The sequence below is a fragment of the Anarrhichthys ocellatus genome, unplaced genomic scaffold (genome assembly GCF_004355925.1).
Source record: "Anarrhichthys ocellatus isolate YVR2014 unplaced genomic scaffold, GSC_Weel_1.0 scaffold16, whole genome shotgun sequence".
NCBI classification, from domain to species: Eukaryota; Metazoa; Chordata; class Actinopteri; order Perciformes; family Anarhichadidae; genus Anarrhichthys; species Anarrhichthys ocellatus.
The window spans coordinates 10,103,261-10,154,765 of record NW_022280046.1 but is presented as its reverse complement, the minus strand read 5'-3'; the positions used below and the strand labels follow the sequence as shown (position 1 = coordinate 10,154,765).

At 40.5% G+C, this 51,505-nt stretch overlaps 2 protein-coding genes across 3 annotated transcripts in view; both read left to right on the top strand.

Annotated features, from left to right (window-relative positions):
* The first annotated feature begins 4,718 nt into the window (after positions 1-4,718).
* Positions 4,719-33,113, top strand: slc27a6 (solute carrier family 27 member 6). Its single transcript, XM_031855465.1, has 9 exons — positions 4,719-7,016; positions 8,007-8,165; positions 14,629-14,753; positions 17,031-17,225; positions 23,251-23,341; positions 23,430-23,628; positions 27,280-27,377; positions 27,565-27,695; positions 29,634-33,113. The coding sequence occupies exons 1-9, from the start codon at positions 6,872-6,874 to the stop codon at positions 29,808-29,810; spliced, it is 1,320 nt and encodes a 439-aa protein (XP_031711325.1). The 5' UTR covers positions 4,719-6,871; the 3' UTR covers positions 29,811-33,113.
* Positions 33,114-48,384: 15,271 nt separating this feature from the next.
* slc12a2 (solute carrier family 12 member 2) overlaps positions 48,385-51,505 on the top strand; it is a 37,810-nt gene continuing 34,689 nt past the window's right edge. For both annotated transcript variants that reach the window (XM_031855483.1, XM_031855484.1), the window contains exon 1: positions 48,385-49,388. In XM_031855483.1, the coding sequence (XP_031711343.1) occupies positions 48,804-49,388 (585 nt within the window). In that variant the 5' untranslated portion in view covers positions 48,385-48,803. The remainder of the gene's footprint in view (positions 49,389-51,505) is intronic.

Genomic DNA, 51,505 nt, shown 5'->3' with positions numbered 1-51,505 from the left:
TATATATATATATATGTATATATATATATATATATATATATGTATATATATATGTGTATATATATATATATATATGTATATGTATATATATATGTATATATATATATATATATATAATCAGCAGTGACAGTTCTTGATGTATTAACATGCAAGCAGTAGTAGCTGGTCAGGGCGGAGCTAGTTTGTAACTGATTTATATTTATAACAAATTGATCAAAGATGTCAAAGTTTCTCCAAGCGGAGGAGCTTACTCTCACTGTGTGTGGGTTGTAGACTGTCTGACAGAGCAACACATTTCTAGATGTCCCCTTGGACTGAGAAACTGATTGACATTTTTCTGACATTTTAAGGAAAAAGCTAATAATTGATTTTAAATTAAATTATTATTTTTGAATACTTTCTTTCCTTTTTTAATTCATGGGCTAAAGTCTCATTTACTGTCATTATGCAAGGACAAGGATGCACAATTAAAATTCAGTTGAAACACATGACAAAGAAAACAAAACCAGTAGTACATTCCTGTCGTGTATTTTTGTAAATTTTTCATCTAAGGAACGTAAACAGCATCAACAAAAACAATCCTCTGGTCAGACAATATGGCCGACATCTTCACATTAAAAACTCAACATGTGGAAAACATTGTCCATCAACTCTGACTGTTTGAGCACCAAGCATCAAGATGTAGACACAGAGTCCTCCTCCTCTGGTTCACCAGAGTCCTGATGTCCGCCCGTCAAGTGCAGCTTGATCCTGGCCCACGATGGATCCAGGTCTCTGTGAAGATGTGGGCTCCACAGTCACCGACCTCCCGCTGCTTTCATCCATCTTATTTTCCTGCTACCGGGCATCAGACAGCCAGGAGCATGCTGGGTAGTGGAGTAGCCTCAGGTCCTGGCTGGGTTAGCTTAGCTTCCATCACGGCTCTCCTCTCTCTCCTCTCTGGGGCAGTTTGGTGGCGTTTGGTCCAGCAGGTCTGGTCGGTTGGTTGGCCGTGGAGCGGTGATCGTCTCAAAGTCTGCTGCACTTAAACCCCACGTCTACTTTTCAGATGTAGATGAATGTGTTCTGTCATATGCCATTAGTGATAAACACAAATGAACAAAACAAACAAAGACAAAAATGTAGAGATATTCATGGGAGCTGTACATGTACATGCAGCAATCAGTGATCAGAGGCAGCTTGTCAGATAATTAAAGTAGCATAAAACTCCCTTACAAATGCACTTGTGTATTTGACCTGAATAAATGTACTTTGTTACTTTCATCCACTAGTTCATAGTCAACACTGTAACAGAAATGCCTGCATTAGCCCTGATCTCACTTCTGTGAACAAAAGTTTCGAATCCAGGAGAATAAATATCCCCACTGCGGGACTAACAAGGGATTGATTATTTGTATTATTATATATGACAATCAGATCATAAATATAACAGCAAACAACCTCCATGTAAATGTGGAGTAATGTCTACCTGAGCAGAGAATGATGTGTGTGTGTTGTAATCCGAGTTTTTCCTCTCTTTGTTGACATGGCCGCAAGCCTTTCGTTAAATTTCTTAAACTCAATTCCATTTTATTTGTATCGCCCAATATCAGAGAAATTAAATTTGCCTCATAGGGCTTTACAATCCGTACAGCATACAACGAGTCGTCTTCCAGTCAGAAGTTTGCCGGTTTAATCCCTGGCTCCTCCAGCCCATGTCGCTGTGTCCTTGGGCAAGGCACTTAACCCCAAATTGCTCGATGGGCAGGTGGCATCTTGCATGGTAGCCCATCAGTGTATGAATGGGTGTGAATGGCATTTACACGTTCTGTTCCTGGATCAGATAGGGAAACATTCCCCAAAGAAAACCTTCTTTAGTGCACGTTCATGCATGTGAGCGTGCACCGCTGGCTAGCTCTCACTGGCAAGCGTAGCGCCCACCCTCCAGGTTCCCTCTCAGGTAGCTGTTAGCTCTGTCAGCACCGTTAGCTACGAGCCGCCGGCTCAGCTGTCGCCATGTTGAGAGCCACTGAGAGGCACAGAATGGCATTGGTATTTCCTTATATGCATATACTGTCATAAGGAATGCAAAAACATTGTTTTTCATTGGGACACACTGTTTTATTTTTTCGTTTTATTTAGTAATTTAAATCTTCTATAGACACAAACATGTCTCTGGAGAGTGAAGGAGCCCTCCAGAAACACAAAAAAGATAACAATCATGTAACCCCACAGTATGTCAGATAGAGCTGCAACCAACCGTTACTTTCCTCAGTGATTAGTCTGTTGCTCATTTTTAATGATTAGCTGTTTACAATGTTAGAAAATAGCAAAACTTGAATCCTAATTTTCTAGAACCTAAAATGATACACGTAAATGATTAAACATGTAAATAAAATGTCAGACTCATATTGGAGAAGTGAGGACCTTGATAAACACCTAAAAATAGAGAAGAAATGCGTGTGTTGTGTGTTTTGATGACACAACAATAATAACTTTCGTTGAATCATATTCCGCTTCCACCCGTGTTTTACTGGAAGAATCCTGTTTCTACAGTTAATAGGAATCACCACGCTGCAGCCATGTGACAGATGATTGCTCAACCAAGCAAGCATGATATTGGTCAGGGACACTGTCCTCACCACAACCCCAGTGGAACAGGAGAGGGATTCATGGAAGAGCTGCAACAGTCAGACACTGAGAAGAGTTGTGGGTCATACATCAGCAGACTTGCTATCAAAGCCGTACTTTTCTTTCTGACCACTGTCAATCCCTCTTAGAAAGTATCTCAGGGAATTCTCACAACAGAATTTAAGCTCACCAGATTGTCTGGGAAAGATATGTATTTGGTCCAAAACTAGACAACACGCTTGTGTGTCTGTCTGTAGTGTTGAGGAATCTGACAAAAAAAGAAAAATTCAAAAGTCTATGGTTCAGAATTATTAAGCAAAATCAGATTGTAGATGGTAAGAACTTGTGTTGTTGAGTACAATCCCATTCTAGAGCTCATGTTCAGGGGTTATTAAAGTAAATCAGATCAAGAGCAGTGCTCCCCAACCTTTTTTAACTCATAGGACCCTAGCCCTATTTTTAGGCCTCTGCTCGAAAATTGCATAGCCATACTCAAGAGAGTCCCGAGCTCTAACTACAAGGTCTATTTTAATAATTTTGATGCTAGAATACTGGTAACACTTGTGAGATGTGTTGAATTGTGTAAATATTGTGTATATGTTACTGGTTAATAACTGATACACTTATGGCACAGCTCAAATTGAAAAATTTCTAGGTTCGCCTGAAAAAAAGCACTTGTATTGAACATTTTTTTTTTTTTAAATAATGCAGCTGCAAGCCTAAAACCACGGCACAGTCATAGAACAACACGTTTTACATGTCCCCACAACATATTTTACTTCGATTGAGTGAAGCAGGCCAGCATAAATGGTCATAAAAATCCAAATTTTGATTTTCGGAACCAGCTGTTGCATTGCTGTATACTAATTTTATATACTATATAACTAAATATTAACTATATATTCACTTTTCTTATCACTAGGAGTGTTCAATAATCCTAATAAATCAGTTTTACACCATTTTGAATAATTTTGAGCAGTTATGATGTGTCATATCTGTCATTCATAACAATAAATGGCTCATAATGTGTCTATGTGACTTTGGTAAGGCCGATTTACTCGTGTGAGACATTTTTAGATGCGGGTATAGTCCAACGGGAGCCATGCAGGGGTGTTTGATCGTATCCGGGTCTGTTTACTGACTAAAAATCGCAAAATGCTGGGCGAACCCCCTCTCTACATGGATTGCTCCACCCCACAGAATCGTCTGCCATTTTGTGATTCATTCCGCCAGCGCATTCATCTCACTCACAGACATGCAGCAGAACATGGCGGGCAGAGCTGTGCAAAAATCGGCTCGAATAAATCCGTTTTTCATCGCCAAAACCGTCAAGACGTAAGTTTTTTTTTTTACCCAATTTTTTTTCTCGTGACCTGCGGCTGATGTTGGCATGCATACCCATAACTTTTGAACGGTTTGAAAGAGAGTAATATGGACGCTGCTGTGCGTTTCCGGGTCGAATCGTGCCCCTCCTGCATGTGTTCATCCGCCATGTGTGATCCTGCTCCGTGATGAGAGAGCCATAGAGTGAGCATAGGTCGTCGATTTTTGGCCAAAATTGTGGCAAATCTTCTAGATATCTTCCAGATATGATATTAGTTCATGTATAATTGTGTTTGCAGTGTTTACAATGGCTGGTATGATGATGTTGCTCGGACTTTTCCCGTTAATTAGATATTTAATATGTCTGGAGCAATAATCATATTTCTTTATGAAAAATGCTTTCTACGACACGCTGAATGATACACACTCTAAAACAGCCCCCCATGGGGGGCTCTCGGGTCCTATGCCATGGCACCCCACATGCCCATCCACACAACGCCCATACTGTACACATGGCTCCCTTCATCTACAAATGTCCCCAGGGTCTGTTATAAGAATTTATTTTCACAAGCCAACAAAGCAAAGACCATTGAGTATATGAACTGACATATACAGGACACCCCCTCTAAACATAAAGATTTTAGTTTTTTCTAAATGACCACCACTCCAGTTTAAAATGTATTAAATATAACTTAATAAAAATAGAAATATATGCCATCAATATCTGTAAAATAAATAATTAAGGCAACTTTGCTTAAATTTAGTGTAGCAAGGATGACTACCCCCTAAAGTGAATCTAAAAAGTATGTAACAATCTAGTAGAAAGAATGTTTTACCTTGTTGAAAAAGTGCCTGACGACCCAGGGTGTGGAAAGAGGCTAGCATCTTCTGTTTCAAGATTTCGCAGTACATCTGCAAATTCGTGATGCAATCAATGAAGTGCAACACCTTCAGCACTCCTAGATCCCCACAAAACTTCACTGTGGGCACCGTGCACTCCTCACTGTACTCCTCCCTGTGCGACGCCATTCATTTTGGATGCTATCCGGTCCAAAAAGATTGACTTTGGATTGACATCGGACCAGAGAATGGATTCCCAAAGGTCTTCATCTCTCTCAGTATGGGCCTTGGCAAAGGCTAAACAAGCTTTCTGGTGCTCTGGCTTCAGCAGTCTTCGGCCTCCTGCAAGGAACCATGAATCTTTTGCCAGCTCTGAGAAACTTGCTTGCCGATTCTCCTGCACTTTTCTAAGCAGAACTCGCTCATCACGAGGTGAAAGCGTACGACGTCAACCTGGGGGTTTCCATCCTTTTTTTGAATTTCTGTATCACTTTTGCTTTTTGACTTAACAACAATGACTTGCTCATAACTCTCCGTCCCAAGTCTCCAGACAATTCTCTCCCATGTGGTTCCATTGTTGTAAGCATTAGTCTGAGAGCGATTCAGTGAGTTAAGTGCCACTTTAATTTTCAACCGAGAACACCTGTTTGAGTGGGAAGGTTCCAAAGACTTATCTGGTGATCAATTGCACTTAACAAGCACCAAAAACACTTTTTATGAGGTGCTATATTGTTGTTGACCAAAAGGTATACTTCATTGCTAAAGCATCACCACTGGGTGATCATGCATTTCTTAGTCTCTAGCAAGAAAAAAAGAATTGATATCAGCAATGTGCCAGCAAAGCAGCTATTTTCTGTCGGGTACATATTCTTCCAGGACAAACAGAGCGGAAGAATTGTAACAAAATCAGCAGGGCTCCAAGAAAAAGGTCTGCACTCTTTTCTCTCATCATACAAGATTACAAGGTTATTCTGTTGTCATTGTACAGCAGTGTTGCACTACGAAATGCAGATTGAAACTATATCATTTATGGAGGGCTGAGGATGAGTTAAGGAGTCACACAGCCAGAGGAAAGAAGCTGTTCTGAAGTCTGATGGTTCATCAGCTGATACTTCTGTATCTCTCTGCAGATAGCAGCACGGTGAACAGGTTGTGTCTCGGTGGGTTTAGTCGTTTAATATCCTTTGAGCTCTTCTCAGGCTCCTCTTCTCACCAATATCACTGATGCTCAGTAGACCAGTGATGTTCCTGGTGGTTTCTATCACCTGCTGTAGAGCCTCCTGTCCTGGAACATCACATGTTAGTTTGTCATGTCTCCAGTCAGGAAGCTTTCTATTGTTCCTTTGTAAAAGTTAAAAATAACTTGGCACTGGAATTTAGCCTTCTTAAGTTTCCTGAAGAAATACAGCTGTTTATGAGCTTTCTTCACCAGGATGGAGATGTGTGAGGACCTTGTTGGGTTGTTGAGCAGCAGGTTATTCTCTGAGCTCCACTCTGACGGTTGTTGATTTCCTCTCTATATGAAGTCTCATCATTGTAAATAGCTATCAATTTTACTAATAGGTTTAAATGAGCATTCATTCATATGTTTTTGTCAGAATGTAGTGAAGTATGTGTCCAGTCCAACTTTATATAGCTCTGCCCAAAACAGTGTCTGTTAATGTCTATGTATCACTTTTGTACACTGTTGCTATGACTCATCCACACATTGAATGACAATCGATAAGTTTTCATATCTGATGGCATCATCATCTACTTTCAACGTGTAATAGGAGCCTATTTCCTCCACTGTAGCCTCAGCCCCTGCGGAGCCAAAGAGGCATCTCAAACAAATCTTCAGGTTCCCAGCTTTCAGATGATGTACACCACTTCTATGTTTTATAAAGTGTTGACATGCTATCTCCCCCTAAAGATCCACTGCCCCCCCAAGACAAAAATGGGTCAATGCGGGTCTCTCAGAGTTCAATAAAAATTCAAACCATATTCAAAGTATCCTTGTTATGAAATATGGCTTTGCTGTCTCGATCTCCCAGGTTTAGTGGAATGTCTGGATGGCATCCTCAGCAGCCTGCTGGAGGACAACATTCAGGTGTGGGCCATGAAGAGCCAGAGCGAGCACCCGCAGGTGCACACTCTGTTGGATAAGATGGATGCTGCCTCCGACCAGCCTGTACCAGCGGTGTTACGTGCCACCACCTCCATCAAATCCCCCACCCTCTACATCTTCACCTCTGGAACAACTGGTGAGTGTGTGTTGTTTCTACAGCTCACCAGAGACCAGTGAGGAGGAGTGACATTTGATATCATAGTGCTCCACAAATATGCTGTATGTAACAAACTTTGTTGGAGTGCTGCTGAACAACAGATTATAGACCTACCCTCCGACCGTTTGAGCACAGAGCCACCCTTCAGCTATGTGGGACTTGACTGGTTCCGTCTTTGTGCCGTTACCACAATAATGGCTAAAGGCAAAACATGGGCTATACTCTCTTTATACTTTTATTTCAGGCGACAACCTCCGGTTCTGAAAAGTGATGCCAATGCAGTAGTGTCTTAAAAATCTAAAAATCACCAAACTTGAGGCTTTATGACGTCATATTGACTACGTCCACTTCTTATATATACGGTTATGGTTTATTTACATGTGAACACTGCCAATGTTGAACTAGCTCTGAGTAGCAATGGTGCTTCATTTTTATAGCTATTTCATAGCTTTCCTGCTCGGTTATGCCAATACTGTTTATGTTAGTGTTATTTAAGCCTGTGAAGTTATGTACATTATTTACAAGATATTTACATGTTATGTAGAGCTATTCACAGTCATTTAAATGAGGCCTTTGCATGCTATAACGCTGTAGCTGTCATTTACACCATTTTGTGTCTGAGGACATGTTATGTTAAAATAGCATTCAGTTATTGGGGCTATCCTTCTGTGACATTTCAGTTTATAAAAAACAAACTAAACTTATCATGACCCTTAGAAAAATTTTGGGTTTGGGTTGGATATTTGCGTCACGGTTTTTGATCGATGTCTCACTTATCTAATCATTAATGAAGTCTGAAACAATTGAATGCAGCATTGCATGACATTTTGTTGTGTTGTCATGCAGGTAGCACATGGCTATGTACTCCCTCCCCATGCTAACGCTGGATTCAGCAGGGCGGCAATGCAGTTGAAATGATTATTTTGTAACATCATGTAATGCAAAATTATGTCTTTTCCTTTCCACAAGGGCTCCCTAAGGCTGCAGTGATCACTCACCTCCAGAGCTTGAAGGCAGCAGCAGGGTTTTGGGCGTTTGGAGCTACTGAAGATGACGTGGTGTACATCCCTCTGCCGCTCTACCACAGCGCAGCTTCCTTGATCGGTATAGGAGGAACCATAGAGCTGGGTAGGCCTCAAAATATGTCTACACCACTAATTCTGTCAGATTCACTGTACAGTATTTTGTAAGTGTTTCTCTTATAGTAGCTTGTTACATGATGTGTTGGTCTTACAATAAGCGTGGCCAGGCGCATTGAGCAGCGAGAGTTATTGTGCCATTGACCAACAAAAAACTAGTCTTAAGTCAGTGATCAATATTTTCCAGCTATTTGATGGGCACATTATTCATATAGTAAGAAGAACCTGCATTAGCGGGTTCACAATGGAAAAGTTTGAGTGTCAAGCACTGAGTTTCCTGGCTTTTAAATTTAATGAGAGATGACACTTTGATTGGTTTGATGATGATTAAAATGAAATCAGCTGCAAAAAAGCTTAATATCCTTAAATTTGCAAAAATGTGGATGCATATTATGAAAATCAGGGTTTTATGAGCGTTTTTTCACAGCACCCAAGCAGAATGAACAGAAAAAAAAACTATGCTACTATGTTTTGGTTTCATCTACGGGCACGCTGCTGTCCTCCTCTGCTCTCTGTGTCGGTGTTTCACCGACAGCAAGGCTCAGCTCCTCACAGAATTGAAAGTTTAAGAGAAAACAAAGAATTTGGATCTAAATAATTAAAAAGAATCTAGAAAACAAAACTGACTTCATTCGGCTTACTTTTAACTTGCAGAAGCTGAGTTGGACAAGCCCTTGCATTGGCATCATTCACTTTAGACCAGGGGTATGCAATTAAAATTCCAAAAGGTCCAGATCGAGAAAATCTCCTCGGGCAAAGGTCCGGAACATTACAATAATATCTAACTTGCACTATTTAGTGCCATATATATATATTCGAGAAGTCTAGTAGTAGTAACGTGTCTGTGTAGTCAACAACTGTCAAATCAAATAAATAAAGTACATCAATTATATTTTAACAAATATTATTCTCAGTTTTCAAATTTAACTGGATGGATTATAAATAATACATAGAAATACATAAATAAATGTTCTTCTCATTTCAAGTACAATAATGGCTGGATTAAAGAATAACTGACATAACAGAAAGCTTTTCAAAAATGTGCATCTTAAAATAAAGTAATTCATTTTAGAAAAATTAATTTCACTGAATTGTCCTGCAGCTTTAAATTCAGTTCATTCAGGTGTGAAGTGATGTCAATAAAAACAGCCACAATATTATATTTTTCTCATCTTCTAAAAAGAGAAATCAATGAGCATGATCTTTATCTGTGGTTATTAAACCACTTGTTTCAGCTCTATTCTCTCTGTTAACATCATTGTTGGGCAATGAATTCATGTGTTAGGATTCTGATCATTTTGGGCTCTTAGGTTTATTTTCTGTGTCTTCATTTAGATGTGAGTGGGTACGTTTGTTCAAAGGAGTTGTGCGTTGTCTCGTAGTGTCGCTTCATTTACCGCTTTAAATAATCGTCTTGTCTCTGAGCATGTGAGACACACTGGTTATAAACTGTCCGTGTGAAGAATAAACCTATAAGAGTCTTTTTCATTCTTGGTTAAAGACTCTGGTCTCTCTGACCACTTTTCTCTCTTTGGAGAACGTCATGTGAACTTCTCTGACTCGCGTATTATTCTCCTGCTCTTCCTTCTCTTTCCTCGTCTCTCCCCCGGTGTGTGTACATCTCACTCGAGTCAGGAAACTTGTCAGAATACCCATATTTGATTGGCTGAGCTGCATCACGTGATGTGATTTACAACGCATTGGTCGGTGCGTTTCCTGCACCGCTGAACAAGTGCCGTACAGGCTGAAAAAGCTGCGCCGGTTAAAATAGAAGCGCCCTGTCAAAATAAAATCGATTTTAGGTCCTGGGTCCGGATACATCGGCGTCTGGGTCCGGATCCGGACCGCGGTCCGCCAATTGGCGACCCCTGCTTTAGACCATGCGCTACAGTTCGTTTAAACAGGGCCTATAACTACAACCAAATTTGGGCACATGATCTGCTGGTGGAAGTTTTCACCTCAAAATCTGCGTTAATCGGCCAACCAGTAAATTAAAGCAGCAGAAGGACTTCTTTTTCAGATCTTACCATGTACACAGATTTTACATGGTAACATGTACAAGCTGTCCAGGGAAAAAAAGGTTGAATGCTCAGTTTAATAGCTGTTGACTTGCAAGATCACTCTAGTTTTTGATGAGATTTTGAGAGGTGATCTGTGAGTTGTAGCCGACAGCCTACATTGTCAGAAGGAGAGGAGACTATTCAATTCTAGCCTATTTTGTAGCTTAATGTAGCTGGTAATGTAATAAGCCTTCACAGAAGCTGGCAAATGAATTTATTTCTGTTATGTGGCAATAAACATGTAGCCTGCCGATAACTGATATATTCTGAGCTTCTCTACACATTTTGGCCTTATTTCTATTAAGTTTCAGTTTTGCTGCCTATGTGCTGTATCTCAATATTCACAGTCGTGGTATTATTGTGGCAGCTAAATCTTCGAGGCCGTTGGTGCTGTGCAGCCATCAGGGTTTGAAGGTTTTTGCCTTAAAACTATACAATGTCACATCATTTTGGACCCTTATTACTTAAGATGACACCCAAAAAGCTTAAAGACAAAACTTTCTATAATTCATTATTTTATTATTTAAACATGTCACTTGACTTCGTCTCACCAGGACTCGAACATTGAATAGATAAATTACAGCACCCTCGGTATATATTGAATCGGCCATTGAATCGGCCTACTGGTGTCAAACGATTAGTCTGAAAGATTGTGATGATGATATGAAAACAAAACAAATAGCCTTTTCCTAGAGGCGCTTTTTGAAAGTAGTGCGACCATGTGCATTATTGAGCTGACACTTTGCTGAGTCACAGTGAAAATAAAGGATCATATTAGTAAAGTAGGGCTATTTTTATGAATACAAAATATTGGGTTCCTTATGGCTGTATACATGCATATACAGCCATATATAGCCATATATCTTGCTACACAACAGTTTCCACAGACAAATAATTATCTACTTTCAAATCTAAAAGGGCCCAGTACCAGGAAATCCGGCACGGTACCAGAGAGCATTAGGCCTAACAACATTTTGGTGGTCTTCGTTACATAATAGGGACAGGAGACAGACCACAGTGTAACTGCCAAACAACAGTGAACCCTTTGAGGACCCACTGTTCCATAACTAGTGGCTTAATTAGAGGATTTAGAGCAAGAAGTGGACACTGAAGACTATTATGGAGAATACTTTTGTTTTTGGTCATGGTTGCTGTGTTTGCCCTCTTCATAGAATGGTCCACTGTGTGAACCTTGCTTTTGGAAAAGCAGCAAATTCTTATCGGCTATCCTATTGATGAATCTTTGGCTTCTGCATTGGATCCAACTGCTACAAAAGTTGAAAGCTCAACGTCCTTCACTGGTAGAGATAAACATCCCGACAGGTTGTGCTAACAAACCTTGGTGAGGCCGGTGTCCTGACAGATTTATGTTGAAAAGTATGTCGACACATTGGGCTGGCATTGTCAGACCAGACGTACACCTGCCTGGACTCACAAGCCAGCCTCTGAAACGCTTCGCTAAGCTAGAGTCTGAAGACAGTATCCCTGGTTTCATTGCTAAAACTGTGTGGAGGTGATTATAGAGTTTTTAAAAAACTTGATAGAAGAACCAATACAGTCTTGTGGTGGACCCAGTGACATGCAGAAGTCGTGTGCTTGTAAACACTGTCATACAGCTGCTCTGCTAACGAGCTAACAAACACACAGACGGTTCACGCAATGTAGCGGCTGTTCAAAGTTTAAAAAATAGAATTAATCTCGGAGCTCTCCCACCAGTAATTAGCTCCTGAATGTACACCCTGTATGTCCCCGCTCATGTCGATAAACGATTGGCCTTTCTGAATCTAGGACATGTAAGGGGTATAGGTTTGTTTGCGGCCGTTCTTCCCACCGTTCTAGCAACAACTTTGCATTTAGTAATCCCCAGATATTCGCGATTTGGTCTCGATTGTCTGGTATTGCAAGACTAACACCTGCCAAGACGATACTAAACCCCAACCATTCACCCTCTCAGTTTATGTATATATATCATGGAATAACCCAAGGCTGTTCTTTAAGAGCTGGCTGTTTGGTACCAATGGCTAAGACTTTTAAAACTGGGACTTGTCTAAAGAGTTATGTAGTATACAAAATAGAAGTTGTAGAACACGCTAGCTAACAAATTAGCAATTTCTGCCTCCAAATACAAGACTCTGCTAAAAAGCTAGCTGGCTAGCCTTCACTTTTACTTTGTTAATAGAATACAAATCACAGTCAACAATGTTATATTGTAATGTTGGAGAGGAAGACTGCCCTCTTAAGACTGAGATGAGCTGTAACATCAAGCTGTCTGTGAACCACAAGGTAACATTGGCAGACACTGTGCGTGTTATTTGTAATAGATTAGCTTAGTAGGCCAAAGAGAATGTCACACTGGATACTTTGTACCTAAGTTTCAAAATACATAAGCCAAGCATTATTTGTTCTGTTTAAGGTATCCTCCCCACTGCAAATAGGCTAGACAGTGGCTGAATTGCACCACAAGTTGTAAAGCCACTACAATCTTTATCAAGAACCATGACATTTTATACACCCTCAAAAAGTCACCTTAGACTCATGTCTGTCATGGCTGCTGTGACATTTCCAATTACCTGTCCTATGAAACTGCCAGCACATTTTCTGATGTCAACAACAAAAGTGTTCCTTGAGTAAAGAACTGAACAAACGTCTGTATTTATGGTCCGTTTATGATGAAATGTCATGCCCTCATCTCCTGATCCGATAATAATCCCAGTCTGTATCTCAAACGTGATCACAAAATATGACAGAAATATTATACTCTTATCTACAACAATAAGTAAAGACATTCTTTAAATGACATCCTTTGCTTGTCTCCTATATTATATGTTGTGATTTTGCAAATAAATCAGCAAATTAGACATGCATGGATCATGTCTACAATGTCGAAAAGTAAATATAGAGTGTGTCAACATTTTGCAGTGTCATTAAACTTTGATCTTTCCATTATAGATAAGTCCCAAGTCCCAGTTTCCATCAGACAGACGCAGATCATATCCAGGTCTCTCTAATCGCATATGACGACAATCAGTTAACCAGCTTTTTCCAGTAAACTGATTTCTTAACTGTATTGGCAATGTCCACCCCTCTGCCAGAGAGCCCCACCAGATTGTAGCCAATCCCCCTCTCAGCAGAGCGAATGATACGCTGACGGTTATGGAGGAGGAGAGGATGAACTCAATGATGGCAGTGTAGAAGTGCACCATTATTGTCTTTGGCAGGTTGAACTTCTTCAGTTGCCTCAGGAAGTACATCCTCTGCTGAGCCTTCTTTGCTATGGAGCTGATGTTAAGCTCCCACTTGAGGTCCTGGGTTATGGTGGAGCCCAGGAAGCCAAAGATAGGGACAGGTGGGAATGCATTCTTGCGGAAATCCACAACAATCTCCACTGTCTTTAGAGCGTTGAGTTCTAAGTTGTTAAGTCCGCACCAGGTCACCAGATGGTCAGTCTCCCACCTGTAGGCGGACTCATCCCCACCAGAGATGAGTCCAATGAGGGTGGTGTCATCCGAGAACTTCAGGAGCTAGAGGGTCACCAGTTCCAGTCCCCGTATGAATCGAGCATGGAGTGTGGCCACTTTGCCTCACTGCAGAGTTGCCCCTTGAGCAAGCCACCGAACCCCACCGTACAATCCTGATGGATTGGTTAAATGCAGAGATAAATTTAATTTCTGCTGGGTACAATTGTGTGTGACATTATAACTTGATTTACATTTTCATTACATTTGCATACAGGTAACCAGGTTTCTAATCCCTTTTTACAAGTTTGCAAGTGCAGGACAAGAGAGCTCATTACACATACATCCACGTATTTAAAATGATTCCATCAAAAGTCTAAGTAAAACTGAATCAAGTTGTTTTTTAACTGCTCATTTTTTATTTATTTTTTGATAAATTCACACGTCTGCCCTCCTGTCCTCTCTGTGCTGTCAGTCTGCTCCAACACAGACACCAAAAAACATACAAAATCAAATCAGGCAGCATCTTCGGTTTAAATAAGGTCAAGGGTAAGGAACAAATGTGGTTACTGACCTGCAGCGTGTAAATGAAAACAGCTGTATACACTTTTATCTTTTAAACATGTCAGAAGACGCTTGCATGTCTTTCACCTTTAGCATTGTGTTGTGAGTGCATCTTCGCAAAAGAACAAGAGATTTAAACAGTACATGGACCTGCATAGTAACACAACCCTCTACAGCACCTCTTGTTATGCTCTGTCAGCAAAATAATTCAAACATATTTTACATAGTACATTGTATATGGGAATTAAATACCAATCTATAAATATGATTCCAGCTTATTATTTGCATTGATAAACACTTGGAGTAGATAAAGCTGGTATTTAAAATGGGAGAATATGAGAATGTAATGTCATTGGTATCTGTTCTACCACAGGTGCGACCTGCGTCTTAAAGAAGAAGTTCTCAGCCTCCCAGTTCTGGAATGACTGTAGAAAACACAACGTTACTGTTTTCCAGTATATCGGTGAACTCTGCAGATACCTCTGCAACCGGCCCAAGGTAATGTGTTTGGCATTCAACTTGAAAGTGTTAATAACCTCTTGCAAATATAATATCACGCCTGTCTCTGCTCAGGCGCACTGACGGCACCAAAACGCTTAATTTCTGGTTAATTTTGGATAACATTTCTGTTAACCGCCTAAATGAAAATATACTCTGTGGAAAACTTTCTGGTTTGCTATGAAACAAGTACCTTTAGTAGTGTGCCCCCATTCTGGCAAAGTATCTTGATAGTAATTCCCTCCTTTCTGTGTGATTGTTGAATATGAATTTGAAGTCAAGTTTAGAAAGTGCTTTGTCTTCTTTCTGATGGACTGACACCTAAACCATTGATCTTCAAACTACCTCAAAGTTTTCGTCTTTCCTAAACGTTTTATTCTATACTTACTGCTGTTATTATCTCAACATGACTTTCTGCCATGTTATTCACATTTGACTCCGGGCTAGAAAACAGAATGACGGAGCAAGTGAGTTCGAGTAGAGCAACGGGGAAAAAAGCGTCAATGCTTTACACTCCTTTACAGTCACTGCCACTTGTGAATCCGATAAGTAAAATTGTGCACAACTGTAGCAGGAAGACAAGCGGGGCCTTTGTTTTGTGCTGTTTGCGTCCTCCCATTGGTAGACGCTCAGACATGTATGCACACACAGTGTGAGGGCCGAGCTCATTGCCACTTGAGGCCGGACTCAAAGCCCCCTTTGTCCACTCTCTCTCTCTGTTATTCGGCTGCGTGGGTGGAAGGCTGGCAATGACTGTCCTCGCCGCTGATTGGCAAATTAAAAATGTGGACACGCAAGTGTCAGTACCATTTACCGCCGGCATGCTGTCTTATGCACAGTGACCATTGAGCAGTCATGGCAAATACCATGCATGCATTTTCTATGTTTTTTTTCCAATTTTGTTTTTCATGATCAGGTGTGCAGAAGTGTTTATGGTATACTTTTTGCATTTCACATGCCAATGTAGTCGTTATTCTTTAATTCTAATGAAATCAAATTATTCAATAAGGAGTGCAATGAAACCATTCTCAGTGCATATTTCCCAGTTTGTACATCCTGGATTCCTTTCCTTGCCTCTTCTCCTCACGTCTTAGTCCCCGCCTACGGGAGATGCGAGGGTGGATCCTCGGAGCCGCCAATTTAAAGATACGACAATTAAATATCACGTGATGCACAGCTGCAACAGATGTCATTTGTTTTGTTATAATTTATTAATTAATGATCTCTATCAGATGAGCATAGCAGTGTTCATTTCAACTTATATATTTACTATTAATTTTATTCATGAAAAGAATGTTCGGATGCCATACATTTACACACACGCACACATATATAAGGGCTATAATAAATATACAATAAAGCTTTTGTTTCATTGTGTGAAGCCCTACAAATGTTTGTGTGAAAAGTACCATACATAGAAAGTACAGTATATTGTGTATATAATTGAGTGATATTTGTATTATATATATCTTGTCTATCTATATATGACAACATGAAATACAGCAAATTAGTGCTGAAGGCAAGAGAATGTTGCCACTGATATAATAATTTGACGACAGCAGCTGTTTGCGCTTGTAAACATCATGTCAGGATTATAGCAGTTGAATTGGATGCCTACATTCAATATAATAACAGAAGTGATGTCCTTAAGGTCAGGCCTCTTTTGTTTGTTTACGGATGCCCAAAAGACTTCCGTAAAGGCTACACAGTTGTATCTTCGCTTATAGCTCCTTCAGAAGCCTCCTCGCTCCTCCAGATGAATATTAGGAACTGGGACGTACTTCAAGATGCAGCACTGAGATTGATTTCCGGATCACAAGCCGGAGTAGCGAGAAGACGAGGCAGAAAATTTGGAAATTAGAAAAGGCCCTATGTCTGGCCGCGCTGTTAATAGATACACCAGTTCTTCTTCTGTTATGTGACAGAGTAGTTGCTCAAGGTGTGTTGGCCGCCTCTGGTGGTCAATACACGCAGGGCTGTATTACCAACCAAGAAAAGTCAGGCAACTGCCCCTCTGCTGCAGACCCTCAGGGGCCCCAAAGGCCCCATGCTGATTGTCATTCAGTTAGTGTGTTGTCAATTAATTGCAAATGTGTTCCATGTTCCTCTATGAGTTTGTGTGTTCCCATCATTGCTTTGCTTGTTACACACACACTAGATTATGTTTCTCGAGGGCTGCAGTTTAACAGCTCGTTGCCTAATGTCATGGAGAAATGATAAGTTGTCAACCATCAGTTCTACTTTGCTAACGTCATCTCTTCCCTCTCCCCCCATCAGACAGCGGCGGATCAGGTTCACAAGGTGCGGATGGGAGTCGGGAACGGGCTGCGGCAGGACGTGTGGCGGGAGTTCCAGAGTCGCTTTGGAAACATTAAAATGTGCGAGGTGTACGGCTCCACTGAGGGAAACCTGTGTTTCATGAACCACATTGGCAAGATCGGAACCGTGGGTCGCTCCCACTTCTTCTACAGGGTGAGTACTCGGTGACCTTAAAGGAATGCTTCGCCCACAAAATGACCGTTCACTCTCATTTACTCACCCCCTTGAATTCTTTAAGGAAAACAGAGTTTTTCTCGCATGCCGTTTTTTATGAGGTCTGCAAGATGTGAATATTCCACAGAAGTAGTAATTGTGAGCACAACACCAAAACCAAAAGCCCCACAATGTCACACCCACTGGTCTTAGAAGAGAAGATGCGATAAAGGTACATTTTTGAATACACTTTGATGGCACGTTAACTACTTCTAATTACTCTACCACAGGCAGTGCTACTCCACCAAAAAGATATGGAGATGGTGTTAGTAGTCTATAGTTAGTTAGTAGCAGGGTTTAAGGAACAGCAACCCATTCAGCTCCCTCTATTCCACCATATCGGCTGAATAAAACATTACGAGGTATTCATTAAAACGAGGAAACACAGATTGGCAAAGAAATGGCTTTAAGTATCAGAGTTGCTGGTACTTGACTTATTATGTAATCTATCGATGAATCTGGCGGTAATTCGTTGTTTTTGATGAATCATTGATTTTCATTGAGAAGACCACTGTCATATAAAACTTCCAAGAGAAAAGACAGACCCACCTTTAATAGAGAGAACAGACTGATGTTTCAACACCACTGTCTTCATCAGAGTCAAAGAGACAAAGACAAAAAGGTGTGCAATTCTTATTGGTCATTGTTGGAACAGATCAGGTCTATTGGACAGTGGATCCAAAAGTAACAGTTGCCATTTTCAACGTCCGAGTGCCAAACCTCAAATCAGGAGCACAAGATTACAGCTATCTCTTAAACTTACAGTGATAAAATACAAAAAGTGTAAGTACTGTATCCATCACGTTAAACAAATGAAAGAAAACAAATTCAGTTTTTCATTGAACTGTGTAAGAGTATGAATCCAACGTGCCTCTCTACAGAGCAGCCAGTTGGTAATGTCTCCACCACAAAATATTGTATTTGTTTTGCAGTTTTGTGTTCAGATATGCAAATCCTTAAAGCTCTCTTAGTTTGTCCAACACAAACCAGACCACAGGGACATTTCAGCATGACAACATGAGACTTTTATTGAGTATTCTTTGACCAGAACGTGAATGTGTAAAGCTACATTAATCCATCACTAAAGAGAGAGAAAACAGACTGAAGATATTTCTGTCAGTTACTTTTGTTTTTGAATTGTAACAGACACAAATCTACCGAAATTCAATGAGGTCTTACAGACGTTCTGGGGTTTTTGGAATATTTCATGCCATTAGTCAGTCAGTCAAAAATAATTTATTTCTTCACCAGAGAAACTTGAGCAATATCACATCAAATACTTATATATATTGGTTACATTTATTTTTTCAAGATCTGTGACTGTAAACATTTACTATACCGTGGAAACAGTAAATATTTAACACTAGCTCTAAGCAGCTTATAAATACATAACTAAAACTACTAATGCCAAGATTTTATATCAACAAAAATAACATCTTTTTGAATTTGAAATGAACATTTACATTTTTGAAGGTTTACACTGACTCTTGGGGACGTTAGTGGAAAAGAAAAAAAGATATATCAAGTAAAATAAAAGATTATATATATACATATAAACACAAAAGCACTCACTTACCAAAGCTGCTGTTCAGTTAAAGACAAAGTCCATCCTCCTCTCTTTGTTAATGAAGAGTTCAATGACACGGTTGTACAGAACATCGGTGCGGGTCAGTTCCAGCCAGAGGTCCTCCTGCGAACGTGTTCGTTGAGTTGTAGATCCACTCGGGTCTCTCCAAAAGTTTTCAAAAGCACCGTAGCTTGTAAATGTCCTGCCGTGCTATGGTGTCGTGTTGCTGCCTTGGTTAGCCACCTCAGGTTAGCGTAGCATAGCTCCAAACAGCTCCAAACACCAAGACGCTAAGTAGCAAAGAAAACGCATTCTTAGCCAGAACATGTGCAGCGCTTCTCCGACGCTGTCAGCCAGAAATACCGTTTGTACAAATCCTTTTCCTGGCTGGGTCAGGGCTGCTAGCTGTGGGGTTGGCCGACTCTTTCTTGCGATGTCCAGTTTTTCTGGAAATGTCCTTGAGAAATCCTTTTCTCCTCCTTCAGCCATTGAAGCCATTTTTTAAAGTTGCTTTGTTTGTTTAACAAAGGTAGGTAAAAAATAAAAGAATCTACACCAAGCAAAACGCTAAAAATATTGGATAAAAGCTCTCCTTAAAACAAGCTGTGCTGGAAGCAGAGCAACAGAGGAAGACAGGAGCTGTGCAATGAGAGAATAAGATAATAGGAAAAAACATTATTACACATGTAGTGTATTTGTGAAAAATGATTAAATTATAAAATAGCTATAATTTTGTGATTCTGTTTCGGCCAGCAGAGAAGGCTTTGCTGGACCTGACGGCCCACCACTGTCAGATGATAATCCAACAGCACTCATAAACTTGCTGTTATACTGCGCAATTCCCTATTTTGAAAGCTGTCAGTTTGGGTAGCTTGCCAAATTTTGCCACGTTGTCCTGCTGCTTTTGTGTTTGGTACTCCTGTCAGGAAGATGATCAAGATCCTGAAAGCTGTTCTTGACCCGGTACCATCCCCTTCTTAGTGTCTATTCTGACACGCTACCAGGGGCTCTTGACATTGCGTGCGTGGGGCTGTGCCCACATAGCTGCATCCAGCAACCCAGGATATTTGATGTCATGCATTCACCCAGAATTACGTTAATTTCTATAAATTACTCAGTACCACTAAACCCACACCTCTCCCGCTGCCTGCAGGCGGGACTTTGCCCCCAAATGACTCATGGCCTCCATTTGTTATGTAAATCTGGATGGCAACCCAGGTTTCTAGTATGCTTTTGTTTGCTTACAACCCACGTTCACTCTCCAAGCATCGTTGCTAATCGGGCACATCTTGTGGTGGAGAGATTGTGCAAAGCTTGAATTTGTGAGGGGTGGGGGAGGGTTAACCAGCTTAGAGGAGATCTGTCAGGTCCTGTATTGTTATCCTCCATCAGAGGGATCTCTCAGTTGTCAACCAACTGATTATACTCTACATGGCGTGGACACCGTGTCATGAACACCTGTGGTGGTCCACTTTAATTTTCGTTAAAGTGGACCACTTTAAATTTTCTTCATTTTAGTGACGGAAATTACAATATTTTTTTATTTTTATTATATTTTTATGTTTTATTACAGATGATGGTCAGTATGAAGATCGTATTATTTCACACAGAAATGTGTCCAGCCTTCATGGGCTTACAAAATAACACAATATAGACTAGATCCAGAATACAACAAGCGCACACATCTGTGTGACACTACGGAGTACAAAAATTGAAAAAATAGCAACTCGCATATCTAACTGTAAGTTTTCAGACCATGTCTCATGTCTCCATGAATACCTCTTAAACTCCACCCCTCTTTACCACAGACCCATTTATGTCCTCTTAAGGGCGGACGCTGGATCTTTAGGATGAGATAGCAGGTCAACAGTAGAACAGTAGTTCTAGTCTTAAATCACAAATTAAAACATATTAATTCATTAAAATAGATTGTGAACATGTATAAGGTCTTAGAACTTTATGATGGAAGTGTGTGATGGAGATTTAGTGCGAAACTTTTTTTTTTTTAAAGTACCACGGGACAATTGATAAAAAGGAAGAAAGATCTCTCCAAAATACCACATTAAGACACCAAGATCTAGAGGAACACCACAGAAGGATCCATGCTGGGATTTAGTGTTAAAAACTTTTGACATTTGTAGATTTCTGCAAGAATTGCATTTTGATGCAATTGATAGGGGAGCACTTCTGTTCTGGAAACTACTCAGAAACCACCTTATTGTCAATAAACATAGAGAAGCCATACATCCTCTGAAGTTCCTCGGTCTCTAGTTTGTGGGTGCACCGTTTCATGAGACTGTGATTATCCGAGAGGTCACGACAGGTCATTTTACACAGTGACGTCAAGTTTCAAAAAATGGTCTCACTACAATGAAATGGCTACTTTGGAGACATCATCACACATGAACATATTATATATACAGTATATTAGTCTCAGATACCCAGTCACACCCAGTTTATGCAATTCAAAGACTGTATACAGAAATATTTAAATACCATTTTTAGATAAGGAACACACATTTATCCTGCCTGCAAAGAAAATGTTTTTTTGTCTTAAACTGCGTGTTCCCATTTACATATCTAGAGGTGAGAGGTCAAGGGACCCCTGTGAATATGGCCATCAGCTCATGTATTTTCATTATAAATGGCATACAACACTACATACTATATGAAATATAGCTGGACGTCTGTTGAGACAGTGAGGGAGGCGGAGCAGTGAAGTGGCTTTTCCTGAGGCTGAGGTAGGTATTAGCCTCGCTAATGCTCATCTGTGGAGCGGTTCACTAGTTATAGTGATTACATGTGTTTAGCTCTAATCTCTGACCTCGGCTATTCTTAGATCTGGCTCACTGCTTTTCCTGCTGGCTCACCAACCGTTATAAAATATAGTTATAAAAGCGAAGTTATAAAACATCATGATGTCAGGACACACGTGGAGCGTAAAGCAGTGACTTAAAGGAGAAATTAAGAACGCGTTTGGAGTCTCTCACATGCAAACTCAGTGTTTCTGAAAACTTGCTAGATTTTAAAGGAATATCTTTCAATAAGGGAAAAGTTCATTCTCGAGTAGTTTGGTATAAAAAATTAAAAGAATACTTCTACCGCTATTTTTGGGCCTTTCAGTTGCATCTCACGTTCTAATCTCGGTGAGAACTGAGCAAACGCCATTCACTGATAAAGACCCTGAGATGAAACAAGGTCCCTGAACTCAAGTATTCAAGTATTCTACATGGATATGGATGTAATCTTTGTTTTCCTCTTTGTCATCAATAATCAACCATCACACCGTGTCAGGAGGGCTAACGTTAGCCAGCTCACTCCATAATGTTTCCTAATACTACCAGGAGGTGGTGCCACATTCTATATGCTTCTATAAATCTGGACCATTATAAAGGTTCCTGGATGAGATTTAGAAAATAGTTTAATTTTGAGCCCATTAGAACAAAATAGTTTTACAGTTGCTCAGACATTTTTCACAGCAGACATGTTGACATGTTACAGCAGGAAAGACACCACTGTAAATAATAACTTTAATAATAATAATACATTTTATTTGTATAGCGCTTTAAAAGGTACTCAAAGACACTTTACATGGTAAAAACAGAAACAATAGAATTAATTACAGTAAAAACAACATAGATGTAAGAAATAACACGAGAAAAAATAGAAAAACATACATAACTGACTTTACAGGTTAAAAGCAGATTTAAATAGATGAGTTTTAAGTGCAGTTTTTAAAGTGGCGAGTGACGGAGAATGTCTAAGGTGCTGGGGGAGACAGTTCCAGAGGGAGGGGGCAGTGATGGAGAAGGCCCTGTCTCCCCAGGTCCGATACGTGGACAGAGTAGGGGGGGGTAAGGAGGTTGGGAGCCAGTGGAGGTTTTGAAGGACTGGGGTGATGTGGTCTCTGGTGCGGGAGCTGAGTTCTGGATGTGTTTTAGTTTGTTGATGATTTTGGTGGGTGAGCCGTACAGGATGCTGTTGCAGTAGTCCAGTCGAGAGGTGATGAAGGCGTGGATGAGTGTTTCAGCGGCTGTGGAGGAGAGGGAGGGGTGTAGACGGGCGATGTTTTTGAGATGAGAGAAGGCGTTTTTTATGATGTGATTGACGTGGCATTCAAAGGAGAGGGTGTGTTGAGGGAGTGGTCATCAGAGGAGAGGAGGAGGTCATTGGTGACTTTGATTAGGGCAGTTTCTGTGCTGTGATGAGATCTGAATCCAGATTGAATAATTAATAATTAAGGCTTATTTTCCAGTTAGTGTCAGAATGCCTGCTGTCAAAAGTATCTGATTTTAGTATTTTAGTATCTGAAGTTTTTTGTGGGCGATTCCATTCATCACTTTAGATTTGAATGCCTCTGTGTAATTTAATGATATTTTCTCTTTATTTTGTGTGCAGCTCTTGTTCAAGTACGATATGGTGAAGTACGACATGGTGAAAGATGAACCAGTGAAAGATCCGTATGGCTTCTGTCAGCGAGTGGAAAAGGGTAAGAGAGATCTGCACAAAAGATCTGTCCTTTAAGATTGTTCATTCTTTGAAAGTTGAATCCACCTGACCTTCTGTCCTGTTCCCAGGTGAGACGGGGCTTTTACTGTCCAAGGTGAGCACCTTGAGCCCGTTCTTTGGCTACGCTGGAAGCAAGCAGCTGACAGAAAAGAAGCTGATGAGAAACGTGTTTGTGAAGGGAGACGCCTACTTCAACACAGGCGACCTCATGGCTGAAGACCAGGAGGGCTTCATCTGCTTCAGAGATAGAGTGGGAGACACCTTCAGGTACAGTGGGACGGGATGTATGGAGATGTCTTTTCTGCAGGTACCAACCCAACACCGAGGCATTCGTAGTCTTTCATTGGTCTTTAAAGGGTAACTTATGTATTTTTTAACTTGGAATCTATGATCCCATGTTTTTTTGTCTAACTGATAATGGGGACAACAACCATTTTTTAAATTGGTCCAGAATTGAGCATGGAGTGAGAAGAGCACTGCAGCCACTAAACAGGGTGCAATGAAATCATACTGGACAATTCCTCACCGTCAGTTTACATCCACTTAAAGTGCTTGTTTTTGCCACTGACACGCTCGGATTGTTATTATAAGTGTCTTATTATAAGAGGCACAACATGGGGAAATAGGATCCAGGTTTAGAAATACCAAAGCTACCCTTTAAAGCTGAGTATAAATGCCCTGTACATGCTCGTAGCTTACGCAGCTCTGTCCACATGTTGAAGTGTCTTTGAAGGAAACACTCAACTCCTGGAGTGAGAGGTTGTTTATGTCTCTTATTTTGTTATTTTCCTACTGTTTGACGTTGGTTAAAATGGGACCCCACAATTTATTTTATTTTATTTAGTCGAATTAAATTCAAAATTGCATTCTAATTTCTGTATATGTGGGCAATATGAATATGAGTGCAGTATTGATACTATTTCAGTTTGATGACATTAAGGTGTGCTGCATGGCTTTTACCACCAGGTGATGTCTTTGAGTGAGAAGCAGTTGTTACAAGCGGTAGGGTGTCGAAGAAGAATCCTTGTTGTTGTTTTTTTGTTTGAGTAGTAAGCTGAGTTCAGACAGACTTCAAACAGACTGCATCTCCGGTTCTGAAGAGTGAAGTCAAAGCTTCATTTGTTAAAGCTGCATTCTCTCTATTGACCATCAGGGGGGTCCGCAGAGGTACTGCAGGGGGGCCGCGAAATTTTTGGTTGATTAGACAATTTAAAAAAAATATATAATAATAATATATATTTTTTTCTTCTCTAAACATGAATGTGTCCATTATTTTAATAGTTCAGTATTGTATGAAAGATAAAGGGTATCTTTATGCATGGCAGTGTCACTAATAGGCCATCACTCATTTTAGTTTCCACATTTATGTTTAAAATGAAAACATCAATTTGAATAGCTTGTATGATTATCATGCAATTGACAGACAATGTTGATTGGCATTGGTATCAGCTGACAAGGTATGTTTATAAATGGCAGTGGCACGGCCACCCTACTCACTGTACCTTGCACATGTTTAAAATAAAAACATGGATATATGAACCTGTGTATTATTTGAATAGCTTAGTATTGAATGCACAATAAAGAGGTACACATGGTACTAGGCCCATTTAATATAAAACACAATTTTATACAATATATATAGTCGGGGGTCCCTGCTCCATCTCTCTATCAGTTTGGGGGTCCTTGGCCTGAAAAACATTGAAGACCCCTGAAATAGACCATAAAGCAGAGTATGCTTTAGGGCGGGGCTACCTTGTGATTGACAGGTCGCTACCAGAGGGCGTCTCTAAATCACACAATTTTACTTTCAGTACATACTGCTGCTGCTCTCACAAAGCATGTGCTGTTGCATGCAGTTTGCATTCAACTGGAACATACTACTTCCTCATAACATGGCACTTCCTGCTCATACAGTGGGTACGGAAATTTTTCACTCTGTTTCATTGTAGCCATTTGCTAAAATCAAAAAAGTTCATTTTATTTCTCATTAATGTACACTCAGCACCCCATCTTGACAGAAAAAAACAAATGTAGAAATTTTTGCAAATTTATTAAAAAAGAAAAACTGAAATATCACATGGTCATAAGTATTCAGACCCTTTGCTCAGTATTGAGTAGAAGCACCCTTTTGAGCTAGTACAGCCATGAGTCTTCTTGGGAATGATGCAACAAGTTTTTCACACCTGGATTTTGGGATCCTCTGCCATTCTTCCTTGCAGATCCTCTCCAGTTCCGTCAGGTTGGATGGTGAACGTTGGTGGACAGCCATTTTCAGGTCTCTCCAGAGATGCTCATTTGGGTTTAGGTCAGGGCTCTGGCTGGGCCAGTCAAGAATGGTCACAGAGTTGTTCCGAAGCCACTCCTTTGTTATTTTAGCTGTGTGCTTAGGGTCATTGTCTTGTTGGAAGGTGAACCTTCGGCCCAGTCAGAGGTCCAGAGCACTCTGGAAGAGGTTTTCTTCCAGGATATCTCTGTACTTCTCATGTCTACTCATCTTTCCTTCAATTGCAACCAGTCGTCCTGTCCCTGCAGCTGAAAAACACCCCCATAGCATGATGCTGCCACCACCATGTTTCACTGTTGGGATTGTATTGGGCAGGTGATGAGCAGTGCCTGGTTTTCTCCACACATACCGCTTAGAATTAATGCCAAAAAGTTCAATCTTGGTCTCATCAGACCAGAGAATCTTATTTCTCATAGTCTGGGAGTCCTCCTTGTGTTTTTTGGCAAACTCTATGCGGGCTTTCGTATGTCTTGTACCGAGGAGAGGCTTCCGTCGGGCCACTCTGCCATAAAGCCCCGACTGGTGGAGGGCTGCAGTGATAGTTGACTTTGTGGAACTTTCTCCCATCTCCCTACTGCATCTCTGGAGCTCAGCCACAGTGATCTTTGGGTTCTTCTTTACCTCTCTCACCAAGGCTCTTCTTCCACGATTGCTCAGTTTGGCTGGACGACCAGGTCTAGGAAGAGTTCTGGTCGTCCCAAACTTCTTCCATTTCAGGATTATGGAGGCCACTGTGCTCTTAGGAACCTTGAGTGCTGCAGAAATTCTTTTGTAACCTTGGCCAGATCTGTGCCTTGCCACAATTCTGTCTCTGAGCTCCTTGGGCAGTTCCTTCGACCTCATGATTCTCATTTGCTCTGACATGCACTGTGAGCTGTAAGGTCTTATATAGACAGGTGTGTGCCTTTCCTAATCAAGTCCAATCAGTTTAATTAAACACAGCTGGACTCCAATGAAGGAGTAGAACCATCTCAAGGAGGATCAGAAGAAATGGACAGCATGTGAGTTAAATATGAGTGTCACAGCAAAGGGTCTGAATACTTATGACCATGTGATATTTCAGTTTCTCTTTTTTAATAAATTTGCAAAAATTTCTACATTTCTGTTTTTTTCTGTCAAGATGGGGTGCTGAGTGTACATTAATGAGAAATAAAATGAACTTTTTTGATTTTAGCAAATGGCTGCAATGAAACAAAGAGTGAAAAATTTAAAGGGGTCTGAATACTTTCCGTACCCACTGTATATCTGCTGCGCAAAGGATTGTGGGTCAGGATAGCCAGAAAAGCATGCTGGCTTGCAAACTGCAAAATGCGACCGTTGCCGTAGAACATGTTGGTATTTTTGGCTTACTGCATTTGACACAGTATGTATTGGGACATACTAAACCTTTTTCTGGCACACTAAGTATTATGGGTATTGAAACATACAGGTAGTTTCCCAGTTTGCCAATAAGGCGTGCTGGCAGACTTCAGAGAGAGAACACATGCTGGTTTGTCTTTGTTGAATACAGAAATAAAACCACGCTGCAGCGTCCAGCTGTGTTTCTGGATCTTAAAAACAATATATTTTACTTTCAAATTTTCAGTTTCATATGCAGGGTCTATTTTTTAACCGTCCTGTTTCCCTGATTTCAGGTGGAAGGGTGAGAATGTAGCAACGACGGAGGTAACGGAGATGCTTGGGCTGGTGGATTTCATCCAGGAAGTCAATGTGTATGGAGTGGAAGTGCAAGGTATGTTATAGACGCCTTTGAAAACTTCCAGTACAGATGTTTTCAGAATAGTGCCACATTTACTATTAAATGTAGTACTGCAGTAATTTGCAGCTAAGTGAGCAGTGCTGTTTCTAGTACTGGTCCTGAGAATAATGACCAACACAGAGCTGGAGAGCGATGACATTGAACTGTGTTGTCCACACAGGGCACGAGGGTAGAGCGGGTATGGCCGCCGTGATTGTGAGACCGGGCCTCGCGTTCGACGGCAAGAAGCTGTTTGAGCATGTGATGAGCGACGTCCCGGCTTACGCTCGCCCGCTGTTCATCAGGCTCCAGGTAACGAGCACGCCGACACACTGGATCTGCACCTGGATTATGTTGATGAGTGTTCTTCATAAAAGGGACTGTAGGGGAGTTTACATTCATTCTGGTTTATTAGAGGCTTATTAGACACCTGATCTCAGGCAGGTACAGCTTCAGAGGGGTCAAAGGGTTCAGATGAACCCAGTAGTGGAGTAAAAAGTACATTATTTCCCTCTGAATTGTAGTCACGGAGTAGAAGTATAAAGTAGCACAGTACTTTTTCACGGAAATTCTCTTGAAACACTAGAAGCAAACATAAATAGAAGCTTGGACACTGATGGACAAAGTCGGCAGCCACCGTCTCCTCGTACAGAAGGAAAGCTGACCTCTATGGCTTTTCAGAAAACAAAAAAACTTGTTTCCATTGGCTAGCACAGCTCAATCTACAGATCTTTCAACCCTCTGACTATTTCACAAAAGCACATTCCTTCCATGATGCGTATGTCTTAAACCAACCAACTCAGATATTTGATGAATTCTACCCTTACAACTTGAGTAAATGTACTTTGTAAAGTGTTAAGTCCTACCCGGGTTAAACTGACTATATGAATGCAGTCCGTTCACACTGTGCACTGGCAGCAGCATGTCATGTGCTTGGTCAGTGTGCGTGTTACGCCCTCTAGTGTCCATTAGGCGCCAGTACCCTGAAAATAATTGTGAATAAGACCGAATGAATGCAATGAACACTGTGAGGTGGGACATTGTTATTGAGCTCACGGTTGTTTGTCACATCCATCTTTGAGGACAACAAACGTCACTGTTTTTTACAATGACTTTAAATTGATAGAAAAATTGTCCTCACATTCACAATATTCTATATCAGTGTATTCATTAATTGGTGATTGAACCAGACAGTACAAACAAGAGCGAGAGCAATCAAGGTTCAAGTTAGTGAACCTATGTGGACTTTATAACTGTTTATATTACATCACATGACTTCCTCCTTTGCTCCCATCATAATTATTACAGCCACTAAAGTTTGCCGGCTTTTTTTGTATGCGTATCAGGTATCAACTGACCCATATCTATTAGGCTAATATCTGCTGATGAAGCCCATTCAATCAGCTGGGACTCGTTCATGTGTTACCGAGGAATCCTAACTGTAACTGTAGATGTGATTCTTCTATCAGCACTCGTCCTGTCATGTCTGAATCTACACACACATGAAATTTCACATCTGCATTTAACGTTAGGAGCAGCTGCTGGAAAGAGCCCGGGGAGCAACTTGGGGTTCAGTGTCTCATTTAAGGACACGTTGACATTCAGACAGGAGGAGCCAGGGATCAAACTGTGGTTGAAGGAGCACCCGCTCCAGCCCCTGCACCACAGCCACACCTTTTTAAAAAAAGGAGCAGAAACCCCACCTATTTTTTAATGGTTTATTCTCGGCAGTCGATATATATACACATTAATACATGGTCAGGGAAATTTAAAATGTCATCATACAGTTTGCATAACTTTTCAATTATATTTCGGTGTTCACGTTGTTCCCCATCCTCATTGTCATTACCATAATGTGCCATCAACAGTGCTGCTGCTGTTTGGCAGTTCTTTTCAATTTAAGACCGGGTCTATGCCATCCTTAATTAGGATTAGTTAGTTAGGACGATTCAATAATAGCATAACTCCCAAGAGAAGATGGGATTGTTTCCTAAATGCAATTAGGAAACATGTTTCTGTAAATCCCTAATGACGTTTCTGTATCGAGCCCCCTGAACCATCGGTATGAAAATTGTTGCCGATTAATGTTTTGTTGATCAACTAATCGTGCGCATGGCAGTAAAATAAGTCAGCAGTGATACATCACTAAGTGTATCACTGTGGATCCCAACTAAAGTTCCAAACATTGGACAGTTCATGCTCTATAGAGAACTTATTGAAATGACACTGATTGTTGTGTTTTGTCCTCAGGAGGTCATGGAGATGACGAGCACCTTCAAGCAGCAGAAGTTCCAGCTGGTGCAGAGCGGCTTCAACCCCTCTACGATCTCTGACCTCCTCTATGTGTTGGACTACCAGCAGGAGAGCTACATTCCTTTGACGGACAGCATCTACCGGAGCATCCTCGTCGGAGAACGCAAGCTGTAGAATTCTTAGTACGGTCGTGAAGCCCAGCGAGGGATGAAGGCAGCGCTGCCAGCTGCAGCACGTTGTGTCCCACAGACACCAGTGAGCCCACAATCATGTTCAGTGAAGTACTGAGGTCTGAAGGGAAAGCCTTCGTCTAGTTAGTGGATGACAGAGGACCAGGAACAATATGAACCTGAACGCATCACTGTGAAACACCAACTCACACCTTCAACTGAAACGGTGTGTTGGTTATTGAAGCCCTTCATTTGTCCAGTCATTTGATGAAAGCACTGCAAAAATAAGCTCTTAATTAATGAAGTCAGTACATTTGAATGGGGACAAGAATTTGCCCTTCATTTACATAGAATAGAAATATTTGACAGATTTGTTAATGATATGTTTGAGTTATTAAGGTTTATATTATGGTTGGGGTGTTGGTTTACACTATGGGTCTTTATTAATGATTATTGAATTCATAATTGTTAGAAGGATTATTCTTCAGTATTCAAGTGTTTAATTGTTTTACTCTGATATGGGCTAAATTTATGGATAGATTAATAATAATAACAATAATAATTATACATGAATGGACTGTAATATATACAGTTGTTTTTAATGGTCTTTCTGCATGGATTAAGAGGGTACATTGTCATTTCATAATTCCCATAAAATCCATTTAAAGTGCCTTAATTGCATCAGTACTAAAGGATACATTGATGGTCCAACATTTTGAAAAGGAAAATTCATAAATGTGTTTTTTTTAACTTACAAACAAATAAATGGTTCACAGAAGTTTTTGCTACTTTGCAAATATATATTTTTAACATCTGTCGGATTGTTTAAAATGTCTTTGTGAATCTTTCCAACAAAATCAACATTTTTATCCAGAGATATTTTTTTCACTAATTTTACTTCTTTAGCAAATTCCGATGTTCCGTTGACCGATCACAGCAAGAATGTGTTTATTTATGAAACAGAAGTAGTTGAATATTGTCTTGACTGAGAGAGATTTTCAATATGAAGAGCCCAAAAGTGGCCAGATATTCAGCCATATCAAATGTTTCTTTTAATTCTGTCAAAGTTCTGATTCCACAATTTATTTATACATTTTAATTTCTTTCTTGTCTTTATGTTGTTTTTTTTATATGTGCTGCTAAATATATTTACAGACATTCAGTCTTGGGAAACCTCTCAGGGGAGGGCTGGGATCTGAACCATCAACCACAATAAGCATCAAAGCATATTTACGTGATCGATATCAACAGCTAATTCATGAAAATTACATTTTGTTAAAGCTTAATATGCAGCATTTTCCTAAAAAACAACATAGAGACTGAGAATAAAGAATCACTCTAAATCATCATTTAAGACCCTCTTGCAGTCTGTATTTACTCTTTTCTTCTTGTTTTGCTGTGTTTGGCTCCTGGGAATCAGCAAAGAGCCTTCGGGCCCTTTAGGTCTGTAACCCCCCCAGCCAATAAGCAGGGTGTGCAGCCCGTAGTCATTCCCAGGTCAGATACCACTGTTTGTCACGCCTCTCTGCGTCTGATCCTGAGGCACATGGCACCCTTTAGCATCTGATACAAAGCAACCAAGGTACTTAAGAAGAGCTGCACAGTGAGTGCTCTGATTTGTTTTTCTTATATAAATTTCTTTTTCAATTCATTTTCAGGGCTGATTTGAAATAATAAATGGCGTGTAGATCCATTTTCAACACATGAAATGCCAATTTTTGTAACGGCAATATTGATGTGTTTCATCACATTACAGTCAGTTTACAGCTCAAAAGCACATTTCAGTGTTGCAGTACCTCTTTTTTGGGGGCATAGTAGCTAAAAGCAGCATCCCCAAAGGTTTGGTGGTGACCTTGGGAACAGTTCAAGAGGCAGCTGTGCAGAAACCTGGGTACATGGAGGATCATAAAACAATATTGAGTCTGTGAAATAAAAGGCCAGGCCATTAAGTGCCTTAACAAAAGGGAATTTAAAGAGAAGCACTTCAAACTTCTAAAAGATACGGGTATCCAGAACAGGAGTTATATCATCTCTCATTTGAGTTTTGGTTAAATTCCTGGCAGTAGCAACCTGACTGGTCCTTAACCGTGATCCTTTGTACAGCTGTTCAACAGACACCTCAGTGGGGACCAAAGCTGTGGACCGACCCACATCCGTAGACACATGGCTAAAAATATAACAATACATGACATGATAACATATTGTGTTATGTTAACAACCATATTAATTATACTGCTTAGTACATGCAAGAAATTGATAGACTAGCCTCTGGTTATAGTAAATCATCCAAATGTATTTACCGAATCAATATGTACTGTGAAGGGAAGCTTGGTCTCAGCTGAATGTCCCCATGAGGAGCTATGTCACATAAATATAAAGCGTATGAAAAGAAGAGGTTTTTTGGGGGGAGGATGGGCTGCATTGATTTACAGCAGTGAATACATCAGTATGCTTCAAACCAAGTGCCTGTCGGATCTGAAAGCGCCTGAAAAGCCTTTGGTGGTCACAATTAGTTTTAACGTTCCAAAGTAGAAGAATGACAATCAAGGTCTTAGTACAGATGAACTTGGAGATAGACTTTCTTTAACCTACGCATTCATGAGCGGATAAAGCTGTCTCGCGTATCCTGCTGCCATTTGGAGCATTGGCTATGTACGTAAGAAGCATACTGAGGCCTTGAACAGGAGGAGGGCACTGTTCACGAGAACCGCAGGGGGTTATGGGAGTAAAACAGCAGAGGGAGAGTCACATCAAACCTGTCCGTCCTGTGTCATTTACATGTGGGTAGAGCGTTTAACCTGCGGACATCAGGGAGAAGAGGTGGAGGTCAGGACCTGCTGGACTGTACAGTATGTTATCTGAGAGAGATACTGTATCTACACACGTGATTGTTCGTCCATTCCATAACGCATACATGTGGCATACAGCGGCAATACTTTCAGCACCTGACATCTACTTCAGCCATCTGAACAAACATCTCTTCAGATTTGGGTTCCTGTGGTCTATGACAATCCAACCAGGGGCTTTGAGTGGGAACAAGTCTTTCACAACGCTACATCCAGAGGTGACTGTTTTTAAGTTAACTGTAATCAGAGCTACAGGTGAACATCAACCCACGTGATTTATAGTTTCAACAAATGAAACCTTCAGAAACATCATTATTTACAGTGAAGAGCTGCAGGAATAAAACACAGAAATGAATTCTTGCACTTCAATGTTTTTTTTAATGGGTTTTTGGTTAGATGCCTGAAATGAGGTACATTCAACATAAACTCCAAGACATTTACATGTTTTATTCTATGACATAAAATAAGTCAATAATAGCTATTTACTTCTGCCGATTACATTCATGCTTCAAAGGTCATAAAAATTGTGTTCATTTGAAAACGATTCCGAAACAAAACATGAAGGTGTCATAAACATTTGTTTGCCACAGAGCTTATTTTCTGTAAATAATCAAAATGCGATGGTAAAATCCCGTTGGCCTTTTGACACGAGAACCAAGGCGAGGCTAACTTCAAGGTTGGCCAAAACAAAAAGGTCATGAGCAAAACTTATTTTAAGTTGACCCTGGCTGAACCCTGACCACCTAAAAATCCGGCCTTAATGACACCAGACTTGAAGCTCAATAATTAAAGAACCTATGTTGGATTTGAGATGTCTGACTTTTGTGCCTCCAATGGAGTGAACGTACCCATGAGTTCATTACATTCAAAGACTTTATACAGTCTGTATTCATTCATCCGTGGATTCAAGACGCAGCAAAGACATAACTAAGAGAGCCCAAACACCACAGTGCGTTATTCGACCTGTGGGAAACAAGTAGTGAGACATGAGAAGGTTTAAAAGCTGCTGTCATTTGCTGTTGTAAAGGTGCCAAATACTGTGGCTACTGTGGCTCAGAGGAAGAGCGGGGCATCTTCTAATGGGGATATTGTGGGTTCAATCACCGGCTCCTAAGTATCCTTAGTGTCCTTAGGCCAGATGCTGAACCCCTAATTGCCCCCGAAGACTGTGGCTGGAAGACTAGAAGGTGCTATCTACTGACGTTTGCTCGCCTATTATTTCTGTTTCACATCCATTTGAAGCCAAAGAACGAGTTTTTAACCGAAACTTCCTCTAATGGCCTCTTTCCTAATGTCTGAGGTCTCCATGTCTGTTAGGTATTGTACCTTAATTATGAACTTGTTTGAGCTCAATTCTGAAATAGTGTAAGAAATACTCAGATATTTGACTTTAACAAAAGGAGCATTAGCACGATGTAAACATGCTCCATTTCAAGTAAAAGGTCTGCTTTTAAAATGTTACCTGAGTGGTGTCATCGGCTAAATTCAAATTTAATTAAAAAACTATGCAGAAGACTGGCCGCTGCCAGCTTATGACACGTTTATATCAGTGGAGGATGTAGAGTACACTTAGGCACCTCGGGGTCGGGCTCCTCCAAAAGGGTCACCAGATAAATCTGACGGGTCGTGACGTGATTAATAGAGGATTAATAAGCTCAGATACACAAATCTGTTTTACATTTTTTTGACTTCAGAATCAGTGAAATATTGGATCGTTTGAACATTTAAAATTAAACTTTGCGAGACATTTAGAGGGAAAACATCTCAACTCATACACTTCGTTGTGTTGAGATGTATGAGTTGAGACGAGGCACTGATTTTGTGAAAGACAACATGCCAAAAAGTTGTGAGTTACACAATAAGCTTATTATTTGTGTCTTCATGTCAAATCTTAATAAGAAACATAACCAGATAAATGTAGTGGAGTAGAAAGTGCAATATTTGTCTCTGAGATGTTCTGGAGTAGAAGTATAAAGTAGCAGAAAATGAAAATTCTTGCATATAAAAACCTCCAAATGTGTAGTTAAGTCACTGTTCTTGAGTAACAGTATCTGTGTATGAGTGAGCAGCATGTTTATTGTAGCAAGTTGAGTTGGGGCTTATTCATTCATTCATTGTATAACAATTTTAACAATATTTCATATGCTCATTATAGGTAACTACAGCTGCCAGATAAATGTAGTGGTAAAGTGGTGCATAAAATGAAAATAATACATAATTCAACCTAATTAAAGTACTCAAGCAACTGCTATTCCCACCAGTGGTAATTGTAGCTTTTCTTATCATGTGTTTTAATGTAAAATGCTTATAATTTCATCCATAAACACTTAAAAGTTATTCTGATACCAGTCTGTACTCACAATTTCAGTAACGTTGTCATATCGATTTTAAACAGCAGATGGCACCAAAATGTTTACCACTAGTGGAAGTACTCTGATCATTTACTGAAGTAAAAGTACTAATACCACAATGTAAAAATACACCGTTACAATTAGAGGTCTTTCATAAAGTATTTGTAGCATTATGTACTGAAAGTATCAAAAGTGAAAGTACTGACTGATATACAGTATATACAGCCTTTGTTTGCATCAGTGTGAGAGCAGCTTTTTGAGCAGTGTGAAATATTATATAAGCCCCTTTGGGCTTAGAAGAGTTATTTAAATGGCCATCAGAGAAGTTCAGAGGAAAAAGTCCATCAACTCAGATGGAGATTTAGTTGTTGTTGTATTCATGGTTGGAAACATGCGCCTTGTGGGAGAATAAACCACTTATAAAGATGTTATCATTATTATGAGTCTTTGGATTATAAAGATATGGCACAAAAATAGCATTCATTCATATACAAAACTATGATGACTGCAGCATTAGAGGGAAGAATACATATTCCAAAGCAATTATTTGACGATGTACTTGTTACTTGTTATATTATATGTGATTTTAAGGAAAAACAAACAGATACACAGAAAACAAATGGTGCTTTAGAAGCAGGAGTCCTGGTAGTGCACGAGTGTGGGAACAGAGTGGATGTGATGAATGAAACAGAGTTCACAAACAGCCTGAGGGTAAAGTGGCTGACTTTAAAAGCTTCAACTGAGTCAGTCGGACTGTCTGAGTGACATCAGAATGGTCCAGAGCGGCATGTATAGAGCTGCTGGTCCAGAGCGGCATGTATAGAGCGGCATGTATAGAGCCGCTGGTCCAGAGCGGCATGTACAGAGCTGCTGGTATAGAGCGGCACGTACAGAGCCGCTGGTCCAGAGCGGCACGTATAGAGCTGCTGACAGATGTGTGAGGTGCAGTCTCACAATGTCCTGCTGCGGCTCCTCACGCTGAACGTTAGCTAACTTCCACTGGAATGAAATATACCTTAAGGAGCCTCTCTTGACATTTTAACATCCATAGAGCACCATCAATATTGACATCCATAATGTTTACTGTGACTCAAAGTTCCGCCACTGATCCCAGCGCTCCATGCTCCAACTGGAAGGATAAATGCAGGATGTGCTGCCGTGTGTTTAAGCTGACAACAAGCAGCAGTGTGTACGGGGCATCTAGAGGAAACTTTCCACTCCACCCGTCGTCACGGTGACACTGACCCTTTGTGTGCCTTTGTCAATAATGTTCGGTTTGTCAATGACTTGCAAACCAGCTGAAAAGCTTCTGCTGCAGCGTTGTGACAGAGGTCCCACTCGGAAGAGAAGCTCGGTTTGAACACTGTGTGCTGAGCAGTGAAGTTCTCTGTCATCCTGCTTTGGTTCACAACTGATGTGTGTTGAATGTTGAAAGTTAAAGGGTCACTTCATCCAAATTACGGGTGCACCACAGACTGAAGCTTCTCTCCTCACCACAGAAATAGAAATCCTCTCTGACATACTGCACTTTCGCCAACAATTGTGTACAGTTGTAGGTCTCAGATCATGTCACTGCTATACTGTGTTCTTGATTTTAATAAGCCTGAATTCTGTTTTTATGGTTTGCGTCTAGGGTCTGGGTTAGGACCAGGATCTAACACCTAGATCATGCTGAAAACCCTGACCAAGGGGGTGACCAATGATGGTGATCTCAGCGTATGTGAAGACTAACATATATATATATTTTCATTCCTTTAAAACTTGATGACCCCAGAGAATCAAGTCTTGCTACATTAAAACGCTTTGATTGCTTCACCTGTAAATGTTCTATATCAATCCCATCAGAACAATTTTATTGTCTATGAAGTCTTATCACATAATTCTGCATAATGCGTTTTTGCATCTTGTCAGAACCAACTAGTATGTGTAGAAATATTTTCACCTTCATCCTGTTTGTGATGGCAACCCACTTGTTTTGCATTTGGCAGTGTATCTGCTCAAAGAGAGAGGTGTGACTCACTGCATTAATCAGCAGGAACACCTGTTCATGACACACTGGAAACAGGATTATTAGAGGTATATGAGAATTTGTTCAAATTAAATGAAAGTAGAATAAGAATTAGGGTGATTACAAATGCATATTCCTATCCACAAAAATGGCACCTGCCTTGACAATTTCACAAAGAATTACAACCCAACTTGTGTTTGTCAAGAATTCCACATAATATTTTGTTTAGCTTTGGTTGAAAATGTATCTCATAGCATTTGCTTTTTCACCAGCACCTAAACACAACATGCATTTGTTGATCAGAGGATTTTAAAAAAGTATCAAAATGTATATATCATTTTTATTTCTCTTCCAGTAAAATACTACACATAGTTTTGTATAGCCGTTCAAAGTCTTACCCACAGTTTGGGAACGGCCTCTCCACAGTTCAACAGTCACCTTGCAGTTGTGTTCAGATGTTGATAGGTAGAGAGAAGTCGTCCTCAGTGAAAGTCACAGTACCCTGTTAACTGAAAGGCCACAGATATGGTCAAAACAAACGAAACACTGATGATACATAAACTCCACCACACCACCATGCAACGTAGCACTCTGCCGGGAAGTTATAATAACATCTGTTGTTCATCTAACTGCTGAGCTGAAATTGATATTGTAATTTCAAAATATGCAATCATTTTTTGTTGGAGGAAAAGTGATACCTGAAGTTCACTGCTCAATATTTCATCACAGACAACTGTACCCTCTGTACCCACTGTAAGTATTTGACAGTGACTTTTTTTTTTTTTACCACAGAGAGATCCAAAATGACTTTAAAGTGATGCAAAACTACCCCAGAGAGATCCAAAATGACTACAAAATAATCAAAACGACCACGAGTAGATCCAAACCGACAACAAATAGACCCTAAACGACTAAGAATACCCCAAATAACTACAAAGAGATGCAAAGCAACCACAAACAGACCGAAAATGACTAAGAAGGGATGCAAACTAACCACAAAGAGCCACTTGACGACAACAAAGAAACACTAAATGACTACAAAGAGACACTAAATGACTACGAAGAGACACTAGGCGACAACAAAGAGACACTAAACGACAACAAAGAGACAATAAATGACTACAAAGAGACACTAAACGACAACAAAGAGACACTAAATGACAACAAAGAGACACTAAACGACTACAAAGAGACACTAGATGACTACAAAGAGACATTAAACAACAACAAAGAGACACTAAATGACAACAAAGTGACAATAAATGACTTAGAAAAGAGACACTAAACGACAACAAAGAGACACTAAACGACAACAAAGAGACACTAAACAACAACAAAGAGACACGAAATGACAACAAAGAGACACTAAACAACAACAAAGAGACACTAAATGACAACAAAGAGACACTAAACGACAACAAAGAGACACGAAATGACAACAAAGAGACACTAAACGACAACAAAGAGACACTAGATGACAACAAAGATACACTAAACAACTACAAAGAGACACTAAACAACTACAAAGAGAAACTAAACGACTACAAAGAGACCCTAAACAACAACAAAGAGACACTAGACGACAACAAAGAGACACGAAACAACTACAAAGAGAAACTAAACGACTACAAAGAGACCCTAAACAACAACAAAGAGACACTAGACAACAACAAAGAGACACTAAACAACTACAAAGAGAAACTAAACGACTACAAAGAGACACTAAACGACTACAAAGAGACCCAAAATGACCATGAAATGCAAAATGACCACAAACAGATACAAAATGACCATAAAGACACCCACAAATTACAACAAATGATGCAAAAAAACTAAAAAGTAGAAACCACATTTTCAAGTCGGTGATGTGTGTGGAGTTAATGTAGTGTGTGTGGTCATATCTGGCTGCTACATCTAAATATTTGGAGTGATGTTTGATAAAATAATTGAACCAGCCTCCTTATCTTCACCACTCTGTGTTCTCCTCTTCTGATTGGTTCCTCACTTGGAAATGCCTCTTTGTTAATGGAGGGAACATGGTTTATCCATCCATGTTTTATTCTACATACTGAAGAATTGCTGTTCTGTTTTCTTAAGCCTTGCTTGAAACATACCGCAGGCATTCCCAGGTTACGTGGTAATGTAACATGTCTCTGCAGACTGACACTGAAGGTCACAAAGCTCAATACCAATACTTTCTGACTGGTATGGATGACACAGCAGTCGTCCATCTGTAGACCTGTTGATTTAGACGTGGTCACAGCAGAAATAACTCTGGGGGTCAGGGCCTGTGGCTTCTCATCTTACAGTGAACGGAGAGACACAGAGCAGGATGATCAGTATTTGACTGGAGACATGGAAGCTTGAAGATAAAATGTCTTTTGACTTTCATTTCAACAACTTGCCGTATATGTTGGCCACCATTTACTACTAATGCTGCATGAATGATAAAATTGCACTCATCAATTTGTATTGTTGATATCTGTGGGTGCAGGATAATCACAGTTTTACACAGCGTGTGACAAGTCAAGCCACAACACACGGTGAGCCGTGTATTAAGAATGAAAGTTGTGACAGTAACAAAATGTAACAGTGGGATTAAATCTCTCAGTACAGAACCCTAAACTGCTGCAGTAGATGGTAGTAGATGTGTGTTGCCGTAGCAGTGGCTCTACTTGACATTTGGGAGTTAAGGGTTCAGCGTGGTCCCTGTGCCAACCCCCACGGGATCTCCTCTGCGGCCGTGTGTGCACAACACTTATTGTGTACGTTCTCAGTGACATCGAAGTGAGGTGGTTTGTGTCACTGGGCTACCAGGATGTCCTCTCCTTGTTAAAATGGCCTTATGGTGGGGAATGGATATTTCTCAATGTAGAATAGCCCTTAAGAGCTCAAACATAGCTGACTATGGCCCAATCCCAATAAGGCCTTAAAGTTTGTGTAACTGGTTCGGCCTATAGAAGATTTGGTGTAATAGTTCGCTAAATGTGCTGAAGATGCTTTTGTATCGACTGAAACTCGTCCAGTTGGTCAGAGAAAATCATGTATTGTTCTTTTCATATCTTCTTAATTCTCAATGTCCTTAACAAGTGAAAAACCTTAGTGACGGAGAACTGTTGCCTTGTTTGTATCCTAACCTTCAGGTCAGATGTTCCTACCAGCCTAAAGTGTAAATTACATTCAAAACATGCAAATCACCAAAACTTTGGGTTGAACCCTCAGGACTTACTGACATCACCTGGTAAATGGTTGAGTGTGAGCGACTGTGAGGGCTTGAAATGGTGTTAATATAAATGGGACAGCACTTTGCTGCAACATATCATGTTACTATGACAACATCAAAAAATATGATGTATAATTGTGGGTAATTATTTATACTCTTTACTCCCTGATTTGATTCCAGACTCTTTCCTCACAAGATGAAAGGTCATTTCAAATAATCTATTTACTCGCTTTTGTCCAAAAAGCTTCAAGGAAAAAATGAAATGTTTGATAAATAAATGTGTGTAATATAATCTCTGCTTCATTCCTCATCTGTTTTTATGTTCCATCTGTAATCCTTATTGTTTAAATGTAATATTCCAGGCTGGACACACATGTGCCGTCCTCTTTTTTTACGTCTCCACTGGCAACCCTGTGTTTAACGTCACATTGCTAGGAATTGTGGGTAATTCCTTCAGGCAAAGTGGAAAGTGTTCATAAAGAGCTCAAAATGTTTGTGAGAGAGCCCTCATATACTCGATGATTTGACAGTGGGACAGAACTAAAGTCTGTGACTGTGGAGATTGGTATTGGGCCTTTGACCCTTCTGGTTATCTCTTGATATGAAGCCAGCTTCCTTTAGATGTTTGAGGGCTTCACTTCATGTGACAACTTTTGTCCAGTCCAAGCACAGGACTGATGATCTTGCTGATTGCGTGGCTCCAGAATAAGATTGGTGATCATGAGGAAAAACAGGAGACGAGCTGAAGCTCCTGAGCTTCTATCATTTCCTCATCTCCTGGCTCCTCCGAGTCTCATTACACATGTTTACATGAGCGCAATTGTGTTCTGAGAAAGTCACTTGCCGTGTTTCAGTTTTGGGTGCGTGTGTGTCGGACTGTTGAGATGACACTGGCAGGTGGAATGTGTCAGTGTCATGTTTCAGTCAGTGCAGCTGAGGATCAGCATGTGATCCTTCCTAACGTCGTTTCTACTTCGACTAAAGTGAAGTTTTGAACTTGGCCCGCTCAGATTCCATTTCCTCAACCTCCCCGGGATGAGATATTCTGTCAGAGGTAGAAGTTGAGGACCTGGGGGACAGGGGCCAGACGTTCCCAGTATACGTTCAGGTATATCATCGAATATGGAGGAGATTGAAATACAATGACATGTTCTTGCTCAACTACTGTCTTTTTTTCTGATGTATTTCCATTTACTTATTAGAACAATTTGCATTACATAATTTCTTTACATTTTCACGACTACACTTTGAATTTCTTAAACTGATTCAGACTTCCACAACACCTTGGGCCAAGAACACAAACTGCCATCCGCATGGGGACCAATAACAGATTTTAACTGACACAAATGAGTAAATAGCTGAGTAACTGCAATCAAATGGACCAGTGGCTAATGTGGCTGATTAAGTTATCCAATGTACCAGATAAATAAAGTGCGGGACAACTGTCTTGTAGAACAACCAACACAACACAAAATCAGTCTCGTCGTGTTTTCACTCTGTTTTGTAAATGAGTTCTGTGTAAATGCGGTGAGAAGTGGGGTCAGTGGCTCTGATGATGATGATGGTGAAGATTCGGCGAGCAGTGACAAGATGGTGGTGATGATGAAGACCAGAAGGCAGTAGAACAATGGCAACTCTTTTATTCAGAGTTGTTTAACCAAATATAAAAGGATTCAAACTCTTTTTTTAAAGCTTTTAGGTCAGATAGTGTCAGAGTCAAGTAAGTCATTACCGTTACATGTTACAGTGTAGACACAGTGAGAGACGGAGTGAGTGTGTCACAGTCATGATATCCGGCATTAACTGGATTAGGAGTCCTTCCGGCTAATGAGCCCCCAGATTCTGGGGGGTCTGACCTTCCACACCTCTGTGAAATAATATTGCAACGCCTGTCACTGTGTGATTATCAGCATGACACCCTGCTGCAGTACAGGCAGCCGGCCAGACCAGGAAACTTGAGACCTGCTGGAGGACGTCATGGAGCAGCATTAGCTCAGCTTCTGAACCCTCGTGTCCCACTTGTGTGCTGTTTGAGCAAATCAAAATGTTTCGGGTGTCGATGGGTGGTTGCCCGTCTCCCGGCCCGTTTCCGGAGTGGGCAGGTATGAGGCGGGACTGCTTGGATCTAATCTCCCTCTTAACACAAAAAACACAAAACACAAAACATACCAACAAATAAACAATCAAATAAACTACAAGGTCCCTCCTCAGCAGTCAGACTCCCTCCAACATTGTCTGGGAGTGGTCCCATTCAGGAAAAGCCACAAGATCTGCAACAGGCCAGCGCCCTCCCCTGGGTCTGGGCGAGGCCCAAAATAAGGTCTGCCAAAAAATGTAAAAAAGATAGGTCGGGTGGGACTATCTCCTGCTGACTTAAGAAGAGGTAAGAAAAAAAATGTTTTGCCATGTGAAACAAACGTTTTACCTGGATAATTACTTACTTTCTTCCATCTGTGAATCCAGGGGAAGAGAAAGGGTTTTGTCAGGTGAAAACAAATGTTTATAAGTTTCTCCATGGACTCTAAACACAAGGTACATATTTGTTAGCAAGTGATGTAAATCAAAACTCACCCGGAAGAAGACATTAATGCTTTTAGTCCTATTTAGAGCATGGGGTAGTGGTGCTCTTCAGCTTTGTGCGGCTGGAATTAGTATTACAACAATTATTTTTTAAATTATCCTGATGAAAAAACAATAATAATTTACCTGCAAAACCTTTTTTTCACCTGTTCTTTAGTCATAAACACAGCACGTAAAACAATCTAGATCAGACTAAATGTATCATCTGATCTTTGTTCCCTTACTTGCCTCTCAGGGCTTCTGAAGCTTTTGCCTTTAGATGTACACACTGATATGTGTGTATTTTACATATCAACAGGATGACCCTAAATAGCATCACTGTAGAGAAAAGCTATTCCACAGCAGTGTAACAGATGTAATAATCAGGGTTTGTGGATTTCCTGTTGTGGTTGTGGTGAAACTTTCTGTGTCAGTGAAAGTCACGTACACTAAAAAGAAAAGACAAATGATCAAAATAAATGTATGTTAGAGCAAAGTAAATGTGAATAGGGATGACAGAATGAAGTGCACATGTATAAGTATTTTTAAATATATTTAACAATATTTAAATATATTAGGGTTAAAAAATTCAGAAAGAAAATTCATGGGTGTGGATTGGTGAAAATTTGACACAGAAATTCCCATGAACATTTTCTACTTCAACATCTGAGCCGCCAATGATTGAATTCAAGGGCAGAGTGGGAGTACCAGGATGTACATTTTACCATTATGTTATAATTATGTAACATTGTACTGCTGTTTCTATGTCATGTATCATTCTAAAACGTACGAGAGTTCATTTAAGAGATTAAATCTATGGCTGACTTTTATTCTTACCTGATGTAATGGATCAGACACTGTCCTTTAATGCTATGGACACCCTCCAATGAGATACCTCCTAATCTCATCGAAATTAATGATGCCTTTCAAAAATACTATATTGACGTTTATACTTCACAATCAAATGGGGATCTAACAAAAACAGACTGATTTCTCGTAAGACAGACGGTCTGAGAGAACCCTTCTCTAGGTCTGAGTTGACAGAATCTATCAAATCTCTATCTACCAATAAATCTCCGGGGGATGATGTCTTTCCCTCGGAATTTTATAAAGAATTTAAAGATGTTCCCTTTATCACTCTTAATGGACGTACTAGTTAGACTCTTTTGCTCAAACTATTATTACGACTATTTACAAAGAGGGGAAATACAGGAAAATGTGCCTCTTATAGACCAATCTCTGTCCTTGAAATGACATCTAACAGGTTAGAGACATGTCTCCCCCTGTTGGTCAATCCGGATCAAACAGGCTTTATAATCAATAGACTGTCTTCTGATAATTTAAGGCGATTATTTAACATAATCCACTTTGCTAAAAAAAAAAAAAAGCTTGACACTAAGAAGGCCTTTGACATGGTAAAATGGTCATTTTTCATTTAGTTTTTGGATACATTTTAGGATTATTACTAATAGGTTTAACTCTTTCCGTCTCCATAGGGGCAACAGGCAGGGATGTCCAGTTAGTCCCGCCCCTTTTGGTACTCTCCATTAGAGGCCATCTTAATATAAATGGCTTTGAGATTGGCCCTGACATGATATCACTTTTTGCTGATGACATCATCCTATATCTAACTAATCCTGAAACCTCACTTTCCCATCTTAAGATTGTCTTCAAATCATATGGATCATTTTCTTGATATAAGGTCAACCTTGATAAAAGTGAAATTCTGCCTTTATAACCTTTATAAACTTGATTTAAGCAGCTTGTTGCAGAAGATGAAGGAGGATTTGAGAAAATGGATCGATTTGCCACTCACGTTATTGGGCAGAATCAGTGTTATAAAAATAAATATATCCTGCTCAGATTCTTATTTATGTTTCAGTCACTTCCGATTCAGATCCCATCGACATTCTTTTCCTCCCTCAACAAATTAACCAGACAGTTTATTTGGTATGGTAAGGCTCCAAGACTCAGCTTAGACAAGTTCACTTTGAATTATAAAAAGGGTGGGTTTAAACTTTGGGGTTGTTTATTTCACCAACAGTTGTTGCATGTCCATGCCCATCTCTAATGGGCCAGGCTGTTTGTGGCTTGTAATAATAGCATTATGCATGAGTCCCTATCTGATCGACTGGTAGCTCCTTTGACCACCACTCCTTCCTTTATCAGAAACAATAGCTGCTTCACCAGAGAAAAGATGCTTGTGAGTATACAAACAGAACAGAGTTATTTACATACTAAATAACATTGTTTGCTGCGATGCATGTGGATGGGGCGGTAGCACATTCAGATCAGTTAACGTCTCTGAAATCCAAACACCCAGCACAAGAATGAGCACAAATTCTGTGCTGATATAGTACGCTCTCTTTAAATGGGTGGAAAAAAGCAGACCTTTTTTTTTACATTTTTAAAAATTGTTATTTTCCTTCTACATCTCCCAACGTAGGTAGGCTATAGACAAAAAAATATAATGTCAAATAGTGAGATCACTACAAATGTAATCTCCATATGTCAAGCAAACAGGGCTGGTAACCAAAATTGCCAAGAGCAGTGGTGTAAGGTAGCTTTGACAGGCCCTTCACGCTATTTACTACTTATGAAGCACACTATAAGACGTATATACAGTATATTTCACCAACAATGTGTCACAGTCAAGTGAGTAAGGCTTTTATTGGGAATAGCTCCCTCTACGCCTCTATGACTCCAGCCGGAGTGACTGGTTGGGTTCTGGGTCTCTGTGCAGTGAACTAGATGGGGTTCATACAATATACAGAGGGTGAGGTCATTAGGGCAAGATTTCCAGGGTTCCAGGGTGAGGTCACACTGAGATCGTATAATTGGAAACAAAAGTTTGATCTTTCCACTGTGAACAAAAGAGGTGAGAGGAATCTCCTTAAGACAGCACCATAAAAACACACAGTTAAACCCTTCTTCAATTCAAAAAGGACTTTCATATCAGAGGTTAGTTATGTGAGTTCAGCTCTAAAACTACTTTTTTGTGTGACATTCATGTTATTCAAATTTTAACAAGTTTTTTTTCCAGTGAAATATATTCCCTTATGGGTGTCTTTGATTACAGGCAAACAATATTTAACATATTTAATGGTTAATATAACTTTTAAATGTCTGACTGTTATACATGAATGTTATAATAACTCCTGTCCTGACCTCTTTCCAAAAATGATAGTTATGAAAAGTGCTCTTATCTTTTGTTCTAGATGAATGTATGCATTATTATTACACTCCTTTTGCTACGCACTGTGTTTGTTTAATATTGTGCTTGTTGGTTACTTGTACGTACCCCCTGGTGGGATATTGTTATGTACAATGTGGATTATTTTACTTTTTGAAAAGGCAGCCTCCAGGTCTGCTACTCTTGTTTGAGGTGATTTTGTCCTATACTGGGACATGATATGCCACAAGGCGTTGCTCCAGTCCATTCCCATTCTGTTGCCTTTTCAATGATCCGTTTCTCACCACATAAAAAACACAGAAAGACAGTTGTACAATTTGTATTTCATTAGGTGTCATTACTGTGACACTAATCATACTACCAGATGTCCGTGTGTACTACCACATTTCAATCACTCCCTCTGTATGACATCATCACTAATATATTGACACAACATATATTCGCTGGGAATGACCAGCAGTGTCAAACCTGTAGTCTACATTGTCTTTAATGTCAAGATCACTGAAGACAAAATAGGTCTTAAGCAGCTATTCAGCCTATCTGCTTTATTTTGACAAAAGCAATACTCAACATTAAGTAAACTTTCTGCGTTTGGAATAAACTCGTAATTCAAGGCTTGTTCAGGCTCAAAGTTGGCCCTTGGCCCAAAAAAGCTGTTATGGTCTTTCAGCTGCTCTCAGCCTAGTTTTCACCCTCTACCTTTACTGACTGATGCATGCGGTAAGATAATAATAATAGGGCAAATATGTATGCACAAAAGCTGTAAAAACACTGTTATTCATATCAACGTCCTTTGTTACAGTATCGAGTTCCTCCATGCATATTAGGTCACTGAGCTTTAAGTCTAACTTAATTTACTGCCAAAACCGGATTACAGGCGATCAATGCTGTCTCACAAGGTAATTATAAGGTCTGTGTGATCAATGGCATTTAAATGCGGAATACTGGTCCCACAGGCTCCTTAAAGGAACCTGTTTGCATCTGGCTTCCTCTAATTTCAGCTTGATCTATGACATCATGTTAAAAAAGTACATCAACTTTAGACTCACTGTTGAAGAGTGAGACAACCAAGCTAATGATGGAGAGTTAATAAATGCTACTGTAATAGGCTAGCAGTCCCAGAGCATAACTACAGTAAACGTTAAGGCCAAAACTACTGCATCTAAGTGTCAGGATGTCAGTAAATATTTAAACAGCTTCCCCTCTACCATGTTCAGGCTTTTCCACCAGATGTTGGAACATGGCTTCTGCCGTTCGAGTCCAGTTCACCCCAGAGGTTCTGGACAGGTTTCAATCAAGTTCTTCCACAGCAGACTGGAAAGCCATTTCTTTATAGACCTGGATTAGTGGAGGAGGCCCATGTCATGTTCAAACAGGAAAGGGACAAACACAAACTGTTGCCACAAAGCTGGAAGAACACTGTTGTCTGAAATATCATTGTATGCTGTGGATTGAGATTTCACTTAATTGGGACTAACAGGACGGGTAAAATAATATTACATAATAATATAACAGTCGCTTTTATTATGCATAAATACTTTTGATATATATACTGTATATAGTTGGAACCACTTTCTATCTTACTTCTGTCTTTTATGTTCTATTTTACTCCTGAAGTATCAGTATTGTTCTCATGATGCAAATACAAAGACTCTGGGGTCCCTTTACTAATTTCATATTTAATTTTGTATATTTGTGCTCTCTACAAAAACCTATTATAATTTGATATATTCTATCTACTTTTCCACTTTGATTCAAAATAACCTGGTTAACTTTTTTATTTTTTTTCGTTGACGAGTGGTGTTTTGTAGTTCAGCATTTTAAAGAGTTTTTTAAACTGTTAACTAACTGGTTTGAATTTAAGATATTACACTCAAGCTGTCATTCCAGTCAACCCGGCTGTAGACTTTAATGCTGGTTTGTCGTGTGCTCTTTTTTAACATCTCTTAAGTCACTACAAGTATGAAATACCACTAAAAAAAGCATGAAACATGTATTGTAAAATAACAGCGGCCTCAGCAGTTTTTAGAGGTTCGATTTCTTAAATCCTGAGTGGGCACATATGCACGACAGTTTCTGTGACATATGTTCAGTGTGCTCTGCTGTATAGGTGAACATGTGCGCTGGGGCCTGGGGCACAGGTGGGGGAACACACACACACACACACACGCACGCACACCATACAAAGTATTGGTAAGCTGTTGGTGCAGTTTCACCCCCTCGTCTCCTCGTCTCCTCCGCTTCCCTCCCATAAACGTTCCCTCCAGCTTATCAACGTCACGCATACTGTTTGGGTAATATGATGTCTTCTCGCGACATTTCCCACCCTTTGAGAAACAAAAGAGACGCGATAGATGAGATCTCGCGAGGCCTCCTTCAGTGGGAGCCCACCCTTTAATGATGCCGACTGCAGTGTGTATAATAGCAGCGAGGGCAGCTCCGGGAGTCTAGGAGGAGCTGCAGCAGCAAGGTCCACAACAGCATCCCACACCGAGAGACAAAAAGACCGTGGCTGGACGGGATATAGTCCAGTGGCCGAGCGAGTGAAAGTTGCCGGGAGTATTTTTTGGATTTACTGCCGCTCAAGAAGGAGGGGGAGAGTGGCTAAAAGTTTCCAGCCTGTAGCCTCTTGTTCTGAGGCAGCTAACGAGCTACTACCAGTCTCTGAGCGGGCAGAGCAGCGTGTTCTTCCTTGTAAATAGGAAGACGGTTGAACGTTTGTCACGGGGCGACTCCCGGGCTTCCACACTTAGTTTGTGGGCCACAACGTATTTTTCCCCCCACACTGCTTCCACGTTCATTTGTGTTGTTTGTGCCATGTCAGCGCCATCCTCCACACCCTCCGCCTCGGCAGAGAGCGCCGCGACGGATTGTGATTTTCTAACTCCAGATGCGGGGCCGAAGCCGCCCGGTCCGACCCCCAGCCAGAGCCGGTTCCAGGTAGACATAGTGGCTGAGGCTGCGGGCGCCACGGAAGATAAGTCCCCGAGCTCCGACGCCTCCACCACCGTCCCATCCAGCGATGCAGCCACTCCCGCGGCTCCTCTAGAGGGTCCGGGTGCGAATCCTGGTGTCGGCGGCGGAGAAGAAGCCAAAGGCCGGTTTCGCGTGGTGAACTTCGCGGATCCCAGTGAAGCGGAGAGCGCGGCCTCTCCGGAGGCGCCGGGTGATGGACTGCAGAACGGGGACACGGTAATGAGCGAGACCAGCTTGCATTCATCCACGGGGGGCCAGCATCACTACCACTACGACACCCACACCCACACCTATTACATGAGGACTTTTGGCCACAACACCATCGATGCCGTGCCCAACATCGATTTTTACCGGCAGACGGCAGCGCCGCTCGGGGAGAAACTCATCAGACCCACCCTGTCGGAGCTGCACGACGAGCTAGACAAGGTGAGCCCCCACACAGCAGCGCCGTGAGCACACTGACTGACGCACATAGTGAATGAATTATGACTGTTAATAAAAACGTTAAGTCTTGATTATATTGAGTGACGCACATCATGATTAAATGAAGTGGTCCCATCCTCGGTTCATCCTGAAGTACTACAGACACTATCGTTACATTCCAGGTTATGTGTCGTGCACATATTGGCAGTCTGCACATGTGCAGACAGAAATATCACGTGCTTTTCCTTGAACGCTCCTTCTAGGTCACAGCAAACCTGCACCACTGCTTTTTTTTTTTTTTTTTTTTTTTTTTTTGTATCATTCACATATTTAACTTTTAATCTATGGCAGACAGTAGGAGGAAGTGTCTCATCAAAATGACTGGACGTTTGTGAAAGGAGTGCAGCTGATGGTTTTATGGTGCTGCTCCTCTGTCCTTTTGTTTACTTCATGAACAATACACTTGTTAAAGGAACACAGCAGTTTGGATCTAGCTGCAATTATCTGACTGAGAAATACTGTGCGTGTGTGTATATATACGTATATGATCCATGTAATTCGCAAGTGCATTAGTGAGGACCAACCTCAATAGGTCTGTCTCACAGTCTGCGTTCTAGTTCATCCCAAAGGTGTTGGATGGGGTTGAGTTCAGGGCTTTGTGCAGACCAAACCATCTCTTCATGGAGCTGGCTTTGTGCATGAGGGCACTGGTATGTTAAAACTTCCCCATAACTGTTGCCACAAAGTTTAAAGAACACTGTTGTCTAAAATATCACTACACGCCCGAGCATTAGGCTTTCACTTCAGTGGAACTAGGCCACAACAGGCCCCGGGCAAAAGTACAGTATATTGGCCTTGATGTCCACATACTTTTGTCCATATAGCGCAAGTGTCGACCTATGGGTATTCTTCCACCAAAGTGCCTCAAACAAATGTATCATTTTGAAATGTATCCAAAAATCCTGGTTATATCGCAAAAGCACCCATTTTTCATCGTGTCCGTCAGTTGGTTGAGTGACTCAGTCTGTCATCCATGAGTTTAAATCATGTGCCATCTTACAAGTGATATAAGAGAGTAACTTCTGCTGGAGTGTGTTTGTCTGACCCTGAGTTGCCTTTTAATTGTCAAGGTTACATTTTGATAAACATCAAAATAACTGTTGGCAGGAGTAGCCCGACTAATACATCACAGCCCTGATGAATTTACACTGATTACTCACTCTGGAATAGAGCGCTATTCCAGAGTCTGCACTATAAACATCTAGACTATGAATAGAAGACATTCATCAAATGCAGTACGTGAGCTGTTGCACCCTTTAAAAAAAACTTAGATCCCCAAGTGCCCTTTCTGAATTAGAGATGCAGTTCTTTGATGCAGCTCAAGCAGATAATTCTGATAAATGTGGATAACGGCATGAATCAGTGGGGCTTTGTGGATGTTGCTGCTATTTTTATTTTATTTTATTTTATTTTTTTTACATAAATGAACATCTTTGTGAAGAATCCCTTAAAACCCTTGTGTTGTCCTCCCGACTGCCATACACCTGTTGTCCTCTGGGGTCAAAAATGACTCCACCTGGTTTGACTGTTTTTAAAGCATATAGTATAAATTCTCAATCAATTCTGTTTTACACCTTTAGTCTTACTTCAGTCCAACCCATTACAACAAATGTTTCCCTTCATTTTGGAATTTAGGGCCAATAGACCTTGTTTACATAAAAGTATACCCTGTTTTTGAGTGAAAATACAATGAATTATTTTGACTTTATATTATTTTTTTACTATTTGACTGATCACAAAGAGGTACATATCAAAGTTTAGTGAGGATGCTGTTCTTGAATCATTTGAATTTTTTCTAATGGCAGCACATAATCACACCTGTTGTCCTCTGGGGTCAAAAATGACCCCGTCAGGTTTGACTGTTTATAAAGCATACAGTATAAATTATCACCCACCTCTGTGTTCCAACTCCTTCGTCAACTTTATTCCAAGTCATTACCTGACATATAAAACAAGTCAACATTCATTTCTACAACATTTAACCCTCACGCTACCTTCAAATTTTCTAACACCTGTTATCCTGGGGTCATTTTTGACCCCAGCAATTTGACCCCCCCCCC

Coding starts and splice junctions, on each gene's coding strand:
- slc27a6 (XM_031855465.1), top strand. CDS start 6,872: ATGAAGAGCCAGAGCGAGCACCCGCAGGTGCACACTCTGTTGGATAAG. Junction 23,629..27,279: donor AGAGTGGGAGACACCTTCAG/GTACAGTGGGAC, acceptor CCCTGATTTCAG/GTGGAAGGGTGAGAATGTAG. Junction 27,696..29,633: donor CGCTGTTCATCAGGCTCCAG/GTAACGAGCACG, acceptor TTTTGTCCTCAG/GAGGTCATGGAGATGACGAG.